The sequence below is a fragment of the Phyllobates terribilis genome, unplaced genomic scaffold (genome assembly GCF_046119375.1).
Source record: "Phyllobates terribilis strain yellow unplaced genomic scaffold, ASM4611937v1 Scaffold_9__5_contigs__length_417890890, whole genome shotgun sequence".
Taxonomy (NCBI): Eukaryota; Metazoa; Chordata; class Amphibia; order Anura; family Dendrobatidae; genus Phyllobates; species Phyllobates terribilis.
Genome location: NW_027362769.1, coordinates 409,592,149 through 409,653,096, shown reverse-complemented (window position 1 = coordinate 409,653,096; position 60,948 = coordinate 409,592,149). Strand labels below are relative to the sequence as shown.

The 60,948-nt window shown below is 45.0% G+C and overlaps 1 protein-coding gene across 3 annotated transcripts; it reads right to left on the bottom strand.

Annotated features, from left to right (window-relative positions):
* Nucleotides 1–690: 690 nt before the first annotated feature.
* On the bottom strand, nt 691–19,714 carry LOC141162658 (uncharacterized). 3 transcript variants are annotated; one of them, XM_073648991.1, is made up of 16 exons: nt 19,534–19,714; nt 18,006–18,064; nt 17,865–17,893; nt 13,937–14,005; nt 13,625–13,690; nt 13,346–13,441; nt 13,171–13,254; nt 8,478–8,751; nt 6,439–6,630; nt 3,722–3,750; nt 3,576–3,632; nt 3,314–3,385; nt 2,221–2,295; nt 1,908–1,997; nt 1,155–1,241; nt 691–927 (listed from the first exon to the last, which is right to left on the bottom strand). In XM_073648991.1, the coding sequence occupies exons 2-15, from the start codon at nt 18,034–18,036 to the stop codon at nt 1,188–1,190; spliced, it is 1,218 nt and encodes a 405-aa protein (XP_073505092.1). In that variant the 5' UTR covers nt 18,037–18,064; nt 19,534–19,714; the 3' UTR covers nt 691–927; nt 1,155–1,187. The 3 variants fall into 3 exon arrangements, with proteins under 3 accessions (XP_073505092.1, XP_073505091.1, XP_073505093.1); XM_073648990.1 differs by having other exon boundaries at nt 13,144–13,254; nt 19,534–19,713; XM_073648992.1 differs by lacking the exon at nt 2,221–2,295 and having other exon boundaries at nt 13,144–13,254; nt 19,534–19,713.
* Between the last annotated feature and the right edge of the window lie 41,234 nt (nt 19,715–60,948).

Here is a 60,948-nt window from a genome sequence, read left to right as displayed (position 1 = left end):
CTGTATTCTGCAGTGCCAACAAGCAAATGGCGCAGAAAAACGGTGTTCTCTGGATTAAGCAAATAATGAGGATTAAGATCCAAAGAAAAGTATTCCTAGCCCCTGAGATCTGGGCCTTTGTCTAGAAATATCTAACAGCAGCAGAAGGCAGAACTGGAATGGAGCCTCTTGCTCTATGTCATGCAATCTGCTATATACCCTGCCTGCCTGCCTATATACACTGCCAACCTATACACCCTGCCTGCCTGATATCTCTGCAGATGGATTAGTCCTCAGAAGGACTGTTTGTTGAGATGGATATGTGTAATGTACGGTTTTTCTCCCTACACTACCTAATACACAAGCAAATCTCTCCCTGACACAGCCGCAGCAGCTCTCCCTACACTGCCTGATTCCGGAGTGACTGTGACGAGCATGGCGGTGCCAGGTCTGATATAGACCTGATGACGCTGTGCGGCCAGCCAATCACTGTAATGCCACAACCAACATGGCTACGGCATTACAGTGCATGGCAGGCAATCCCTGCATGTTCATTGGCTCTGTAAAGAGCGCCAAACATGCAGGGAGGAGACCCGAGCTCCCGCCGAGCAACCAGGAAATGCTCAGTAAGCGCCGAGCATCTCGAGCAGTGAGATGGGCGAGCGCCGAGCAGTAGCGAACATGCTCGCTCATCACTAATGACAATATGACTGATACCACTGTATAATATACATTTTAATCTCACAGTGAGTGTTGTACATTATATACAGTATATATATATATATATACTGAGGACATGTAAACATGATATTGATGATAATATTTTCCGGAATGATGGTTTTGTTGTGTGAATTCCGCACATCTTTATATCAGATTATCGCTTTGTCCCTTTTTGCGCCTTTTGTCCCTTCAGACATTTCTTGTGTTTCTGGATGATTCTTTTTGAAGCTGCAGGAAGAGAAGAAGAAGAATTTTCCAGTTGGATCAATTCCCACCGCAGCCAATGAGAGCGCAGCGTTTACTTTCCAATGTGAAGATTCCAGAACTGGAAGCTGATTGGTCACTTTGCCCCCTCTCAGTCATTTCTTTAACCCAACGCCATCTATAGTTTTAGAATTTTTTTATTATCTCTTTTCTTAGATATCCCCAGATTCAGACAAGACGAGACCCCGCACCTTTATATCTGCGAGTCTGGGGGGTCCTTGGTGTTAGCGTGTCAGGATGAAGACTCCTGAGCCAAGTGACTGAACGATGAGCAAGACCTGTAGAGCAGGATAACCGCGTCAGTATGGAGCAGACGGGCACAGCATGGCCGGCACAGTATAGCGGGCACAGCATAGTGGGCTCAGCATGGCCGGCACAGCATGATCAACACAGCATGGCCGGCACAGCATAGCGGGCACAGCATAGCGGGCTCAGCATAGTGGGCTCAGCATGGCCGGCACAGCATAGCGGGCACAGAATAGCAGGCGCAGCATGGTCAACACAGCATAGCGAGCACAGCATGGCCGGCACAGCATGGCTGGCACAGCATGGCCGGCACAGTATAGCGGGCACAGCATAGTGGGCTCAGCATGGCCGGCACAGCATGGCCGGCACAGTATAGCAGGCACAGTATAGCGAGCACAGCATGGTCAACACAGCATAGCCGGCACAGCATGGCGAGCACAGCATGGCCGGCACAGCATGGCGAGCACAGCATGGGCGGCACAGCATGGCGAGCACAGCTTGGCCGAAACAGCATGGCGAGCACAGCATGGTGAGCACAGCATGGTGAGCACAGCTTGGCCGAAACAGCATGGCCGGCACAGCATGGTCAACACAGCATAGCCGGCACAGCATAGCCGGCACAGCATAGCGGGTACAGCATGGCTGGCACAGCATGGCGCAGATGCACGGCCGGCACAGCATGGCGCAGACGCACTCACCGGGTTTATACTTGACTCTACCCAGTACAAGGAAAACAGTTCCACCATCATTAGTACCAGAACCACAGCGAGTCCCACCGTGCGGTCACCCTGCAAAAGAAGAGACCCTCATCCAGGATAGACCTGATCCATAGTGGTGTCACCCATGGAAAAACATCTCAGCAGATGACATGAATACTGAGAAATTCTTTATTCTGCAAATTGGTAATACCTCAATTTTTCCTACATGACGTGCGCGTTTCAGGTCGGAGGAATTATTACCAAACATTATTTATCAGCCGCCATTTCCATCCTCACGTGGCTTTCAACCTACCTTCTTTTTGCCCCATGAATGGGGCGAGTTTCTCTGCCGCTTGATGGGATACGTAGATGGAAGCACAGAGTCACGCTGGGGGCAAAATTACCAAGTGTAACCAAAAGAAAATGTCTTCCCCAGTATAGACCCCGATATGTAGAGCTAGCCATGAACAGCCCACAACACCCACTTATACCTGGACTTGTACTCAGTGGTGTCATGTGGGGGTGACCCATGTGCCAAAGTCTAAGGGGCACAATATTTCCCCCTGATCTGTCTCTTATGCCTCCCCCAATGCCAAATGATTGGCGCCTACAAACATGGCTCATTGGAGTTGAGCAGTGAGTGCCCGTCCAGCGGGGCTCATGAAGATCGCTGTAGGCGAGATTAGATCGTCATCGGCTGCTGCACTCTGCATAAGTAGAAACTAGAGATGAGCGACCCCGAAATTTAAAGTTCGGCATTCGTATTGGACAGTCAGTGTCCGGTGCAAAACACCAAACACAGATTTCAACCGGAAGTCCGTTGCAATATTCGAAAAGTCCAACCGGAAGTCCGTTGCAATATTCGAAGTTCCAAGGAAAGTCCATTGTAGAGAGAGAGAGAGAGAATTTTCCATCTCAAAAGTTCAGGGTTCTGGTTAAAGTTCGGGTAAAGTTCTGGTACCCGAACCCAACTTTGAAATAAAGTTCAGGTCGGGTACCAGAACCCGAACTTCAATGTATCCGCTCATCCCTAGTAGCAAACAAAAGAACAAAGTTCAGTATAATGAAGGAGGTTTGGTTTCTGCTTATGCAGAGCGCAGCAGCCGATAAACCCATCTTCACTGCTGCGTTCTGCAAAAGAAGCAGCCGAGAAGACAGAAGATGAGCAGCTAATGATGACCGCAGTGTGAATACTTTTAATTCCTTTATGGATTTACACTTTTTCTAATCCTATTTTAGGGTTAGGTTTAGGACTATGAATTGATTTGGTGTTAGGCTTATGATTAGGATTCGGGATAGGGCCAGGTTAATTAAATGATTACATTATGTATTTACAGTATATCTGTACGTATTATATACATTGAAGCCTGGACCCATCATTCCTTTTAATTATTTTCCTTACTCACATGATTGGAAGCATGAGTGGCGTAAAACACGAGCAATGATCCGCTCAGGTTTGTTGTTATTAGGAAAAACACCTGAAGACAAAAGAAGAGAAGATCAGTGACCCCAGTGATCGCGACAGGTTCCTCGTGAATTTTTGGGACCATGATGGTCACAATGAATGATTAATGATTGATACATCTGTGCATATACAAGTCCACCAGATTATAACGACCCTCAACACGACAAACACCTCCAGTCATCCACTCAGTTCCCCCGACTCACATTATAGATGGAATAGATGAAGTACAACCAAGGATCAACGACCAAGAAGATCAAGACCTGAGCACAAGAAACAAGCCGTGAGATAATACAGAGGCCGTCACGAGAGGTCACCATCAACTGTGCACCTCATATGAATATGTACTTACTAGATCAGCTACAATATCACTGGCCGACCCTGAGGGAAAAAAGAAAACAGTTTATTTCATCAAAAGATCTTCCAAGAAATTACGATACTCCACCAAGTAATCCATCCTCACCACCTCGAAGAAGGAGAAGGAAAAAAACTGTACCAAAAATCCAGCTTTACCTCCTTGAGGAAGTACCATATTCTGCCAAGCATCCATCTTTACCACTTCAAAGAAAGAAGAAACTCCACCAAGAATACAGCATTACCTCCTCGAGGAAGTATCATTCTCTGCCAAGCATCCATACTTACCACCTTTAAGAAGTAAGAAACTCCACCAAGAATCCAGCTTTACCACCTCAAAGAAGTACCATAACCATACTCCACCAAGTTTTCCATCCTTACCTTCTCGAGGAAGTGCCATACACTACCCAGAATCCAACCTTACCTCAAGGAAAACACACTCCACCAAAGATGCAGTCTTACCTCCTCTGAGAAGTACCATACCCCTTTAAGCTATCCAGTCTTACCTCCTCAAGGAAAACACACTCCACCAAGAAACAAACCTTACCTCCTCAAAGATAACACACTCCACCTAGAGTCCAGCCTTACATCTTCGAAGAAGTACCATAATCCATCAATTATTGAATCTTACCTCCTCCAGGAAGTACAATATTCCACCAAGCATCCAATCTTACCTCCTCCAGGAAGTGCCATACTCCACCAAGAATCCAGCCTTTGCTCCTCAATGATAACACACTCCATCATGAGGTCAGTCTTAGACCTGTGACTGGCCTCCTTCATTCATGTTTCGGCCCTACATGACTGTGTGAGTCCAATCAAGGGTCTAAGAATGGAGCAATAAAAGAAAAGATCGAAGAGCTGGGGCAGAGATATTAGAGGAAGCAAGTCAGGAAAGAGGAATATTATGTTGTTTTTTAATTGTCAACCAATTCCCTCTTCTCATGTTAATTGGGTCAGTTTCAGCTTTAACCTAATTTATTCTGACTAAACAATATCTGCTGTCTGTATTTGAGTGAATCTGCCCAAAACTATTTTCAGATGTGCTGATCTGTAATCCTAGTCCACCAAGCAATCAAGCCTTCTCAGTTGAGGGTATACGGTTATCAACCAAGGAATCCAACCTTATCTTCTCAAAGTGTCATACAGTACTCACAAAGCATCCAGCCTTACCTCCTCATTGAAGATCCATGAAATACTCCAAGGATTGAGTCTAACCTCCTCTATGAAACATCCAGCCTTACCTCCTCATTGACGTTCCATGAAATACTCCACCCAGCATGGAGTCTAACCTCCTCTATGAACATCCAGCCTTACCTCCTCATTGACGTTCCATGAAATACTCCAAGCATGGAGTCTAACCTCCTCTATGAAACATCCAGCCTTACCTCCTCATTGAAGATCCATGACATACTCCAAGCATGGAGTCTAACCTCCTCTATGAAACATCCAGCCTTACCTCCTCATTGACGTTCCATGAAATACTCCACCAAGCATTGAGTCTAACCTCCTCTATGAAACATCCAGCCTTACCTCCTCATTGAAGATCCATGAAATACTCCAAGCATTGAGTCTAACCTCCTCTATGAACAACCAGCCTTACCTCCTCATTGAAGATCCATGAAATACTCCAAGCATGGAGTCTAACCTCCTCTATGAAACATCCAGCCTTACCTCCTCATTGAAGATCCATGAAATACTCCAAGCATGGAGTCTAACCTCCTCTATGAAACATCCAGCCTTACCTCCTCATTGAAGATCCATGAAATACTCCACCAAGCATTAAGTCTAACCTCCTATTTGAAACATCCAGCCTTACCTCCTTGTTGAATTTCCGCACTTGACCACAGAGAAAATAGTCCATTCATTGTAGCTCATGCCACCAATATCCCAATAATTACACATTAGGGGTCAATGACCCAAGAAGACATAAAGAAACATCCAATTGAAGGGATCATATCATACGGATACCACAAACGATATCAATATAATTATAGATAGTCGTCAATGGCTGTGTTTTGTAGAGTAGAAGATGGTGGAGATATCACCAGTCTACATTTATCATCCAACCTCATCAAGACCATCCCAACCAACACCTGATACCTTCCAGTTTGTTAAGGACATGGGCATTCATGGAGACAAGACATTCGCGAGTCGTTGAGTTTGGCCATCACCTGAAAATTCCAAACCATGAGCTCAGACCAAAAGCAGCTTTAATGTATGTTTAATAAAGAGCGGACAGGTTCACATGAGATGGATCATTCTCTGATCATCGTCAGTACAAAAATACAATGGAGAATCATGGGTGACTCAACAAGGACTCTGGGAAGAAGATGATTGAAGAAGTTATTGCCCCATTCTGATACTTCTATCGATACTAATCTTAGTGATTCTTATTGATACCCTGTAGGGTGGAGATTTTTGTACAATCACTGGGGAATTATCCACCTACATTGTGGCATCTCATGTCCATGGTTGGATACAGCTATGAACCTTTGGCTATAGGGAAGCAAATAAAGAAGAGACATTTTGTAAAGAATTGTAGTTAACCCCAAAGGTTTTCATGTTGGAGGTCATGGTTGGATGATCATGACCACGATGACGGTCTACTTCTCCGCGCCACGGTCTGTTTCACAATATGAATTCAGTTCGGTGGCGGCCCCATCCCCCCACCACCAGCACCACCGTGTACTCTCTGGACCTACTCCGCACTTATACCTTTGGAGAATAGATTAATTATTGGCTGCACTTTGTCTTTTATCAGCTGATTGTCCTTTTTCTCCTTTGTGGTAAACAGATAGACGCCGCTGGTCATCTGAGCAATGGACGGCTGTTTAGTCAAGATGTTCTGCGCTGCACCGGAGCTGCTGTCATCCATGTCGTCAGCCACAACAATCACATTACTCCTACCTGTAAGGGCGATAGAGATGAATGAGATAAACTAAAAATGGAGAAGAGGGGGGGATATGAGAAGCAGAGGAGACCCCACATTCCTTCTGGCTCACAGCTCCCAAAGACATTGACCCAAGGAGCAAATCTCCTGTCTCCAGGTGTTTTCCGGCCCGGTGTGGCTACATCTTGGATAAAAGGGACCTACTATGTCAGATTTAAAGAAGCCATCAATGGGAAGAAAAAGTTGTCAGACGTCTTCCAAAAACAGTTCCGTACCAGACAAAACCCATGGAGTGGTAGGAAGCTGTTTTTTGGCAAAAAAGTGGATATGTTTTGTCTAATCAAAGATACCCGTTCTATTAAAATGGTCATTGGCTGAGATGACTTTATCACAGATCTACTTTGTCCAACGTAATTGGTCTTTGGCACCATAAATATCTTTCAGACAGGCCGTTGGCTCTGCAACTCTTCAGCTTTGACCGGTAAGATGAAGCAATCATTCACTACCAAAGAGAATGTATGTAATAATGGAGAATCAGAAGAAGAGTCCACCGTTCTCTACTACAAGAGATGAGAAGAGTGGAATCAACTGAGCAGAATCCTGTGAAAGTGGAATATACTAGTAGAAAAAGGTATGTGGGGAAGTTTTTCCAGTGGTGAAGCCTAATGGAAACACCAAGTGAAGTCTAATGGTGATGCTCAGTGCTGAAAACCAAATGTAGATGCCCATTGGTGATGTCTGAAGGACATGCGCAGTGGAGATACCCAGTCAAAATGCCCAGAGACGATGCCCAAGCGACATGCTCAGTGAAGATGTCCAGAGAAGATGCTCAGTGGAGATACTCAGTCAAAATGCCTAAAGGAGATGCTCAGAGAAGATGACCAAGGGACATGCCTAGTGAAGATGCCCAGAGAAGATGACCAAGGGACATGCCCAGTGAAGATGCCCAGAGAAGATGACCAAGGGACATGTCCAGTGAAGATGCCCAGAGAAGATGACCAAGGGACATGCTCAGTGAAGATGTCCAGAGAAGATGCTCAGTGGAGAAACTCAGTCAAAATGCCTAAAGGAGATGCCCAGAGAAGATGACCAAGGGACATGCCCAGTGAAGATGCCCAGAGAAGATGACTAAGGGACATGCCCAGTGAAGATGACCAAGGGACATGTCCAGTGAAGATGCCCAGAGAAGATGACCAAGGGACATGCCCAGAGATAGATGACCAAGGGACGTGACCAGTGAAGATGCCCAGAGAAGATGACTAAGGGACATGTCCAGTGAAGATGACCAAGGGACAGAGAAGATTTCCAGTGGAAATGCCCAGTGAAGATGCCCAGGGAAGTTTCCTAGTGGAGATGCCCAGAGAAGATTCCCAGAGAAGATTCCCAGTGGAGATGCCCAGAGAAGATTCCTAGTGTAGATGCCCAGAGAAGATTCCCAGTGGAGATGCCCAGAGAAGATTCCCAGTGGAGATGCCCAGAGAAGATTCCCAGTGGAGATGCCCAGAGAAGATTCCCAGTGGAGATGCCCAGAGAAGATTCCCAGTGGAGATGCCCAGAGAAGATTCCCAGTGGAGATGCCCAGAGAAGATTCCTAGTGGAGATGCCCAGAGAAGATTCCCAGTGGAGATGCCCAGAGAAGATTCCCAGTGGAGATGCCCAGAGAAGATTCCTAGTGGAGAAGCCCAGAGAAGATTCCCAGAGAAGATTCCCAGTGGAGATGCCCAGAGAAGATTCCCAGTGGCGATGCCCAGTGGAGATGTCCATGCCACCTTAACAAACCCCAGCACTGTATTTGTGAATGAAGAAACCAGAAGCGTGGGCCTGATTGCCTCTGTGATTGGCATCGCGCTTGTATTCCTCTTACCGAGCACCTTTGACATGAAGCTCAGCTCTTCATCGTACAGAGAGTCCGTCACGTTGGTGATGTTGACCCGTCCTCGTGTCTTTGAGTGATACAATATGGCGAACGTGCACTGAGGAACCTGCTGGTTGAACTGATGAGCATTGGAGTTTGTGATACAGAAAGGTACTACTCTCCCCACTCTGCTCAGCATGGAGGTCAGCCAGGAGTACTCTTCCGGTGAATTCCGGGAGAATATCCCGATCACCGCTCTGCTCTGGGGGCCGGGAACAGGATCCTGGAATAAAACGGGAAAACTCAAGATGAACCAATGTGCTCTGGAGAAATAGTGAAAAGGAATCAGATATTCCATAGTTGGGGGCTGGGAGTAGAGCGAACACCCAGGGAGATGGCTGATCAGTAACAAAGAGTAAAGTCCATGTGGTGACCACAAAGTCAGTACCATCTGAGTTGAGGTTTGTTACTAGCCATGATCTCAATATGTTCACTTTGGTTCTGGGTCCCTCCAATTCCACTTCAGTCATGTCCTTCTTCTGAGCTGTTCGTGAAGGGACTGGCTTATTACTCATTTCAGTATCTAAGCCAGCCCCCTTCCGTCTGTGTATTGGTTGTGGTGCTTTTGAAGGTAATCTGGTGTTCCTGGTGAAAGAGTGGTGGACTGTACTGTCGCGTTCCTACCCCTGAAATCACCAATCACATTAGAAGATAGTGTGAATAAGGGTATGCGATATATTATATATATATATATATATACACAGTACAGACCAAAAGTTTGGACACACCTTCTCATTTAAAGATTTTTCTGTATTTTCTTGACTATGAAAATTGTACATTCACACTGAAGGCATCAAAACTATGAATTACCACATGTGGAATTATATACTTAACAAAAAAGTGTGAAACAACTGAAAATATGTCTTATATTCTAGGGTCTTCACAGTAGCCCCCTTTTGCTTTGATGACTGCTTTGCACACTCTTGGCATTCTCTTGATGAGCTTCAAGAGGTAGTCACCGGAAATGGTCTTCCAACAATCTTGAAGGAGTTCCCAGAGATGATTAGCACTTGTTGGCCCTTTTGCCTTCACTCTGCGGTCCAGCTCACCCCAAACCATCTCCATTGGGTTCAGGTCTGGTGACTGTGGAGACCAGGTCATCTGGTGTAGCCCCCCATCACTCTCCTTCTTGGTCAAATAGCCCTTACACAGCCTGGAGGTGTGTTTGGGGTCATTGTCCTGTTGAAAATAAATGATGGTCCAACTAAACGCAAACCGGATGGAATAGCATGCCGCTGCAAGATGCTGTGGTAGCCATGCTGGTTCAGTATGCCTTCAATTTTGAATAAATCCCCAACAGTGTCACCAGCAAAGCCCCCCCACACCATCACACCTCCTCCTCCATGCTTCACGGGGGGAACCAGGCATGTAGAGTCCATCCGTTCACCTTTTCTGCGTCGCACAAAGACACGGTGGTTGGAACCAAAGATCTCAAATTTGGACTCATCAGACCAAAGCACAGATTTCCACTGGTCTAATGTCCATTCCTTGTGTTCTTTAGCCCAAACAAGTCTCTTCTGCTTGTTGCCAGTCCTTAGCAGTGGTTTCCTAGCAGCTATTTTACCATGAAGGCCTGCTGCACAAAGTCTCCTCTCAACAGTTGTTGTAGAGATGTGTCTGCTGCTAGAACTCTGTGTGGCATTGACCTGGTCTCTAATCTGAGCTGCTGTTAACCTGCGATTTCTGAGGTTGGTGACTCGGATAAACTTATCCTCAGAAGCAGAGGTGACTCTTGGTCTTCCTTTCCTGGGGCGGTCCTCATGTGAGCCAGTTTCTTTGTAGCGCTTGATGGTTTTTGCAACTGCACTTGGGGACACTTTCAAAGTTTGCCCAATTTTTCAGACTGACTGACCTTCATTTCTTAAAGTAATGATGGCCACTCGTTTTATTTTACTTAGCTGTTTTTTCTTGCCATAATACAAATTCTAACAGTCTATTCAGTAGGACTATCAGCTGTGTATCCACCAGACTTCTGCACAACACAACTGATGGTCCCAACCTCATTTATAAGGCAAGAAATCCCACTTATTAAACCTGACAGGGCACACCTGTGAAGTGAAGACCATTTCCGGTGACTACCTCTTGAAGCTCATCAAGAGAATGCCAAGAGTGAGCAAAGCAGTCATCAAAGCAAAAGGTGGCTACTTTGAAGAACCTAGAATATAAGACATATTTTCAGTGGTTTCACACTTTTTTGTTAAGTATATAATTCCACATGTGTTAATTCATAGTTTTGATGCCTTCAGTGTGAATGGACAATTTTCATAGTCATGAAAATACAGGAAAATCTTTAAATGAGAAGGTGTGTCCAAACTTTTGGTCTGTACTGATATATATATATATATATATATATATATATATATATATATATATATATATATATATATATATATATATATATATATATATATATATATATTGATATGCTAATGTGTAATGCATAAGTAATGTGCAGTAAGGTTTAGTATACAGTGCAGGATGAACATAGGATAGATAGTGACTATAGAGTAAGCATTGTATGTGTAATATGTTTAATGCTTAGAGTGTGATAAGTATCATTTGTACAATATTCATAGTAGGCAACAGGAACTCTCTATATACACAGTTAAAGTTTGGGACTAGCCCATAGTGGGAAGGACAAGCCCCAGTAAAAAGAGAACTGTTTCTTGGTAGGGTTTAGATGTGAAGTACAGTAACCAAGGTCAAGTTCATGTGCAGGGGGCTGCTGGCATCAGCAAGGACCTATTGTTCGGGGCAGTGGGAGGCCTTACTGGAATCCCTTACAGATACTCCTGCAACGTCCGGAGCTCAAGGCTTTGTACAGGTGCTATGAAGAGTGTCTTATCCTCTGGCGTACAGGGGACGATGGAGGTGCAACTGTGTGAAGGTAAGGTAACGGATCCCAGGTGCACTGCGGGACTGGACAGGAGATCCCAAGGGCTGACAGAAATGGCAAATGTGGGGATAGTCCAGGAGGAACGGAGAGTCCAGGAGGAAGGGAGAGTCCAGGAGGAACAGAGAGTCCAGGAGGAACAGAGAGTCCAGGAGGAACGGAGAGTCCAGGAGGAACAGATAGCCAAGGAGGAACAGAGAGTCCAGGAGGAACAGAGAGTCCAGGAGGAACAGAGAGTCCAGGAGGAACAGAGAGTCCAGGAGGAACAGAGAGTCCAGGAGGAACGGAGAGTCCAGGAGGAACGGAGAGTCCAGGAGGAACAGATAGCCAAGGAGGAAGAGAGAGTCCAGGAGGAAGAGAGAGTCCAGGAGGAAGAGAGAGTCCAGGAGGAAGAGAGAGTCCAGGAGGAAGAGAGAGTCCAGGAGGAACAGAGAGTCCAGGAGGAACAGAGAGTCCAGGAGGAACAGAGAGTCCAGGAGGAACAGAGAGTCCAGGAGGAACAGAGAGTCCAGGAGGAACAGAGAGTCCAGGAGGAACAGAGAGTCCAGGAGGAACAGAGAGTCCAGGAGGAACAGAGAGTCCAGGAGGAACAGAGAGTCCAGGAGGAACAGAGAGTCCAGGAGGAACGGAGAGTCCAGGAGGAACGGAGAGTCCAGGAGGAACAGAGAGTCCAGGAGGAACGGAGAGTCCAGGAGGAACGGAGAGTCCAGGAGGAACGGAGAGTCCAGGAGGAACAGATAGCCAAGGAGGAAGAGAGAGTCCAGGAGGAAGAGAGAGTCCAGGAGGAACGGAGAGTCCAGGAGGAACGGAGAGTCCAGGAGGAACGGAGAGTCCAGGAGGAACGGAGAGTCCAGGAGGAGCGGATATTCGGGGGGGGGTCAGCAATGCTGCTGCATGATGTGAGGTTGAGGGGGCCGCACTCAATTGATCGCAGTCAGCTATCCCTACCATCCCCCGCATAGTAACATACTCGGCACTGCCGCTCTTACATGTGATCTCATTGAGGAGAGGGGGGTACAAGTATCTGTGCAAATTGGACGAATGATTTTGTCACGGCGGCCAACAATCTGAGGTGTATGGGGGGGGGGGGGTGTCCTAATTTTACCTGGATGGCGAATATCAGGGGAAAGAAGTGTTGTGTATGGGGGTCAGTAGAAAGTGATGGATTGTCTCCAAATATCTGCTCGATCCCTTTCTGTCCATCAAAATCTCATGTAGGAAGACAGTTAGGGAACCCCAAAAATGGACGGGCGGTGTAGGGTATGGCTGTCTATATCATGAGTATGGCCACAAGTGTTCACCATGTGTCTCCCACACTCGTCAACCTCCTCACTGTCACCGTCGTCAGTCCACCCTCACTGTCAGATGCCCAACCTTTTCACAGTCAGACTATTCAACCCCCTCACCTCCACATTCGTCGGTCTCCTCGCCGTCACAATCCTTGGTCCTCCTAACTGTTGAACTTGTCGGTCCCCCTAACCGCCACAGTTATGGACCTCCCTCATCGTCAGTTGTCGGTCCACTCACCGTCACAGTCGTTGGCCTCCTTATTGTCACACTCATCTGTCCCCTCACTGTCAGTCAATAGCCCCCGTTATCACCACAGTCATCAGTCATCCTCACCGCCACAGTTGTTGACCCCCTCAATATCTCACTTCTCCATCCTCCCCAACGTTATACTCGTCCACGCTTCTCACCATCAAACTCATCCAACTTTCTCACCGTCACATTCGTCAGCTCATTGCTCACTTCGCGCTTGTCATCTCCGCGGCCCCATAGATATGATTTACAGACACAGATCCCGGTGAAGGTGGATGGAGGAACGAGGACGACCTTCAAGAGGAAACATGAGCGAGTAGACCGTTATTACAGAGCCGGAGATTATATGTAACACGGCTTGGTCAGATCTGTGTCTCATACTCACCACGGAAAACAGAGAAGCGTGAAGACTGAACTGAAGGAGAAACATCTGAGTGACCATCACACCCAACACCGAGGCCACCTGCAGGATCCACGAGGTCTGCAACCGAGAAAGGAGAAAGTTATCAGCCTTGGAGTAACGCAGCGTCACCTGGCCGCACATGGTGGGAATGGGGTGGTTAAGAGTCACATCATCCTCCTGTGTTATGCAGCAGGAGACTCAGGATGAGCAGAGCTCCAGATGCCGGAGGCCCCGATGTGTCAGCTGTGACCGGCCACTCACCATCCTGATCAGGATCCAGCACGAGAGAAGAGAACCTTTCACGATGACTGTGATGATGACCAACATCTAGAAGGAAACAATCAGCAATCAACATCCGCAGGAAGAGATGAGAAATCCGACCTGACCTCAGTGCGGGGGGACACTGAGAAGACCCAGAGATTAGACCAGGTCCCCCTAAATTATCAGTCACCCTGTAGTGTGCTCATTGGTGTCAGACATGGGGCCGGAAGCATCCTCTGCTCCTCTGGGGCGGGTCTGACCCCGAGCGCACCATGATGTCATCATTACCCAAAACACCAAAGTAATATTTACCGAAAACAGCAAGGAGGTGTCATAGCTGGAGAAGGAGGTCCACAGGGGAACGAGCACAACACCGAAGATCTGAGAGGTCAACATAAGAAGGTAAAAATACTAAGAATTATAGAAATACTACTACTGCCATTACTAATAATACAGATACTACTATCACTAATACCACTATTACTAAGAAAATAAATACTACAACTATCACTAATATCAAAAATAATAATACTAAGTATAGAAATGTTACCACTATCACTATTACCACCTATAATATAAATTCTACTATTAATACTACCACTAATACCAATAACAGAAATACGATCACTAATAATACAATTCTATCACTATCATTATCTATACTATCATCAATAATACTAATAATATAACTACTACTACTACCAATAATACTAATAATATAAATACTACTACCACCAATAATACTAATAATATAAATACTACTACCACCAATAATACTAATAATATAAATACTACTACCACCAATAATACTAATAATATAAATACTACTACTATCACCAATAATACTAATAATATAAATACTACTACCACAAATAATACTAATAATATAAATACTACTACCACCAATAATACTAATAATATAACTACTACTACCACCAATAATACTAATAATATAAATACTACTACCACCAATAATACTAATAATATAACTACTACTACCACCAATAATACTAATAATATAAATACTACTACCACCAATAATACTAATAATATAACTACTACTACCACCAATAATACTAATAATATTACTACTACCACCAATAATACTAATAATATAAATACTACTACAACCAATAATACTAATATAAATACTACTACTACCACCAATAATACTAATAATATAAATACTACTACAACCAATAATACTAATATAAATACTACTACTACCACCAATAATACTAATAATATAACTACTACTACCACCAATAATACTAATAATATAACTACTACTACCACCAATAATACTAATAATATAACTACTACTACCACCAATAATACTAATAATATAAATACTACTACAACCAATAATACTAATATAAATACTACTACTACCACCAATAATACTAATAATATACATACTACTACTACCACCAATAATACTAATAATATAAATACTACTACTACCACCAATAATACTAATAATAGAACTACTACTACCACCAATAATACTAATAATAGAAATACTACTACTACCACCAATAATACTAATAATATACATACTACTACTACCACCAATAATACTAATAATATAAATACTACTACTACCACCAATAATACTAATAATAGAACTACTACTACCACCAATAATACTAATAATATAAATACTACTACCACCAATAATACTAATAATATAAATACTACTACTACCACCAATAATACTACTAATATAAATACTACTACTACCACCAATAATACTAATAATATAAATACTACTACTACCACCAATAATACTAATAATATAAATACTACTACTACCACCAATAATACTAATAATATAAATACTACTACTACCACCAATAATACTAATAATATAAATACTACTACTACCACCAATAATACTAATAATATAAATACTACTACTACCACCAATAATACTAATAATATAAATACTACTACTACCACCAATAATACTAATAATATAAATACTACTACTACCACCAATAATACTAATAATATAAATACTACTACCACCAATAATACTACTAATATAAATACTACTACTACCACCAATAATACTAATAATATAAATACTACTACTACCACCAATAATACTAATAATATAAATACTACTACTACCACCAATAATACTAATAATATAAATACTACTACTACCACCAATAATACTAATAATATAAATACTACTACTACCACCAATAATACTAATAATATAAATACTACTACCACCAATAATACTAATAATATAAATACTACTACTACCACCAATAATACTAATAATAGAAATACTACTACTACCACCAATAATACTAATAATATAAATACTACTACCACCAATAATACTAATAATATAAATACTACTACTACCACCAATAATACTAATAATATAAATACTACTACTACCACCAATAATACTAATAATATAAATACTACTACTACCACCAATAATACTAATAATATAAATACTACTACCACCAATAATACTAATAATATAAATACTACTACTACCACCAATAATACTAATAATATAAATACTACTACTACCACCAATAATACTAATAATATAAATACTACTACCACCAATAATACTAATAATATAAATACTACTACTACCACCAATAATACTAATAATATAAATACTACTACTACCACCAATAATACTAATAATATAAATACTACTACTACCACCAATAATACTAATAATATAAATACTACTACTACCACCAATAATACTAATAATATAAATACTACGATCACTACTACCACCACTCATAATAGAAATACCACTAGTATTATCACTATTGCTGACACTAATGCGGACAATAGAAATACTCCTAGTACTGATTACTTCTATTGTTCGCATTAGTGTTAGCAATAGTAATGATAAGTGTCATAGAAAATATTAAGAGTCTCTCTCTCCCTCTCAAATCCCTCTCACTCTTCCCCCCTCCTCTATACCATTTGTCAAAGGAGCAAGAGCTTGCAATCTAGACCGCTGGCTCTATGCAAAAAGAAGTACACAAAAGAGGTGGCAAACTCAATTATCCAGTCTAATTACCATACAAATGTAGCCCCTAGTAGAAGAGACCTGTGATGATTAGACACTTGGCTAAATAGGAAACCGCTCATTAAGCCTGAAAGGAAAACTACATCACCCCACACAATAACCAGTACATCCCCATTTGCATATGTGTTCAATCTGCAGGCACCGACACAAAATATGGAATATCGAAAGTTCTATAATTCCAATCAGGATGGGACACATTTTTAGTGGCGGGGTCAGCTAAGGAACAATACGCATATTTTCCGTATCTGTACGCCCCGCCGGGGAGCTATAATGCAAAAGTTCCAAAATGGAGAGCAGCCATGTCATATCTGGTCTCTACAGAAAGGTAAATTCACAATAAAAAATTTGGTATCACTTGCGAACTTCTGTGATCAACCAGCGAGACGTTATCGCAGAAATTAGAGATTTTAATAAAACCATGAAGTGCGGAGACCAGCCCAAGTGAGGTCATCACAGGGGAGTGTGTGGGCATGGCCCCTCTTCGACATAAAAGATACAGCTGAAGATGGGCCCACACTCATTCCGGGAGATATATATCTTGTAAGCATGGGTCCCGTTTGATAACGGTCCATTGGAGCGCCTCCCCTCCAGCTAAATTGAATCATCTCTGCGATCTGTCTAGTAAGTTCTTCTATTCATCCCTTTTATTTTGGTGTAACTGTATATTCTGTACTGTATTGCACCCCTTTGTAAAACCTTTTGTATATTTTTCATAAACACTGCCTCCCTTTGGATTAAATATAAAATGTAATAGCTCTGTTTCTTCTGTCCTCTAATCGTTCCTCCCCCGAAGCCATATATGCTACCCATAAGGCGTTCAATCGGCCAGAACTGATTGATGGTGGCAGCGAATAATCTTAATTGGGTTATAATGAAGCTGGCAGTGATCGTACGGGGCGTATACACATATTCCATGAGTTGGAATTCGGAGGTGTGTACGCCATACGCTCACTGCTCGCTTGCCGATAACTACGTAGTGAGTAATCAGGATCGTGCGTGTGATGAATCCCTGACAAATTGGTGGCAGCGGTGAGATATTGTATGATCTCGCCAGTGTTGTTCCTGACAATAAGTAATAAGTAACTAACACTCATATTAATGATAGAAATATAACAAATGCTGTTATCACGGACACCAATAATGAGAACAGACACTTACAAACGTCAGGGGGACGGGGCCGAACTTTACTGCAAAAAAAGATAAATAAAATCACTGATTATTATCATAATTATCTACTGACCCCATTACCCATCATCCTCGCCTCATCAGGAGGTCGGCTGCTCGGATCTCCATTCTTACCTCTCCCAATCTGATCTGCAAGAGCGTCCATGCTGCTGTGCGGATCTACTGCAACCAATCTGTAAGACAAGCAAACAACCGGACGGCATTATAAGACACAATGTAACCTCAAAATAGTGACTGCAGCTCTGGTGGTGACTGGAGGATAAGACACTATGTAACAGCAAAATAGTGACTGCAGCTCTGGTGGTGACTGGAGGATAAGACACGATGTAACAGCAGAATAGTGACTGTAGGTCTGGAGGATAAGACACGATGTAACAGCAGAATAGTGACTGCAGCTCTGGAGGTGACTGGAGGATAAGACACGATGTAACAGCAGAATAGTGACTGCAGCTCTGGAGGTGACTGGAGGATAAGACACAATGTAACAGCAAAATAGTGACTGCAGCTCTGGAGGTGACAGGAGGATAAGACATGATGTAACATGAAAATAGTGATTGCAGCTCTGGAGGTGACTGGAGGATAAGATACGATGTAACAGCAGAATAGTGAGTGCAGCTCTGGAGGTGACTGGAGAATAAGACACAATGTAACAGCAGAATAGTGACTGCAGGTCTGGAGGTGACTGGAGGATAAGACACGATGTAACAGCAGAATAGTGACTGCAGGTCTGGAGGTGACTGGAGGATAAGACATGATGTAACAGCAGAATAGTGACTGCAGCTCTGGAGGTGACTGGAGGATAAGACACGATGTAACAGTAGAATAGTGACTGTAGCTCTGGAGGTGACTGGAGGATAAGACATGATGTAACAGCAGAATAGTGACTGCAGCTCTGGAGGTGAGTGGAGGATAAGACACGATTTAACAGCAGAATAGTGACTGCAGCTCTGGAGGTGACTGGAGGATAAGACACGATTTAACAGCAGACTAGTGAGTGCAGCTCTGGAGGTGAGTCGAGGATAAGACATGATGTAACAGCAGAATAGTGAGTGCAGCTCTGGAGGTGAGTGAAGGATAAGACACGATGTAACATCAGAATAGTGACCGCAGCTCTGGAGGTGACTGGAGAATAAGACACGATGTAACAGCAGAATAGTGAGTGCAGCTCTGGAGTATAAGAAATGTTATAATGCTTGCACATGGCTGTCCCTGCGGTCTCTTCCTGTAGCAGGAAATAGCGGAGAGTAAAGCGGAGACAGAAAATCCGAACTGTTACATTTATACAACGTTTACTAATATTGGTAACTATTGTATCATCCACATTCTGAGGGGGCGGAGCTCGGGCTGCAGGACCCCCGTGCCAGGGCTGAGGGGCATCTGAGGGGGGGAACAATCATAATAATACATATCATATAGAGAAGAGAGGGGACGTCCGGGAGTCTCTGTCTCTCCTCTAGTTCTTCTCTCTCCCCCTTTTTCTGTTCCTCTGTCTCTTCCCTCTTCTCTCTGTTCTCTTGCTATTATTTTCTCCCTTCCTTTCAGTCCTCCGCCTCTTCTCTCTTTCTTTCTCTGTCTCTCTCCTTCCTTTTCTTTCTCTTGTAAGGTCTCTGTCTCCTCTACTTCGGGGTCCATACCTCCTTACCTTGTTTTCTCTCCTGCAGTCTCTGATGACTCTTGTACATTAACCCCTTTTACTCTGCAGACTTGATATAAGAGTCATAGTGAAAGTGAAAGGAGAGGAAAGGCTGGGGGAGGGGAGGATCACACCCATCCTCTCCCCCGCCTGCAACCTGCTGGACTACTCTCCAGCCGACAACCCAACCCATCCAATATCACACATCACTGGACAGTAACTCCCATCATCCAGAGGAGGAGCAGCCGATTAGTGATATAATCTACAATCTATTACTCCCTGTTATCAGCCATTACTGGGGGAGGTGACTGTAGGACAGGAGACTACAATCTATTACTCCCTGTTATCAGCCATTACTGGGGGGACGGGGGACTGTAGGACAGGAGACTACAATCTATTACTCCCTGTTATCAGCCATCAGTTTCTCCCTGCTGAAAGTAGCACCTGCCTCCTGAGCTCCAGCACTTCCAGGAGGAGGGTCGTCGTCTGCGTCTCTTCTCCCCAGGGAGAGGCAGGCTTACTGGGAGGCCGGCATGGCTTCCCAGCCTCCTATCCCCCGGTCTATGCCGGCGGGGGACAAGGAGCCACAACAACCGGCCCAGGAGGGAGTGAGGAGATCAGGAAGGGTGAAGAAGAACATACCCACCTACTCCAACCCCGAGACTGTTCACCGCCCGCCCAGAGAGGGAGACCGGGGCACCCCAGGCCCCAGGAACAAGAGCCCAGCAAGATCCTGGGGGGAGATGAGCTTCCGCGAGTCCACAAGTTCCTTCTCCTCCCGAGTGGTCGCCATGCTGCGAGAATACAAGGACGCCGGTGACTCGCCCCCAGGGCCGTGGGGTACTCAGCAGCCGGGCCTTATGGCTGCTTGCAGGGGGGAATATCATGGTGGCTGGCCCGGTCAGTGACCCAGGGCGGTCAGTATAAAAAGGGGATATAATAGGGGATTTTTCGTGACGCCACCTGTGGTGCCTGGTGAGGATCACCAGCGCTGCTGCAGTCCTCTGAGGCAGATGTTAGGGCAGCTTGAGATGGTACGGCTCCCCACAGGTGGAGCAGGCCTCAGGGCAGTGTAAAACGATGCAGGTTGTGCTGGGCGTTGTGGTGCAGGGAGAGAACGATGGTGCAGCAGGAGTAACAGACAGGGGATTTGCTTCATTACCTTTACTGGTACAGCTGGTGGTACGGTCCAGGGTACTCCAGGTGAAGGGCGCACTTTTGGACTTCTCCCCAGGGAGCGGGTATAAGGCCTCCTGATCCGTGTCTGTCTCTGCGTATGCTCCTGGCCAGCCTGCAACTGGGCCTAACTTATGTGTCCTGCTTTTACTTCACCTGTTGCTCTGAAGTAGGACCTCCGGTTGGTAACCACTTTCCCTGGACGTCGGGGCCTTTGTGGTTCCTGGTCCTGTGTGTGTCTAGCTTCAGGTTTGCCAGGGACTTGTAGTCCTCCTGGGATTCCGGTTATCCCTACTGGGTATGAGTCCCTGTAGGCGCGGACCCGGTGTCCGGTAAATATAACGGGGTGAGCTTACTGTGCTCCTCTGCCCCCTTGCTTTCACTCTCCTTTTGTCCTCGCTGTCAGCCACACTCGGGGCCCTCACTACTCGGCAGCTGTCGTGCTGCATCTTCACTACTCTCTGAGCGTCGGCACGCTCTCAGACATCCTCTGTCTGACTACAGGCTAAACTGAACTGCAGACTAAAGGTTACTGATCTCAGCTGCAGCCTGGCTCCACCTTCCCTTTATATATCCCTATCAGGGCTCCCTCTGCTGGTATGAGGTGGAAGTTGGAGGTGTGTGAATGTAGTGAGGGCCTCTTGTGGAGAAATCCATCCATGCACCCTTCTGGGTTCTGTGGCACCAATGCGCAGCAGGGTGCCACACCGGCAAAGCACTAACCCAGCTGAAAGAGGAGCTGCGGGAGGCCCGGGTCCTGAACACCCGGGCGTCAAACAAGGAGAGACCCGTGACCTCCCAGATGTTTCAAGACCTCAGAGACGAGGTGGTCAGGTTAGTGCTCCTCCGGGAGGGGATTAAGAAAAGCGAAGGTCCCTTCCTGGAGAGGTTTAAGAACCAGCGGCGGTTCTCAGAAATGAAGGGATTAAACACCTCAGGAGAACCGCCAGCTGGCGTCCTTAGTGAAGAGGAGGAGGAGGATGAAGAGGTGACTGGAGTCCCAGGTGCTGGAGCCAGTGAGGGGCAGAGCCGGAGTTCCAGTGGTCTCCCTGCAAGGCAGAGGACTCCCACAGCAGAGGCTGGAGTGTCGGGTGAGGAAGAGGAGTAGGAAGGTGGATTGCTGAGGGAGATCTGACTGCTGGAGTCTCCTGTGGACCTGACTAAATTTTCTTTTGGTGAGGACGAACCAGTGGAGGAGACCAAGAAGAGGAAAAAGAAGACCGGAGGAGCCGCACAGGAGGTGGTGAGTTACAAGTATGTACCAATGTCTGATGTTGGGCCTGCCACCTCCTGTGTAAACCCCACCAAACCTAAAGGCACGGGCTCTGCAGTGGGCTCGAGGCAGAGGCAAGGTGGGGAGAGGAGAAGGACGTCCGGCGATGCTGCCATCTGTGCGGGGAAAAGTGCAGGGGGCGAGGCTGTGGAGGTACTCACAGCGCCGGACATAGGAAGTTCTGTGGAGTTTCCCTCCCTGCCCTCTGCGGCTAAGCCGGTTATCACCGGGGCCGGAGAGGCCGGGAGGGATGTGAAAAAAACACCTGTGAGGAACACTGGGCGCACTGCTGCGACAGGGGGGCAGTGTGCCCCAGCGCCCAAAAAGGACACCAAGGCCCCAAAATCTGTGGGTGCAGGGCGGGCAGCGGTGCCCAGGAAACAGTCTGCACAGAACAAGGACCAAAATGCTGCAGTAGGGGGGCGGGGAGCTCCAGGAGAGGACCAGCAGAAAGCCAGCACCAACCAAAAGAAAACGGGTGTGGTGGTGCAGGGAAAGGAGTCTCTGGAAGTGCTCCCCTCCCCCAGCCCAGCAGGTGTGAGTGCAGAGACACCAGACACAAGGGAAGAAGGAATGGAGGTGACTGTGGAAGGTGCAGAGAACAGAGGAGAAAATGGTGGTAATGGGGTGACAAGTAAAGGGAATGGAAGTAGTGGTGCAGTGAATGGTGGGAGTAGTGGTGAGAGTAGTAGTGGAGTGAATGATGGGGGTAGTGGTGGAGTGAATGATGGGAGTAGTGGTGCTGCAAATGGTGGGAGCAATGATGCAGCAAATGGTGGGAGCAGTGATGCAGCAAATGGTGGGAGTAGTAGTGGAGTGAATGATGGGAATAGTGGTGCAGCAAATGGTGGGAGTAGTAGTGGTGTGAATGATGGGAGTAGTGGTGCAGCAAATGGTGGGAGTAGTAGTGGAGTGAATGATGGGAGCAGTACTGGTGTTGGTGGGGGGGGAGTAGGCGCTGGCCCCGCTGCCCCCCCAGCATTGGCGAGGGCTTCAGCCCAAAGCTATTCAGGAGCTGTCAGTGCTGGGGGTAGTATTGCGCCCTCGTCTGGGGGCCCTGGGGATGGTGACTTGCAGCAGCAGCTCCTGGACACCCTGCGGAGAGGTGAGAGCTCCATCACTGTAGAGGGGAGGGAGGTTGATCTGTCTTTCTGGATAGAGAGACATGGTCTTTCAGCCTTCCGAGATAGAGGGGCAGAGACTGTCTGGTCTCTGCCGACAACGGGGCAGAGGAGTAACCGTAGGAACGTGACCCGTCTCCAGTGGGTGAGCAAGGATGCCTGTCCTGATAAGGCGAAGGTGGTTGAGCTCCTGTTGGGGATGGGCTTTGTGGCATATGACATCTTTGCCTTGATCCATCCCTACGGGACCTCCTACTTCGATGTCAGCTTCGTGAGACCGGAGGGCCTTGAGCTTTTCTGGTCTCGCCATGAGCTGGCTCGGAGTCACCCCGAATGGCATGGTCTCTTTCCCCTGGCAATAACCCGCCAAAATTCAGTCAGGAAGGTGACCGTTTTGACTAGTAACGAGTCGCTTTCCTGTATGGACATTACCACCTGGGTGAGTCGATACGGAAAAGTCACCAATATTCCCGAAAAGAATCTGGATGACCATGGTATCTGGTCAGGGGCCTGGACCTTCATGGTGAAATTGAAGGTTTCGGGAAACACTGTTACCCATATCCCCTCCTCAACCTTTTTGGGGAGGGATAGGATCTTGATTTTCTACCGGGGGCAGCCTAAGGTCTGTCACAGGTGCGGTAGCCCCACACACTTCAGTGCGCAGTGTACCACCCAGAAATGCGCACTGTGTGGGGACCTTGGTCATCTCGCTGCTGCCTGTCGCAGGATTAGGTGTAACTTGTGTGGTGACCTCGGTCACCCGTTCAGTCGCTGTCCGCGTTCCTTCGCCAATGCGGTCCTGAAAGCGGCGAGTGCGGGATAGGCGAAAGCCGGGACTAATCTTGCTGGTGAAGGGACCAGTAGGGACGGGGGAGGCAAGGATCCGGTGAGGAGCAAGCTGCCGCCATCCACCATCAGGCAGCAGGAGCAGCACCGTGGGGACAGGGGGCAGGGAGTAATGTCCCTAAACTCTGACCCAGGTACTTCACTTGCAGCTGAGGATCCTAAAGACAGCGAATTGAGCGAGGAAGTCAAGAGACTTGAAAGGGAAGAGCAAGAGGACGCCACGTCTTCCCAGGAACCCTCTTCTGGTGACAGTCTAGATGAGGGAGAGGGGGAGTGGTCACAGAAAAAGAAAAAGGGTAACAGGAAAACGGCCAGAGGTAGGAGGGGGACAAGGTCTCGAGCTGCCTCTTTGGAGTGCGACCCCTCTGACTCTCTGGCCGTGATCCAGGCGCCATTGGAGGGTTCAGCCACCCCCCCACTGGTGGATCTCTCCAACCGGTTCGGAGCTCTCCAGGACCTCCCTCTGGAGGGGGGAAGTGGGGACCCAGGGCCGGAGGTTGCGGACAAGGTGGTTGGCAAAAAATGAGCCCGGCTGGCGAGACTTTGCCGTTCAAGCAGTGTCTCGCCAAAACCAAATCAAGAAAGTGACCGTGATGACTCGTAACGAGTCGCTTTCTTGCTATGACATCATGACGTGGCTTGGTCAGTATGGAGAGGTGGTGGAGATGCCAAAGAAAAACCGCAACGAGTTTGGTATCTGGTCAGGGGCCTGGACGTTTATGGTAAAACTTAGGCGTTCAGGTGGTACGGTTGCCCACATTCCATCGTCTGCCTTCCTGGGTAGGGATCGTATCCTGGTCTTCTACCAGGGGCAACCAAAGCTCTGTCACAGGTGCAGCGACCCCACACACTTCAGTGCAAACTGCACCGTGCAGACATGCGCGTTCTGTGGGGGTGTTGGCCATCTTGCCGCCTCTTGTGTGGAGATTAGGTGCCACCTGGGTGGTGAGTTAGGTCACCCATTCAGCCGTTGTCCTCGCTCCTTCGCTAATGCAGTCGAGACCCCGGTGAGAGAAAGCCGTGAGGCCGATTCTGCTGGGGAGGGGACTAGCAGGGGTGGGGGAGCTGAGGGGCCAGGGAAGAAAAGCAATAAAAAGACGCCTGCCCAGCTGAGGCGTCTAGACAAGCGCAGACAGGAGAGGGAGCGGGGCGAGCCCCAGACTACCGGGGCAGCCCCTGTCCTGGATGCCAGTCTTGCTGCTGAGGCCCCGAGGGATGATGAGTTGGATGAGGAGGTCAGGAGGATCCACAGGGAGGAAACTGCCTCTGCTTCAGAATTCTCCCATTATGAAAGTATGGATGAGGATAATAAGCGGTGGCTAGAGAACAAGCGTAAGCTCGGCACCAAAAAGAAGAAAAAGAAGGGAGATAAAACATCTTCTCCCGCTCTGACCAAGGTACCTAAGGAAGGTAAAACCGACTCCCCTCTAGTTGGTCTTTCTAACCGGTTCCAAGCCCTTGATAACATCTCTTCCTCTGAGGAGGAGGCAGAGGGTGAGGTTCCGGCTTCGGCGGAGCTTACAGGGGGCGCCGAGTCTCCTTCTCCTGGGGATGCAAGGTCCTTGGGGAGAGGGACTGGCCCAGAGTCCGGAGACGAGGACGAGAAAAGAAGGAAAAATGTGGGAATGGACACCTCTGTGTCATTAAAGAGGGGGAAGGATTCCTCGTCTGAGGCAGAGGATAAGGGGAGTGGGAAGAAGAAAGCCATCTAACTCAATCACCAATGATGGCGGTACCCACTCCGTTGACGCTGGCGTCCATTAATGTTGCCAGCATTAAGTCAAACATGGCTAGATTTGCGGCCTTTGATTTTCTCAGCCGGGTTGAAGCTGACATTTTCTTTTTGCAAGAGACCAGGCTGCCAAATATGGCAGAGGTGTTTATAGCTAAGAGGGAGTGGAGACTCGGGCCCTCCTATTGGTCTCTTGAAGCCGAGCCTTATAGCGGAGTGGCGGTCCTTTTTACCGCAGCGGTAGAATGCCGACGGATTATTGAGTTAGAAATGGGGAGGTGCCTGATATTAGATGTCCTCATGAAGGGACAGGAGCTCCGGCTTATTAACATCTATGGTCCCCAATCTAAGTGGGACCGGAAGTGTCTCTTTACGAGGATCAAGCCCTACCTTTTTACGAGTTGGCAGGTCGTCTTTGGAGGGGACTTCAACACTGTCACGAGGCCCCGGGATAGAGGAGGTTCCAGAGATAAGCTGACTTATGATAGCGTCGCCCTTAATAGTATAGCTAGTGAGGCTCGCCTGGTGGATGTCCACATCCGGCACACCCCAGGCCACGAGGGGTTCACCTATCATAGAGGTAACTGTAGGTCCAGGATAGACAGGTTTTATTTAAAGGAGGAAGCTGTCTCTTCAGCAGTATCTGTTGTTGAGGTGGAGTTCTCCGATCACTGTATGATTTTGTTTTCCCTGAATGTTACAGAGACCCCCCGGATGGGAAGAGGCTTTTGGAGGCTCAATTCGTCTCTCTTGGAAGAAGCGGAGATAAGACAGTCCTTTGAGGATTTTCTTCAAAGTCAGGTACCCTTACTGTATCTTTGTAGTAGTAAGTCAGAGTGGTGGGAGATGTTCAAGAAAAGTGTGGCGAGATTCTTCCGCCAGCTCTCGAGCCTCAGGAGCCTGGACAGGTACCGCCTGTATCAGGGCCTGAGGAGGAAACTCGAGCATCTGGTCTCAACTGGAGGTAGCCGCGAGGAGATCTCCAGAGTGAAATCTTTGCTAATGAGGTGTCAGTATGATAGACACGCATCTTTGGTTTTTGAGAGGGATTACGGGAAGTACCGCTCGCCCGACCCTTACAGAAACTGCAAGATGTCAGTGAAGAGTAAAGTTGTTACAGGACTGGTTGACACTGCGGGGTCCCTGAAAAGATCCAGATCAGGGATCCTGGAGGTCGTCAGATCCTTCTACTCGCACCTCTTGGGGAAGAGTGATCTGGATTGGGATGAGATGTCGGCTTTTCTGGCTGAAGCCGTCCCCGAACCAGGGGTAGACCCCTCTCTTGGCATTTTGACAGATGATCAGGGAAGAGGAAGTTAAGTTGGCGATTGAAGGGCTTGCCCTAAAGAAATCTCCCGGTCCAGATGGCTTAACATCTGAATTCTATAAGACCTTTAAGGACGCCTTGGTTCCCCTCTTGACTGAGGTATTCAATGAGTGTCTTTCCTCGGGCACTCTGCCAAAGTCAATGAGGAGGTCTGCCCTGATCATCTTGTCAAAGGGTAAGGACCCATCTTGCATTGAGAATTGGCATCCCATAGCGCTTCTCAATGCAGACAGGAAGGTTTTGGCAAAGGTGCTGATTAATCGGCTGGTGAAATTTGCACCCCAGCTCTTTTCGGGGGCCCAGCATTGCTCTGTTCCGGGCCGCAGTACAATTAGTGCTGTACTCTGTGTCCGAGAGGCGGTGGAGCAGGGTAGGGCTGGCCACTGGAAGGGGTACATGCTGTCATTGGACCAGGCAAAAGCGTTTGATCGGGTTAATCATGAGTACCTCTGGTCTGTTCTTCTGAGGTATGGCCTGCCGGGGGGGTTCGTTGATTGGCTTAAGACCTTGTACGCTGGGGCAGAGAGTTTCCCGCTTGTGAACGGTTGGATTGGCAGCTCTTTTGAGGTTGGGTGTGGTGTTCGCCAGGGTTGTCCCTTGAGCCCGCTACTGTACGTGTTTGCGATTGACCCGCTTCTTAGGAGGGTGGAGCGTGGACCGTTGGCTGGGATTGGGATGGACCGGGCAGCACCGGAAGCCACTCTGAGAGTGGTGGCGTATGCCGATGACGTCACCGTTTTTGTTTCCTCTGATGGGGAGGCAGAATGGCTGATGTCAGAGGTAAATCGCTACTCGGAGGCATCCGGGTCTAAGATCAACCGGGATAAGTGTGAGAGTCTCTGGCTGGGAGCAGGAGATCCTGGTTTTGATCTCCCGGACACCCTTCCAGAACCCAAAGTCTCTGCAAAAGTTCTTGGCATCGAATTTGGCCAGGGGGATTACCCCAAACAAAATTGGGACAGCAGGCTAGAGATCGCCACTCAGAAGGTGAACCAATGGAAGGGTTGGTCTTTGACCCTAAGGGAAAGGGTAAACCTGATCAAAACTTACCTGCTCCCTTTGCTGATCTATCTGGGCAGTGTGTGCATCTTGCCGGAGCCTCTCTGGACTCGGGTCTACAGTTTGTTCTTTCAACTGTTATGGGGGAATAGACTGAACCTGGTCAAGAGGGAGGTTACTTACCGTACGAGGAGCCTAGGAGGGTTGGGTATGGTCAACCCTGTGGTATTCCTTGTGAATACCTTCATTAAGATCAATATTGCCAACCTCTGGAAAGAGAGGGCTCCTCCGTGGGTATTCTCCTGTAAGGGATGGTTTCAGCCTTTCTTCCAGGAATGGGAGACAGGAGGGCAAGTGAAGGATCTCCGCACACCGCATGGACATCCCTTGGCTTACGCTACCGTGGTCTGAAGGTAATTCGCGGGTGGGGTCTGGGAATGTGGGAGGTCAGGACTCTGCCAAGGAAGCTCCTTGACAAAGGGGTTCTGTTGACCCATTTTCAGAGGCCTCTGGCGCTCATGGATTGCCCAAGTCAGGATCTTGGGGTGCGTCTGCATCTTTTGAATTCTATCAGGATCCCCTCGAAGGTTTGGGACTTGGCTTGGCGCTGCTTCCATGGGAAACTGTGTGTGAGGGACAATCTGAAGTGTAGGAGCTCTGAGGACAGGAACTGTCCTCGGGAGCATTGTGGTACCATGCTTGAAAGCATGGACCACTTCCTGCTTCGTTGTCCCTTTAACACAGAGGTGTACAACAGGGTGGGCACCTCCATTGGCTGGCCCCGGCTGGCCGGTCTCTCTTATGCGGAATGGGCCTATGGAGCATTCGGGGACCTGGGTGGTCGGGACCGCTGCACCTTATTTCTAGTTAGCGCAGTGGTTAGGTATCACACGTGGAACGCACGGTGCTTAGTATCGACGCAGCGGAAAATCCTCCCGGTGGACGATGTGTTTAGGACCATACTCGGTGACCTGGTGAAGGTGCGTTCTCTGGAGTATGAGAGACTGGGTACACGGAGGGCCGCTCTCCTCTGGGGGGGCTTTTCTTTTAGTGTGCCCTAGTCTGGTCATCTCCTCTCCTGGTGGGGGGCTGCTGCTGACACCATAGATTTTTGTTTTTGATCAGTAGACAGTGATGTAGGGCTGCAGGCGCCGAACTTGGGCTTTGTCAGTTGTGGTTATTGTATTGTGTGTTTCTGTATATATTGTATATATGGGTTTGGGTGAAGGTGTTAGGTTGGGTGGAGGGAAAAGGGGGGAGGTGGGTTCATCTTGTGGGACACTGGTTATTTGGGTGAAAAACTGGCACTGACTGATCTGTCCTATGGACGTTGGACATGGACTGAGGCGCAGGACCAGCTCTCAGGTCAGTGCCGGGGAGGGACTGGTGGGCTCGAGTGTGGGGGGTTTTGTTTATGTTTATTTATTGTTTGTGGTTATTATTTGTTTGGTAACCGGACCAGATGTCACAGTGTAGGTAGTTATTATTGTGTATATATGTATAATATGTTTGTGAGGAGAGAGGGAGCAGCTGCACCAGCAGAATAGTGAGTGCAGCTCTGGAGTATAATACTGGAGGTAACTCAGGATCAGTAATGTAATGTATGTACACAGTGACTGCACCAGCAGAATAGTGAGTGCAGCTCTGGAGTATAATACAGGATGTAACTCAGGATCAGTAATGTAATGTATGTACACAGTGACTGCACCAGCAGAATAGTGAGCGCAGCTCTGGAGTATAATACAGGATGTAACTCAGGATCAGTAATGTAATGTACGTACACAGTGACTGCACCAGCAGAATAGTGAGTGCAGCTCTGGAGTATAATACAGGATGTAACTCAGGATCAGTAATGTAATGTATGTACACAGTGACTCCACCAGCAGAATAGTGAGTGCAGCTCTGGAGTATAATACAGGATGTAACTCAGGATTAGTAATGTAATGTATGTACACAGTGATTGCACCAGCAGAATAGTGAGTGCAGCTCTGGGGTATAATACAGGATGTAACTCAGGATCAGTAATGTAATGTATGTACACAGTGACTGCACCAGCAGAATAGTGAGTGCAGCTCTGGAGTATAACACAGGAGGTAACTCAGGATCAGTAATGTAATGTATGTACACAGTGACTGCACCTGCAGAATAGTGAGTGCAGCTCTGGAGTATAATACAGGAGGTAACTCAGGATCAGTAATGTAATGTATGTACACAGTGACTGCACCAGCAGAATAGTGAGTGCAGCTCTGGAGTATAATACAGGATGTAACTCAGGATCAGTAATGTAATGTATATACACAGTGACTGCACCAGCAGAATAGTGAGTGCAGCTCTGGAGTATAATACAGGAGGTAACTCAGGATCAGTAATGTAATGTATGTACACAGTGACTGCACCAGCAGAATAGTGAGTGCAGCTCTGGAGTATAATACAGGAGGTAACTCAGGATCAGTAATGTAATGTATATACACAGTGACTGCACCAGCAGAATAGTGAGTGCAGCTCTGGAGTATAATACAGGATGTAACTCAGGATCAGTAATGTAATGTATGTACACAGTGACTGCACCAGCAGAATAGTGAGTGCAGCTCTGGAGTATAATGCAGGAGGTAACTCAGGATCAGTAATGTAATGTATGTACAAAGTGACTGCACCAGCAGAATAGCGAGTGCAGCTCTGGAGTATAATATAGGATGTAACTCAGGATCAGTAATGTAATGTAAGTACACAGAGACTGCACCAGCAGAATAGTGAGTGCAGCTCTGGAGTATAATACAGGATGTAACTCAGGATCAGTAATGTAATGTATGTACACAGTGACTGCACCAGCAGAATAGTGAGCGCAGCTCTGGAGTATAATACAGGATCTAACTCAGGATCAGTAATGTAATGTATGTACACAGTGACTGCACCAGCAGAATAGTGAGTGCAGCTCTGGAGTATAATGCAGGAGGTAACTCAGGATCAGTAATGTAATGTATGTACAAAGTGACTGCACCAGCAGAATAGCGAGTGCAGCTCTGGAGTATAATATAGGATGTAACTCAGGATCAGTAATGTAATGTAAGTACACAGAGACTGCACCAGCAGAATAGTGAGTGCAGCTCTGGAGTATAATGCAGGATGTAACTCAGGATCAGTAATGTAATGTACGTACACAGTGACTGCACCAGCAGAATAGTGAGTGCAGCTCTGGGGTATAATACAGGGTGTAACTCAGGATCAGTAATGTAATGTAAGTACACAGAGACTGCACCAGCAGAATAGCGAGTGCAGCTCTGGGGTATAATACAGAGTGTAACTCAGGATCAGTAATGTAATGTATGTACACAGTGACTCCACCAGCAGAATAGTGAGTGCAGCTCTGGAGTATAATAAAGGATGTAACTCAGGATCAGTAATGTAATGTATGTACACAGTGACTGCACCAGCAGAATAGTGAGTGCAGCTCTGGAGTATAATACAGGATGTAACTCAGGATCAGTAATGTAATGTATGTACACAGTGACTGCACCAGCAGAATAGTGAGTGCAGCTCTGGAGTATAATAAAGGATGTAACTCAGGATCAGTAATGTAATGTATGTACACAGTGACTGCACCAGCAGAATAGTGAGTGCAGCTCTGGAGTATAATACAGGATGTAACTCAGGATCAGTAAAGTAATGTATGTACACAGAGACTGCACCAGCAGAATAGTGAGTGCAGCTCTGGGGTATAATACAGAGTGTAACTCAGGATCAGTAATATAATGTATGTACACAGTGACTGCACCAGCAGAATAGTGAGTGCAGCTCTGGAGTATAATACAGGATGTAACTCAGGATCAGTAATGTAATGTATGTACACAGAGACTGCACCAGCAGAATAGTGAGTGCAGCTCTGGAGTATAATACAGGAGGTAACTCAGGATCAGTAATGTAATGTATGTACACAGTGACTGCACCAGGAGAATAGTGAGCGCAGCTCTGGAGTATAATACAGGATGTAACTCAGGATCAGTAATGTAATGTATGTACACAGAGACTGCACCAGCAGAATAGTGAGTGCAGCTCTGGGGTATAATACAGAGTGTAACTCAGGATCAATAATATAATGTATGTACACAGTGACTGCACCAGCAGAATAGTGAGTGCAGCTCTGGAGTATAATACAGGATGTAACTCAGGATCAGTAATGTAATGTATATACACAGTGACTGCACCAGCAGAATAGCGAGTGCAGCTCTGGAGTATAATATAGGATGTAACTCAGGATCAGTAATGTAATGTAAGTACACAGAGACTGCACCAGCAGAATAGTGAGTGCAGCTCTGGAGTATAATACAGGATGTAACTCAGGATCAGTAATGTAATGTACGTACACAGTGACTGCACCAGCAGAATAGTGAGTGCAGCTCTGGAGTATAATACAGGATGTAACTCAGGATCAGTAATGTAATGTATGTACACAGTGACTCCACCAGCAGAATAGTGAGTGCAGCTCTGGAGTATAATACAGGATGTAACTCAGGATTAGTAATGTAATGTATGTACACAGTGATTGCACCAGCAGAATAGTGAGTGCAGCTCTGGGGTATAATACAGGATGTAACTCAGGATCAGTAATGTAATGTATGTACACAGTGACTGCACCAGCAGAATAGTGAGTGCAGCTCTGGAGTATAACACAGGAGGTAACTCAGGATCAGTAATGTAATGTATGTACACAGTGACTGCACCTGCAGAATAGTGAGTGCAGCTCTGGAGTATAATACAGGAGGTAACTCAGGATCAGTAATGTAATGTATGTACACAGTGACTGCACCAGCAGAATAGTGAGTGCAGCTCTGGAGTATAATACAGGATGTAACTCAGGATCAGTAATGTAATGTATATACACAGTGACTGCACCAGCAGAATAGTGAGTGCAGCTCTGGAGTATAATACAGGAGGTAACTCAGGATCAGTAATGTAATGTATGTACACAGTGACTGCACCAGCAGAATAGTGAGTGCAGCTCTGGAGTATAATACAGGAGGTAACTCAGGATCAGTAATGTAATGTATATACACAGTGACTGCACCAGCAGAATAGTGAGTGCAGCTCTGGAGTATAATACAGGATGTAACTCAGGATCAGTAATGTAATGTATGTACACAGTGACTGCACCAGCAGAATAGTGAGTGCAGCTCTGGAGTATAATGCAGGAGGTAACTCAGGATCAGTAATGTAATGTATGTACAAAGTGACTGCACCAGCAGAATAGCGAGTGCAGCTCTGGAGTATAATATAGGATGTAACTCAGGATCAGTAATGTAATGTAAGTACACAGAGACTGCACCAGCAGAATAGTGAGTGCAGCTCTGGAGTATAATACAGGATGTAACTCAGGATCAGTAATGTAATGTATGTACACAGTGACTGCACCAGCAGAATAGTGAGCGCAGCTCTGGAGTATAATACAGGATCTAACTCAGGATCAGTAATGTAATGTATGTACACAGTGACTGCACCAGCAGAATAGTGAGTGCAGCTCTGGAGTATAATGCAGGAGGTAACTCAGGATCAGTAATGTAATGTATGTACAAAGTGACTGCACCAGCAGAATAGCGAGTGCAGCTCTGGAGTATAATATAGGATGTAACTCAGGATCAGTAATGTAATGTAAGTACACAGAGACTGCACCAGCAGAATAGTGAGTGCAGCTCTGGAGTATAATGCAGGATGTAACTCAGGATCAGTAATGTAATGTACGTACACAGTGACTGCACCAGCAGAATAGTGAGTGCAGCTCTGGGGTATAATACAGGGTGTAACTCAGGATCAGTAATGTAATGTAAGTACACAGAGACTGCACCAGCAGAATAGCGAGTGCAGCTCTGGGGTATAATACAGAGTGTAACTCAGGATCAGTAATGTAATGTATGTACACAGTGACTCCACCAGCAGAATAGTGAGTGCAGCTCTGGAGTATAATAAAGGATGTAACTCAGGATCAGTAATGTAATGTATGTACACAGTGACTGCACCAGCAGAATAGTGAGTGCAGCTCTGGAGTATAATACAGGATGTAACTCAGGATCAGTAATGTAATGTATGTACACAGTGACTGCACCAGCAGAATAGTGAGTGCAGCTCTGGAGTATAATAAAGGATGTAACTCAGGATCAGTAATGTAATGTATGTACACAGTGACTGCACCAGCAGAATAGTGAGTGCAGCTCTGGAGTATAATACAGGATGTAACTCAGGATCAGTAAAGTAATGTATGTACACAGAGACTGCACCAGCAGAATAGTGAGTGCAGCTCTGGGGTATAATACAGAGTGTAACTCAGGATCAGTAATATAATGTATGTACACAGTGACTGCACCAGCAGAATAGTGAGTGCAGCTCTGGAGTATAATACAGGATGTAACTCAGGATCAGTAATGTAATGTATGTACACAGAGACTGCACCAGCAGAATAGTGAGTGCAGCTCTGGAGTATAATACAGGAGGTAACTCAGGATCAGTAATGTAATGTATGTACACAGTGACTGCACCAGGAGAATAGTGAGCGCAGCTCTGGAGTATAATACAGGATGTAACTCAGGATCAGTAATGTAATGTATGTACACAGTGACTGCACCAGCAGAATAGTGAGTGCAGCTCTGGGGTATAATACAGAGTGTAACTCAGGATCAATAATATAATGTATGTACACAGTGACTGCACCAGCAGAATAGTGAGTGCAGCTCTGGAGTATAATACAGGATGTAACTCAGGATCAGTAATGTAATGTATGTACACAGTGACTGCACCAGCAGAATAGTGAGTGCAGCTCTGGAGTATAATGCAGGATGTAACTCAGGATCAGTAATGCAATGTATGTACACAGTGACTGCACCAGCAGAATAGTGAGTGCAGCTCTGGAGTATAATACAGGAGGAAACTCAGGATCAGTAATGTAATGTATGTACACAGTGATTTCACCAGCAGAATAGTGAGCGCAGCTCTGGAGTATAATACAGGATGTAACTCAGGATCAGTAATGTAATGTATGTACACAGTGACTGCACCAGCAGAATAGTGAGTGCAGCTCTGGAGTATAATACAGGATGTAACTCAGGATCAGTAATGTAATGTATGTACACAGTGACTGCACCAGCAGAATAGTGAGTGCAGCTCTAGGGTATAATACAGGAGGTAACTCAGGATCAGTAATGTAATGTATGTACACAGTGACTGCACCAGCAGAATAGTGAGTGCAGCTCTGGAGTATAATACAGGATGTAACTCAGGATCAGTAATGTAATGTATGTACACAGTGACTGCACCAGCAGAATAGTGAGTGCAGCTCTGGAGTATAATACAGGATGTAACTCAGGATCAGTAATGTAATGTATGTACACAGAGACTGCACCAGCAGAATAGTGAGTGCAGCTCTGGGGTATAATACAGAGTGTAACTCAGGATCAGTAATATAATGTATGTACACAGTGACTGCACCAGCAGAATAGTGAGTGCAGCTCTGGAGTATAATACAGGATGTAACTCAGGATCAGTAATGTAATGTATGTACACAGTGACTGCACCAGCAGAATAGTGAGTGCAGCTCTGGAGTATAATATAGGATGTAACTCAGGATCAGTAATGTAATGTAAGTACACAGAGACTGCACCAGCAGAATAGTGAGTGCAGCTCTGGAGTATAATACAGGATGTAACTCAGGATCAGTAATGTAATGTATATACACAGTGACTGCACCAGCAGAATAGCGAGTGCAGCTCTGGAGTATAATATAGGATGTAACTCAGGATCAGTAATGTAATGTAAGTACACAGAGACTGCACCAGCAGAATAGTGAGTGCAGCTCTGGAGTATAATACAGGATGTAACTCAGGATCAGTAATGTAATGTAAGTACACAGAGACTGCACCAGCAGAATAGTGAGTGCAGCTCTGGGGTATAATACAGAGTGTAACTCAGGATCAGTAATATAATGTATGTACACAGTGACTGCACCAGCAGAATAGTGAGTGCAGCTCTGGAGTATAATACAGGATGTAACTCAGGATCAGTAATGTAATGTATGTACACAGTGACTGCACCAGCAGAATAGTGAGTGCAGCTCTGGAGTATAATAAAGGATGTAACTCAGGATCAGTAATGTAATGTATGTACACAGTGACTGCACCAGCAGAATAGTGAGTGCAGCTCTGGAGTATAATACAGGATGTAACTCAGGATCAGTAATGTAATGTATGTACACAGTGACTGCACCAGCAGAATAGTGAGTGCAGCTCTGGAGTATAATACAGGATGTAACTCAGGATCAGTAATGTAATGTATGTACACAGAGACTGCACCAGCAGAATAGTGAGTGCAGCTCTGGGGTATAATACAGAGTGTAACTCAGGATCAGTAATATAATGTATGTACACAGTGACTGCACCAGCAGAATAGTGAGTGCAGCTCTGGAGTATAATAAAGGATGTAACTCAGGATCAGTAATGTAATGTATGTACACAGTGACTGCACCAGCAGAATAGTGAGTGCAGCTCTGGGGTATAATACAGAGTGTAACTCAGGATCAGTAATGTAATGTATGTACACAGTGACTGCACCAGCAGAATAGTGAGTGCAGCTCTGGAGTATAGTACAGGATGTAACTCAGGATCAGTAATGTAATGCATGTACACAGTGACTGCACCAGCAGAATAGTGAGTGCAGCTCTGGAGTATAATACAGGATGTAACTCAAGATCAGTAATGTAATGTATGTACACAGCGCCTGCACCAGCAGAATAGTGAGTGCAGCTCTGGAGTATAATACAGGATGTAACTCAGGATCAGTAATGTAATGTATGTACACAGTGAGTGCACCAGCAGAATAGTGAGTGCAGCTCTGGAGTATAATACAGGATGTAACTCAAGATCAGTAATGTAATGTATGTACACAGTGACTGCACCAGCAGAATAGTGAGTGCAGCTCTGGAGTATAATACAGGAGGTAACTCAGGATCAGTAATGTAATGTATGTACACAGTGACTGCACCAGCAGAACAGTGAGTGCAGCTCTGGAGTATAATACAGGAGGTAACTCAGGATCAGTAATGTAATGTATGTACACAGTGACTGCACCAGCAGAATAGTGAGTGCAGCTCTGGAGTATAATACAGGATGTAACTCAGGATCAGTAATGTAATGTATGTACACAGTGACTGCACCAGCAGAATAGTGAGTGCAGCTCTGGAGTATAATGCAGGATGTAACTCAGGATCAGTAATGCAATGTATGTACACAGTGACTGCACCAGCAGAATAGTGAGTGCAGCTCTGGAGTATAATACAGGAGGTAACTCAGGATCAGTAATGTAATGTATGTACACAGTGACTGCACCAGCAGAATAGTGAGTGCAGCTCTGGAGTATAATACAGGATGTAACTCAGGATCAGTAATGTAATGTGTGTACACAGTGACTGCACCAGCAGAATAGTGAGTGCAGCTCTGGAGTATAATACAGGATGTAACTCAGGATCAGTAATGTAATGTATGTACACAGTGACTGCACCAGCAGAATAGTGAGTGCAGCTCTGGAGTATAATGCAGGATGTAACTCAGGATCAGTAATGCAATGTATGTACACAGTGACTGCACCAGCAGAATAGTGAGTGCAGCTCTGGAGTATAATACAGGAGGTAACTCAGGATCAGTAATGTAATGTATGTACACAGTGACTGCACCAGCAGAATAGTGAGCGCAGCTCTGGAGTATAATACAGGACGTAACTCAGGATCAGTAATGTAATGTATGTACACAGTGACTGCACCAGCAGAATAGTGAGTGCAGCTCTGGAGTATAATACAGGATGTAACTCAGGATCAGTAATGTAATGTATGTACACAGTGACTGCACCAGCAGAATAGTGAGTGCAGCTCTGGAGTATAATACAGGAGGTAACTCAGGATCAGTAATGTAATGTATGTACACAGTGACTGCACCAGCAGAATAGTGAGTGCAGCTCTGGAGTATAATACAGGAGGTAACTCAGGATCAGTAATGTAATGTATGTACACAGTGACTGCACCAGCAGAATAGTGAGTGCAGCTCTGGGGTATAATACAGGATGTAACTCAGGATCAGTAATGTAATGTATGTACACAGTGACTGCACCAGCAGAATAGTGAGTGCAGCTCTGGAGTATAATACAGGATGTAACTCAGGATCAGTAATGTAATGTATGTACACAGTGACTGCACCAGCAGAATAGTGAGTGCAGCTCTGGAGTATAATGCAGGATGTAACTCAGGATCAGTAATGCAATGTATGTACACAGTGACTGCACCAGCAGAATAGTGAGTGCAGCTCTGGAGTATAATACAGGAGGTAACTCCGGATCAGTAATGTAATGTATGTACACAGTGACTGCACCAGCAGAATAGTGAGCGCAGCTCTGGAGTATAATACAGGACGTAACTCAGGATCAGTAATGTAATGTATGTACACAGTGACTGCACCAGCAGAATAGTGAGTGCAGCTCTGGAGTATAATACAGGATGTAACTCAGGATCAGTAATGTAATGTATGTACACAGTGACTGCACCAGCAGAATAGTGAGTGCAGCTCTGGGGTATAATACAGGAGGTAACTCAGGATCAGTAATGTAATGTATGTACACAGTGACTGCACCAGCAGAATAGTGAGTGCAGCTCTGGGGTATAATACAGGATGTAACTCAGGATCAGTAATGTAATGTATGTACACAGTGACTGCACCAGCAGAATAGTGAGTGCAGCTCTGGGGTATAATACAGGAGGTAACTCAGGATCAGTAATGTAATGTATGTACACAGTGACTGCACCAGCAGAATAGTGAGTGCAGCTCTGGAGTATAATACAGGATGTAACTCAGGATCAGTAATGTAATGTATGTACACAGTGACTGCACCAGCAGAATAGTGAGTGCAGCTCTGGAGTATAATGCAGGATGTAACTCAGGATCAGTAATGCAATGTATGTACACAGTGACTGCACCAGCAGAATAGTGAGTGCAGCTCTGGAGTATAATACAGGAGGTAACTCAGGATCAGTAATGTAATGTATGTACACAGTGACTGCACCAGCAGAATAGTGAGTGCAGCTCTGGAGTATAATACAGGATGTAACTCAGGATCAGTAATGTAATGTATGTACACAGTGACTGCACCAGCAGAATAGTGAGTGCAGCTCTGGAGTATAATACAGGATGCAACTCAGGATCAGTAATGTAATGTATGTACACAGTGACTGCACCAGCAGAATAGTGAGTGCAGCTCTGGGGTATAATACAGGAGGTAACTCAGGATCAGTAATGTAATGTATGTACACAGTGACTGCACCAGCAGAATAGTGAGTACAGCTCTGGAGTATAATACAGGATGTAACTCAGGATCAGTAATGTAATGTATGTACACAGTGACTGCACCAGCAGAATAGTGAGTGCAGCTCTGGAGTATAATACAGGATGTAACTCAGGATCAGTAATGTAATGTATGTACACAGTGACTGCACCAGCAGAATAGTGAGTGCAGCTCTGGGGTATAATACAGAGTGTAACTCAGGATCAGTAATGTAATGTATGTACACAGTGACTGCACCAGCAGAATAGTGAGTGCAGCTCTGGAGTATAATACAGGATGTAACTCAGGATCAGTAATGTAATGTATGTACACAGTGACTGCACCAGCAGAATAGTGAGTGCAGCTCTGGAGTATAATACAGGATGTTACTCAGGATCAGTAATGTAATGTATGTACACAGTGACTGCACCAGCAGAATAGTGAGTGCAGCTCTGGAGTATAATACAGGATGTAACTCAGGATCAGTAATGTAATGTATGTACACAGTGACTGCACCAGCAGAATAGTGAGTGCAGCTCTGGAGTATAATACAGGATGTAACTCAGGATCAGTAATGTAATGTATGTACACAGTGAGTGCACCAGCAGAATAGTGAGTGCAGCTCTGGAGTATAATACAGGATGTAACTCAGGATCAGTAATGTAATGTATGTACACAGTGACTGCACCAGCAGAATAGTGAGTGCAGCTCTGGAGAATAATACAGGATGTAACTCAGGATCAGCAATGTAATATATGTACACAGTGACTGCACCAGCAGAATAGTGAGTGCAGCTCTGGAGTATAATACAGGATGTTACTCAGGATCAGTAATGTAATGTATGTACACAGTGACTGCACCAGCAGAATAGTGAGTGCAGCTCTGGAGTATAATACAGGATGTAACTCAGGATCAGTAATGTAATGTATGTACACAGTGACTCCACCAGCAGAATAGTGAGTGCAGCTCTGGAGTATAATACAGGAGGTAACTCAGGATCAGTAATGTAATGTATGTACACAGTGACTGCACCAGCAGAATAGTGAGTGCAGCTCTGGAGTATAATACAGGATGTAACTCAGGATCAGTAATGTAATGTATGTACACAGTGACTGCACCAGCAGAATAGTGAGTGCAGCTCTGGAGTATAATACAGGATGTAACTCAGGATCAGTAATGTAATGTATGAACACAGTGACTGCACCAGCAGAATAGTGAGTGCAGCTCTGGAGTATAATACAGGATGTAACTCAGGGTCAGTAATGTAATGTATGTACACAATGACTGCACCAGCAGAATAGTGAGTGCAGCTCTGGAGTATAATACAGGATGTAACTCAGGATCAGTAATGTAATGAATGTACACAGTGACAGCACCAGCAGAATAGTGAGTGCAGCTCTGGGGTATAATACAGGAGGTAACTCAGGATCAGTAATGTAATGTATGTACACAGTGACTGCACCAGCAGAATAGTGAGTGCAGCTCTGGAGTATAATACAGGAGGTAACTCAGGATCAGTAATGTAATGTATGTACACAGTGACTGCACCAGCAGAATAGTGAGTGCAGCTCTGGAGGATAATACAGGATGTAACTCAGGATCAGTAATGTAATGTATGTACACAGTGAGTGCACCAGCAGAATAGTGAGTGCAGCTCTGGAGTATAATACAGGATGTAACTCAGGATCAGTAATGTAATGTATGTACACAGTGACTGCACCAGCAGAATAGTGAGTGCAGCTCTGGGGTATAATACAGGATGTAACTCAGGATCAGTAATGTAATGTATGTACACAGTGACTGCACCAGCAGAATAGTGAGTGCAGCTCTGGAGTATAATACAGGATGTAACTCAGGATCAGTAATGTAATGTATGTACACAGTGACTGCACCAGCAGAATAGTGAGTGCAGCTCTGGAGTATAATGCAGGATGTAACTCAGGAGCAGTAATGCAATGTATGTACACAGTGACTGCACCAGCAGAATAGTGAGTGCAGCTCTGGAGTATAATACAGGAGGTAACTCAGGATCAGTAATGTAATGTATGTACACAGTGACTGCACCAGCAGAATAGTGAGTGCAGCTCTGGGGTATAATACAGGATGTAACTCAGGATCAGTAATGTAATGTATGTACACAGTGACTGCACCAGCAGAATAGTGAGTGCAGCTCTGGGGTATAATACAGGATGTAACTCAGGATCAGTAATGTAATGTATGTACACAGTGACTGCACCAGCAGAATAGTGAGTGCAGCTCTGGGGTATAATACAGGAGGTAACTCAGGATCAGTAATGTAATGTATGTACACAGTGACTGCACCAGCAGAATAGTGAGTGCAGCTCTGGGGTATAATACAGAGTGTAACTCAGGATCAGTAATGTAATGTATGTACACAGTGACTGCACCAGCAGAATAGTGAGTGCAGCTCTGGAGTGTAATACAGGATGTAACTCAGGATCAGTAATGTAATGTATGTACACAGTGACTGCACCAGCAGAATAGTGAGTGCAGCTCTGGAGTATAATACAGGATGTAACTCAGGATCAGTAATGTAATGTATGTACACAGTGACTGCACCAGCAGAATAGTGAGTGCAGCTCTGGAGTATAATACAGGATGTAACTCAGGATCAGTAATGTAATGTATGTACACAGTGACTGCACCAGCAGAATAGTGAGTGCAGCTCTGGAGTATAATACAGGAGGTAACTCAGGATCAGTAATGTAATGTATGTACACAGTGACTGCACCAGCAGAATAGTGAGTGCAGCTCTGGGGTATAATACAGAGTGTAACTCAGGATCAGTAATGTAATGTATGTACACAGTGACTGCACCAGCAGAATAGTGAGTGCAGCTCTGGAGTATAATACAGGATGTAACTCAGGATCAGTAATGTAATGTATGTACACAGTGACTGCACCAGCAGAATAGTGAGTGCAGCTCTGGAGTATAATACAGGATGTTACTCAGGATCAGTAATGTAATGTATGTACACAGTGACTGCACCAGCAGAATAGTGAGTGCAGCTCTGGAGTATAATACAGGATGTAACTCAGGATCAGTAATGTAATGTATGTACACAGTGACTGCACCAGCAGAATAGTGAGTGCAGCTCTGGAGTATAATACAGGATGTAACTCAGGATCAGTAATGTAATGTATGTACACAGTGAGTGCACCAGCAGAATAGTGAGTGCAGCTCTGGAGTATAATACAGGATGTAACTCAGGATCAGTAATGTAATGTATGTACACAGTGACTACACCAGCAGAATAGTGAGTGCAGCTCTGGAGTATAATACAGGATGTAACTCAAGATCAGTAATGTAATGTATGTACACAGTGACTGCACCAGCAGAATAGTGAGTGCAGCTCTGGAGTATAATACAGGAGGTAACTCAGGATCAGTAATGTAATGTATGTACACAGTGACTCCACCAGCAGAATAGTGAGTGCAGCTCTGGAGTATAATACAGGATGTAACTCGGGATCAGTAATGTAATGTATGTACACAGTGACTCCACCAGCAGAATAGTGAGTGCAGCTCTGGAGTATAATACAGGATGTAACTCAGGATCAGTAATGTAATGTATGTACACAGTGACTCCACCAGCAGAATAGTGAGTGCAGCTCTGGAGTATAATACAGGAGGTAACTCAGGATCAGTAATGTAATGTATGTACACAGTGACTGCACCAGCAGAATAGTGAGTGCAGCTCTGGGGTATAATACAGGATGTAACTCAGGATCAGTAATGTAATGTATGTACACAGTGACTGCACCAGCAGAATAGTGAGTGCAGCTCTGGAGTATAATACAGGATGTAACTCAGGATCAGTAATGTAATGTATGTACACAGTGACTGCACCAGCAGAATAGTGAGCGCAGCTCTGGAGTATAATATAGGATGTAACTCAGGATCAGTAATGTAATGTATGTACACAGTGACTGCACCAGCAGAATAGTGAGTGCAGCTCTGGAGTATAATACAGGATGTAACTCAGGATCAGTAATGTAATGTATGTACACAGTGACTGCACCAGCAGAATAGTGAGTGCAGCTCTGGAGTATAATACAGGATGTAACTCAAGATCAGTAATGTAATGTATGTACACAGTGACTGCACCAGCAGAATAGTGAGTGCAGCTGTGGAGTATAATACAGGAGGTAACTCAGGATCAGTAATGTAATGTATGTACACAGTGACTGCACCAGCAGAATAGTGAGTGCAGCTCTGGAGTATAATACAGGATGTAACTCAGGATCAGTAATGTAATGTATGTACACAGTGACTGCACCAGCAGAATAGTGAGTGCAGCTCTGGAGTATAATACAGGATGTAACTCGGGATCAGTAATGTAATGTATGTACACAGTGACTGCTCCAGCAGAATAGTGAGTGCAGCTCTGGAGTATAATACAGGATGTAACTCAGGATCAGTAATGTAATGTATGTACACAGTGACTGCACCAGCAGAATAGTGAGTGCAGCTCTGGAGTATAATACAGGATGTAACTCAGGATCAGTAATGTATGTACACAGTGACTGCACCAGCAGAATAGTGAGTGCAGCTCTGGGGTATAATACAGGATGTAACTCAGGATCAGTAATGTAATGTATGTACACAGTGACTGCACCAGCAGAATAGTGATTGCAGCTCTGGGGTATAATACAGGATGTAACTCAGGATCAGTAATGTAATGTATGTACACAGTGACTGCACCAGCAGAATAGTGAGTGCAGCTCTGGGGTATAATACAGGATGTAACTCAGGATCAGTAATGTAATGTATGTACACAGTGACTGCACCAGCAGAATAGTGAGTGCAGCTCTGGAGTATAATACAGGATGTAACTCAGGATCAGTAATGTAATGTATGTACACAGTGACTGCACCAGCAGAATAGTGAGTGCAGCTCTGGAGTATAATACAGGAGGTAACTCAGGATCAGTAATGTAATGTATGTACACAGTGACTGCACCAGCAGAATAGTGAGTGCAGCTCTGGAGTATAATACAGGATGTAACTCAGGATCAGTAATGTAATGTATGTACACAGTGACTGCACCAGCAGAATAGTGAGTGCAGCTCTGGAGTATAATACAGGAGGTAGCTCAGGATCAGTAATGTAATGTATGTACACAGTGACTGCACCAGCAGAATAGTGAGTGCAGCTCTGGAGGATAATACAGGATGTAACTCAGGATCAGTAATGTAATGTATGTACACAGTGACTGCACCAGCAGAATAGTGAGTGCAGCTCTGGGGTATAATACAGGAGGTAACTCAATGTGCTTGTTCTTTTCAGTGCCTAATAAATTCTTTAAATGCAATGTAACCAATGTCCGCACATGTTGAACCCTAAATGGTAAAAGGTATTTTGTCTCTTTGGATTCAGAATAATCAAATTAACTAAATAGTTTCTTTAGTTCTGTGTATCTGGATTCGATCCCAGAGCTCCTGATAGATCAGGGAATGTGCACATGAACACATGTAGATAAGGTGCAAGGAGTTACAGGTGATCTGCTGCAGAGAGTCCGAGGAGCTCGGTTACTGCTGCGCCCGGTGAGGAGGTGCTCTGCTGACTTATAGTCGGGTACCGCAGCTCGTGATGATCGGCCTCCGGGTATGTAACGTGGCGCGGAGTGGGGGCCGCGGGCGAGGTGAAGGTCCGGGCTGGGTGTGAGGGTGCTAGGCCCTGCTGGTGGCATGTAACCGGTGTTTCTGGTTTGCCAGGATCAGATGTTTCACAGTTCAATCAGAGAATCCACCAGTCAGTAATAAACTCTCCACTGAATGGTAACTTCCTGGGGAACACGTACAAGAGATGGCGGCAACAGTCTTATGGACGTTTCCTCCACAATACAGAGCATTTTCCACTGTCGCCTTCCTCTCTAGGTTACTCCGGGGCTTTCTATATCTGCTATTTCTTCCTGGCTCTAACGCCACAGTCATGATTCACAAGTCTCCCTCAAGTCCTATTTCTTCCACTACTGCCGCCCTGGATCTCCCTCTCTGGACCCAGACTAGCCCCTGTCTCTGTCCTGTTTAGGCTCGTTACCTTCTGAGTTGCAAGCCTGGGGTCTTGTGGCTTGGCGTCCTCTCCTAGGACCCGTCTCCACAAAGCCACTCTGTCTCTGTCACTTTTCCTCAGGATCTCACTATCCCTTCTCTTTGGTCTCCTCCTCTCTTTTTAGGGTCACTCCTAACTGTGGCAATGTACACTTTGTACTTTCTTAGTCCTTTCTTAGTTCTCCAACCCGATCTGACTACCTGGCAAGAATCAGTCACTTTCCCTTACACTAGCCCCTCCCACTGTGGGCTAGTCCCAACTATTAACTTTTACCCTATCGTCAACTATACCACATTACCAACATCATAAACATATTTACCGCATTACGCTATTCATATTACAGCACAACACTAATAACGCTCATCACATTACACATTATTTGCAAAAGACGCACAACACAGTTAACATTACAATGCAACATTAAAACTTGATGTCCATACCCTTACAGGGGTAACCTGCTGCAGTCATCCTGAGGGGGTATCTAGGAGAGTCATTAATAAAGAAGGATCTGGGGTGTAATTGTAAAACTCACTCTAAAGCCAAGAGCCCCTATATCTGGTTAAAAAAGGATCAATCGCCAGAGTAGGCTAGCCTCCTGTACCATGCAAAAGCTGGTTCTCTACTGTAAGAGCAGTGACTATACAAACAGTCAGGAGCTGATTCTCTGCTGTAAGAGCAGTGAGTATATAAACAGCCAGGAACTGGTTCTCTACTGTAAGAGCAGTGAGTATATAAACAGTCAGGAGCTGGTTCTCTACTGTAAGAGCAGTGACTATACAAACAATCAGGAGCTAGTTCTCTACTGTAAGGGCAGTGAGTATATAAACAGCCAGGAACTGGTTCTCTACTGTAAGAGCAGTGAGTATATAAAAAATCAGGAGCTGGTTCTCTACTGTAAGAGCAGTGACTATACAAACAATCAGGAGCTAGTTCTCTACTGTAAGGGCAGTGAGTATATAAACAGCCAGGAACTGGTTCTCTACTGTAAGAGCAGTGAGTATATAAACAGCCAGGAACTGGTTCTCTACTGTAAGAGCAGTGAGTATATAAACAGTCAGGAGCTAGTTCTCTACTGTAAGAGCAGTGAGTATATAAACAGTCAGGAGCTGGTTCTCTGCTGTAAGAGCAGTGAGTATATAAACAGTCAGGAGCTGGTTTTCTGCTGTAAGAGCAGTGAGTATTTAAACAGTCAGGCGCTGGTTCTCTGCTGTAAGAGCAGTGAGTATATAAACAGTCAGGCGCTGGTTCTCTACTGTAAGAACAGTGAGTATATAAACAGTTAGGCGCTGGTTCTCTGCTGTAAGAGCAGTGAGTATATAAACAGTCAGGCGCTGGTTCTCTGCTGTAAGATCAGTGAGTATATATACAGTCAGGAGCTGGTTCTCTGCTGTAAGAGCAGTGAGTATATAAACAGTCAGGAGCTGGTTCTCTGCTGTAAGAGCAGTGAGTATATAAACAGTCAGGAACTGGTTCTCTGCTGTAAGAGCAGTGAGTATATAAACAGTCAGGCGCTGGTTCTCTGCTGTAAGATCAGTGAGTATATATACAGTCAGGAGCTGGTTCTCTGCTGTAAGAGCAGTGAGTATATAAACAGTCAGGAGCTGGTTCTCTGCTGTAAGAGCAGTGAGTATATAAACAGTCAGGAGCTGGTTCTCTGCTGTAAGAGCAGTGAGTATATAAACAGTCAGGCGCTGGTTCTCTGCTGTAAGAACAGTGAGTATATAAACAGTCAGGAGTTGGTTCTCTACTGTAAGAGCAGTGAGTATATTTAACAGTCAGCAGCTGGGTCTCTACTGTAAGAGCAGTGAGTATATAAACAGTCAGGAGCTGGTTCTATACTGTAAGAGCTGTGAGTATATAAACAGTCAGGACCTGGGTCTCTACTGTAAGAGCAGTTAGTATATAAACAGTCAGGAGCTGGTTCTCTGCTGTAAGAGCAGTGAGTATATAAACAGTCAGGCGCTGGTTCTCTGCTGTAAGAGCAGTGAGTATATAAACAGTCAGGAGCTGGTTCTCTGCTGTAAGAGCAGTGAGTATATAAACAGTCAGGATCTGGGTCTCTACTGTAAGAGCAGTAAGTATATAAACAGTCAGGATCTGGTTCTCTGCTGTAAGAGCAGTGAGTATATAGATAGTCAGGAGCTGGTTCTCTGCTGTAAGAGCAGTGAGTATATAGATAGTCAGGAGCTGATTCTCTGCTGTAAGAGCAGTGAGTATATAAACAGTCAGGAGCTGGTTCTCTGCTGTAAGAGCAGTGAGTATATAAACAGTCAGGATCTGGGTCTCTACTGTAAGAGCAGTAAGTATATAAACTGTCAGGATGTGATTCTCTGCTGTAAGAGCAGTGAGTATATAGATAGTCAGGAGCTGGTTCTCTACTGTAAGAGCAGTGAGTATATAAACAGTCAGGAGCTGGTTCTCTACTGTAAGAACAGTGAGTACATAAACAGTCAGGAGCTGATTCTCTGCTGTAAGAGCAGTGAGTATATAAACAGTCAGGAGCTTGTTCTCTGCTGTAAGAGCAGTGAGTATATAGATAGTGAGGAGCTGGTTCTCTGCTGTAAGAGCAGTGAGTATATAAACAGTCAGGAGCTGGTTCTCTGCTGTAAGAGCAGTGAGTATATAAACAGTCAGGAGCTGGTTCTCTACTGTAAGAGCAGTGAGTATATAAACAGTCAGGAGCTGATTCTCTGCTGTAAGAGCAGTGAGTATATAAACTGTCAGGATGTGGTTCTCTGCTGTAAGAGAAGTGAGTATATAAACAGTCAGGAGCTGGTTCTCTGCTGTAAGAGCAGTGAGTATACAAACAGTCAGGAGCCGGTTCTCTGCTGTAAGAGCAGTAAGAATATAAACAGTCAGGAGCTGGTTCTCTGCAGTAAGAGCAGTGAGTATATAAAAAGTCAGGAGCTGGTTCTCTGCAGTAAGAGCAGTGAGTATATAAACAGTCAGGAGGCAGTTCTCTGCTGTAAGAGCAGTAAGTATATAAACAATCAGGAGCCGGTTCTCTGCTGTAAGAGCAGTGAGTATATAAACAGTCAGGAGCTGGGTCTCTACTGTAAGAACAGTGAGTATATAAACAGTCAGGAGCTAGTTCTCTGCTTTAAGAGCAGCGAGTATATAAACAGTCAGGAGCTGGTTCTCTACTGTAAGAGCAGTCAGTTATAAACAGTCAGGAGCTGGTTCTCTACTATAAGAGCAGTGAGTATATAAACAGTCAGGAGCCAGTTCTCTGCTGTAAGAGCAGTAAGTATATAAACAGTCAGGAGCCGGTTCTATGCTGTAAGAGCAGTGAGTATATAAACAGACAGGAGCTGGTTCTCTGCTGAAAGAGCAGTGAGTATATAAACAGTCAGGAGCTGGTTCTCTGCTACAAGAGCAGTGAGTATATAAACAGTCAGGAGCTTGTTCTCGGCTGTAAGAGCAGTGAGTATATAAACAAACAGTCAGGAGCTGGTTCTCTGCTGTAAGAGCAGTGAGTATATAAACAGTCAGGAGCTGGTTCTCTCCTGTAAGAGCAGTGAGTTATAAACAGTCAGGAGCTGGTTCTCTGCTGTAAGAGCAGTTAGTATATAAACAGTCAGGAGCTGGTTCTCTGCTGTAAGAGCAGTGAGTATATGAACAGTCAGGAGCTTGTTCTCGGCTGTAAGAGCAGTGAGTATATAAACAAACAGTCAGGAGCTGGTTCTCTGCTGTAAGAGCAGTGAGTATATAAACAGTCAGGAGCTGGTTCTCTGCTGTAAGAGCAGTGAGTTATAAACAGTCAGGAGCTGGTTCTCTGCTGTAAGAGCAGTGAGTTATAAACAGTCAGGAGCTGGTTCTCTACTGTATGAGAAGTGAGTATATAAACAGTCAGGAACTGGTTCTCTACTGTAAGAGAAGTGAGTATATCAACAGTCAGAAGCTGGGTCTCTACTGTAAGAGCAGTGAGTATATAAACAGTCAGGAGCTGATTCTCTGCTGTAAGAGCAGTGAGTATATAAACAGTCAGGAGCTGGTTCTCTACTGTAAGAGAAGTGAGTACATCAACAGTCAGGAGCTGGTTCTCTACTGTAAGAGAAGTGAGTATATTAACAGTCAGGAGCTGGTTCTCTACTGTGAGAGCAGTGAGTATATAAACAGTTAGGAGCCGGTTCTCTGCTGTAAGAGCAGTGAGTATATAAACAGTCAGAAGCTGGTTCTCTGCTGTAAGAGCAGTGAGTATATAAACAGTCAGTAGCTGGTTCTCTACTGTAAGAGAAGTGAGTACATCAACAGTCAGGAGCTGGTTCTCTGCTGTAAGAGCAGTGAGTATACAAACAGTCAGGAGCTGATTCTCTGCTGTAAGAGCAGTGAGTTTATAATCAGCTCCTGACTGTTTATATACTCACTGCTCTTACAGTAGAGACCCAGCTGCTGACTGTTTATATACTCACTGCTCTTACAGCAGAGAAACAGTCAGGAGCTGGTTCTCTGCTGTAAGAGCAGTGAGTCTACAAACAGTCAGGAGCTGGTTCTCTGCTGTAAGAGCAGTAAGAATATTAACAGTCAGGAGCTGGTTCTCTACTGTAAGAGAAGTGAGTATATAAACAGTCAGGAGGCAGTTCTCTGCTGTAAGAGCAGTAAGTATATAAACAGTCAGGAGCTGGTTCTCTACTGTAAGAGCAGTGAGTATATAAACATTCAGGAGCTGATTCTCTGCTGTAAGAGCAGTGAGTATATAAACTGTCAGGATGTGGTTCTCTTCTGTAAGAGAAGTGAGTATATAAACAGTCAGGAGCTGGTTCTCTGCTGTAAGAGCAGTGAGTATATAGATAGTCAGGAGCTGGTTCTCTACTGTAAGAGCAGTGAGTATATAAACAGTCAGGAGCTGGTTCTCTGCTGCAAGAGCAGTGAGTTATAAACAGTCAGGAGCTGGTTCTCTACTGTAAGAGCAGTGAGTATATAAACAGTCAGGAGCTGGTTCTCTACTGTAAGAGCAGTGAGTATATAAACAGTCAGGAGCTGGTTATTGTAAAAGCAGTGAGTATATAAACAGTCGGGAGCTGGTTCTCTGCTGTAAGAGCAGTGAGTATATAAACAGTCAGGAGCTGGTTATTGTAAGAGCAGTGAGTATATAAACAGTCAGGAGCTGGTTCTCTGCTGTAAGAGCAGTGAGTTATAAACAGTCAGGAGCTGGTTCTCTGCTGTAAGAGCAGTGAGTATATAAACAGTCAGGAGCTGGTTCTCTGCTGTAAGAGCAGTGAGTATATAAACAGTCAGGAGCTGGTTCTCTACTGTAAGAGCAGTGAGTATATAAATAGTCAGGAGCTGGTTCTCTTCTGTAAGAGCAGTGAGTATATAAACAGTCAGGCGCTGGTTCACTGCTGTAAGAGCAGTGAGTATATAAACAGTCAGGAGCTGGTTCTCTGCAGTAAGAGCAGTGAGTATATAAACAGTCAGGAGCTGGTTCTCTACTGTAAGAGCAGTGAGTATACAAACAGTCAGGAGCTGGTTCTCTGCTGTAAGAGCAGTGAGTATATAAACAGTCAGGAACTGGTTCTCTGCTGTAAGAGCAGTGAGTATATAAACAGTCAGGAACTGGTTCTCTATTGTAAGAGCAGTGAGTTATAAACAGTCAGGAGCTGGTTCTCTACTGTAAGAGCAGTGAGTACATAAACAGTCAGGAGCTGATTCTCTGCTGTAAGAGCAGTGAGTATATAAACAGTCAGGAGCTTGTTCTCTGCTGTAAGAGCAGTGAGTATATAGATAGTCAGGAGCTGGTTCTCTGCTGTAAGAGCAGTGAGTATATAAACAGTCAGGAGCTGGTTCTCTGCTGTAAGAGCACTGAGTATATAAACAGTCAGGAGCTGGTTCTCTACTGTAAGAGCAGTGAGTATATAAACAGTCAGGAGCTGGTTCTCTACTGTAAGAGCAGTGAGTATATAAACTGTCAGGATGTGGTTCTCTGCTGTAAGAGAAGTGAGTATATAAACAGTCAGGAGCTGGTTCTCTGCTGTAAGAGCAGTGAGTATACAAACAGTCAGGAGCTGGTTCTCTGCTGTAAGAGCAGTAAGAATATAAACAGTCAGGAGCTGGTTCTCTGCAGTAAGAGCAGTGAGTATATAAACAGTCAGGAGCTGGTTCTCTGCAGTAAGAGCAGTGAGTATATAAACAGTCAGGAGGCAGTTCTCTGCTGTAAGAGCAGTAAGTATATAAACAATCAGGAGCCGGTTCTCTGCTGTAAGAGCAGTGAGTATATAAACAGTCAGGAGCTGGGTCTCTACTGTAAGAACAGTGAGTATATAAACAGTCAGGAGCTGGTTCTCTACTGTAAGAGCAGTCAGTTATAAACAGTCAGGAGCTGGTTCTCTACTATAAGAGCAGTGAGTATATAAACAGTCAGGAGCCAGTTCTCTGCTGTAAGAGCAGTAAGTATATAAACAGTCAGGAGCCGGTTCTATGCTGTAAGAGCAGTGAGTATATAAACAGACAGGAGCTGGTTCTCTGCTGAAAGAGCAGTGAGTATATAAACAGACAGGAGCTGGTTCTCTGCTGAAAGAGCAGTGAGTATATAAACAGTCAGGAGCTGGTTCTCTGCTGCAAGAGCAGTGAGTTATAAACAGTCAGGAGCTGGTTCTCTGCTGTAAGAGCAGTGAGTATATGAACAGTCAGGAGCTTGTTCTCGGCTGTAAGAGCAGTGAGTATATAAACAAACAGTCAGGAGCTGGTTCTCTGCTGTAAGAGCAGTGAGTATATAAACAGTCAGGAGCTGGTTCTCTGCTGTAAGAGCAGTGAGTTATAAACAGTCAGGAGCTGGTTCTCTGCTGTAAGAGCAGTGAGTTATAAACAGTCAGGAGCTGGTTCTCTACTGTAAGAGAAGTGAGTATATAAACAGTCAGGAACTGGTTCTCTACTGTAAGAGAAGTGAGTATATCAACAGTCAGAAGCTGGGTCTCTACTGTAAGAGCAGTGAGTATATAAACAGTCAGGAGCTGATTCTCTGCTGTAAGAGCAGTGAGTATATAAACAGTCAGGAGCTGGTTCTCTACTGTAAGAGAGAGTATATAAACAGTCAGGAGCTGGTTTTCTGCTGTAAGAGCAGTGAGTATATAAACAGTCATGAGCTGGTTCTCTGCTGTAAGAGCAGTGAGTATATAAACAGTCAGGAGCTGGTTCTCTGCTGTAAGAGCAGTGAGTATATAAACAGTCAGGAGCTGGTTCTCTGCTGTAAGAGCAGTGAGTTATAAACAGTCAGGAGCTGGTTCTCTACTGTAAGAGAAGTGAGTATATAAACAGTCAGGAACTGGTTCTCTACTGTAAGAGAAGTGAGTATATCAACAGTCAGAAGCTGGGTCTCTACTGCAAGAGCAGTGAGTATATAAACAGTCAGGAGCTGATTCTCTGCTGTAAGAGCAGTGAGTATATAAACAGTCAGGAGCTGGTTCTCTACTGTAAGAGAAGTGAGTACATCAACAGTCAGGAGCTGGTTCTCTACTGTAAGAGAAGTGAGTATATCAACAGTCAGGAGCTGGTTCTCTACTGTGAGAGCAGTGAGTATATAAACAGTTAGGAGCCGGTTCTCTGCTGTAAGAGCAGTGAGTATATAAACAGTCAGAAGCTGGTTCTCTGCTGTAAGAGCAGTGAGTATATAAACAGTCAGGAGCTGGTTCTCTACTGTAAGAGAAGTGAGTACATCAACAGTCAGGAGCTGGTTCTCTACTGTAAGAGAAGTGAGTATATCAACAGTCAGAAGCTGGGTCTCTACTGTAAGAGCAGTGAGTATATAAACAGTCAGGAGCTGGTTCTCTACTGTAAGAGCAGTGAGTATATAAGCAGTCAGGAGCTGGATCTCTGCTGTAAGAGCAGTGAGTATATAAACAGTCAGGCGCAGGTTCTCTGCTGTAAGAGAAGTGAGTATACAAACAGTCAGGAGCTGGTTCTCTGCTGTAAGAGCAGTGAGTATATAAACAGTCAGGCGCTGGTTCTCTGCTGTAAGAGAAGTGAGTATATAAACAGTCAAGAGCTGGTTCTCTGCTGTAAGAGAAGTGAGTATATAAACAGTCAGGAGCTGGTTCTCTGCTGTAAGAGCAGTGTGTATATAAACAGTCAGGAGCTGGTTCTCTACTGTAAGAGCAGTGAGTATATAAACAGGCAGGAGCTGATTATATACTCACTGCTCTTACAGCAGAGAATCAGCTCCAGACTGTTTGTATACTCACTGCTCTTACAGCAGAGAAACAGTCAGGAGCTGGTTCTCTGCTGTAAGAGCAGTGAGTATACAAACAGTCAGGAGCTGGTTCTCTGCTGTAAGAGCAGTAAGAATATAAACAGTCAGGAGCTGGTTCTCTGCAGTAAGAGCAGTGAGTATATAAACAGTCAGGAGGCAGTTCTCTGCTGTAAGAGCAGTGAGTATACAAACAGTCAGGAGCTGGTTCTCTGCTGTAAGAGCAGTAAGAATATAAACAGTCGGGAGCTGGTTCTCTGCTGTAAGAGCAGTGAGTATATAAACAGTCAGGAGCTGGTTCTCTGCTGTAAGAGCAGTGAGTATACAGTCATATGAAAAAGTTTGGGCACCCCTATTAATCTTAAGCTTAATGTTTTATAAAAATTGGTGTTTTTGCAACAGCTATTTCAGTTTGATATATGTAATAACTGTTGGACACGGTAATGTTTATGCCTTGAAATGAGGTTTATTGTACTAACAGAAAATGTGCAATCTGCATTTAAACAAAATTTGACAGGTGCATAAGTATGGGCACCCTTATCATTTTCTTGTTTTAAATACTCCTACCTACTTTTTACTGACTTACTAAAGCACTTTTTTTGGTTTTGTAACCTCATTGAGCTTTGAACTTCATAGCCAGGTGTATGCAATCATGAGAAAAGCTACTTAAAGTGGCCACTTGCAAGTTGTTCTCCTGTTTGAATCTCCTCTGAAGAGTGGCATCATGGGCTCCTCAAAACAACTGTCAAATGAGCTGAAAACAAAGATTATTCAACATAGTTGTTCAGGGGAAGGATACAAAAAGCTGTCTCAGCGATTTAACCTGTCAGTTTCCACTGTGAGGAACATAGTAAGGAAATGGAAGAACACAGGGACAGTTCTTGTTAAGGCCAGAAGTGGCAGGCCAAGAAAAACATCAGAAAGGCAGAGAAGAAGAATGGTGAGATCAGTCAAGGACAATCCTCAGACCACCTCCAGAGAGCTGCAGCATCAACTTGCTGCAGATGGTGTCACTGTGCATCGGTCAACTATACAACGCACTTTGCACAAGGAGAAGCTGTATGGGAGAGTGATGCGAAAGAAGCCGTTTCTGCAAGCACGCCACAAACAGAGTCGGCTGAGGTATGCAAAAGCACATTTGGAGAAGCCAATTTCTTTTTGGAAGAAGGTCCTGTGGACTGATGAAACCAAGATTGAGTTGTTTGGTCATACAAAAAGGCGTTATGCATGGCGGCAAAAGAACACAGCATTCCAAGAAAAACACTTGCTACCCACAGTAAAATTTGGTGGAGGTTCCATCATGCTTTGGGGCTGTGTGGCCAATGCCGGCATCGGGAATCTTGTTAAAGTTGATGGACGCATGGATTCCACTCAGTATCAGCAGATTCTTGACAATAATGTTCAAGAATCAGTGATAAAGTTGAAGTTACGCAGGGGATGGATCTTTCAGCAAGACAATGATCCAAAACACCGCTCCAAATCTACTCAGGCATTCATGCAGAGGAACAATTACAATGTTCTGGAATGGCCATCCCAGTCCCCAGACCTGAATATCATTGAACATCTGTGGGATCATTTGAAGAGGGCTGTCCATGCTCGGGGGCGACCATCAAACTTAACTGAACTGGAATTGTTTTGTAAAGAGGAATGGTCAAAAATACCTTCATCCAGGATCCAGGAACTCATTAAAAGCTACAGGAAGCGACTAGAGGCTGTTATTTTTGCAAAAGGAGGATCTACTAAATATTAATGTCACTTTTCTGGTGAGGTGCCCATACTTATGCACCTGTCAAATTTTGTTTGAATGCAGATTGCACATTTTCTGTTAGTACAATAAACCTCATTTCAAGGCAGAAACATTACTGTGTCCAACAGTTATTACATATATCAAACTGAAAGAGCTGCTGCAAAAACACCAATTTTTATAAAACATTAAGCTTAAGATTAATAGGGGTGCCCAAACTTTTTCATATGACTGTATAAACAGTCAGGAGCTGGTTCTCTGCTGTAAGAGCAGTGAGTTATAAACAGTCAGGAGCTAGTTCTCTACTGTAAGAGAAGTGAGTATATCAACAGTCAGGAGCTGGTTCTCTACTGTGAGAGCAGCGAGTATATAAACAGTTAGGAGCCGGTTCTCTGCTGTAAGAGCAGTGAGTATATAAACAGTCAGCAGCTGGTTCTCTACTGTAAGAGCAGTGAGTATACAAACAGTCAGGCGCTGGTTCTCTGCTGTAAGAGCAGTGAGTTATAAACAGTCAGGAGCTGGTTCTCTGCTGTAAGAGAAGTGAGTATATAAACAGTCAGGAGGCAGTTCTCTGCTGTAAGAGCAGTAAGTATATAAACAGTCAGGAGCTGGTTCTCTACTGTAAGAGCAGTGAGTATATAAACAGTCAGGAGCTGATTCTCTGCTGTAAGAGCAGTGAGTATATAAACTGTCAGGATGTGGTTCTCTTCTGTAACAGAAGTGAGTATATAAACAGTCAGGAGCTGGTTCTCTGCTGTAAGAGCAGTGAGTATATAGATAGTCAGGAGCTGGGTCTATACTGTAAGAGCAGTGAGTATATAAACAGTCAGGAGCTGGTTCTCTGCTGCAAGAGCAGTGAGTTATAAACAGTCAGGAGCTGGTTCTCTACTGTAAGAGCAGTGAGTATATAAACAGTCAGGAGCTGGTTCTCTACTGTAAGAGCAGTGAGTATATAAACAGTCAGGAGCTGGTTCTCTATTGTAAGAGCAGTGAGTATATAAACAGTCAGGAGCTGGTTATTGTAAAAGCAGTGAGTATATAAACAGTCGGGAGCTGGTTCTCTGCTGTAAGAGCAGTGAGTATATAAACAGTCAGGAGCTGGTTATTGTAAGAGCAGTGAGTATATAAACAGTCAGGAGCTGGTTCTCTGCTGTAAGAGCAGTGAGTTATAAACAGTCAGCAGCTGGTTCTCTGCTGTAAGAGCAGTGAGTATATAAACAGTCAGGAGCTGGTTCTCTGCTGTAAGAGCAGTGAGTATATAAACAGTCAGGAGCTGGTTCTCTACTGTAAGAGCAGTGAGTATATAAATAGTCAGGAGCTGGTTCTCTTCTGTAAGAGCAGTGAGTATATAAACAGTCAGGCGCTGGTTCTCTGCTGTAAGAGCAGTGAGTATATAAACAGTCAGGAGCTGGTTCTCTGCAGTAAGAGCAGTGAGTATACAAACAGTCAGGAGCTGGTTCTCTGCTGTAAGAGCAGTGAGTATATAAACAGTCAGGAGCTGGTTCTCTGCTGTAAGAGCAGTGAGTATATAAACAGTCAGGAGCTGGTTCTCTACTGTAAGAGCAGTGAGTATATAAATAGTCAGGAGCTGGTTCTCTTCTGTAAGAGCAGTGAGTATATAAACAGTCAGGCGCTGGTTCTCTGCTGTAAGAGCAGTGAGTATATAAACAGTCAGGAGCTGGTTCTCTGCTGTAAGAGCAGTGAGTATATAAACAGTCAGGAGCTGGTTCTCTACTGTAAGAGCAGTGAGTATACAAACAGTCAGGAGCTGGTTCTCTGCTGTAAGAGCAGTGAGTATATAAACAATCAGGAACTGGTTCTCTGCTGTAAGAGCAGTGAGTATATAAACAGTCAGGAACTGGTTCTCTGCTGTAAGAGCAGTGAGTATATAAACAGTCAGGAACTGGTTCTCTGCTGTAAGAGCAGTGAGTATATAAACAGTCAGGAGCTGGTTCTCTGCTGTAAGAGCAGTGAGTATATAAACAGTCAGGAGCTGGTTCTCTGCTGTAAGAGCAGTGAGTATATAAACAGTCAGGAGCTGGTTCTCTGCTGAAAGAGCAGTGAGTATATAAACAGTCAGGCGCTGGTTCTCTGCTGTAAGAGCAGTGAGTATATAAACAGTCAGGCGCTGGTTCTCTGCTGTAAGAGCAGTGAGTATATAAACAGTCAGGAGATGGGTCTCTACTGTAAGAGAAGTGAGTATATAAACAGTCAGGAGCTGGTTCTCTGCTGTAAGAGCAGTGAGTATATAAACAGTCAGGCGCTGGTTCTCTGCTGTATGAGCAGAGAGTATATAAACAGTCAGGAGCTGGTTCTCTACTGTCAGAGCAGTAAGTATATAAACAGTCAGGATCTGGTTCTCTGCTGTAAGAGCACTGAGTATATAAATACTCAGGAGCTGGTTCTCTGCTGTAAGAGCAGTGAGTATATAAACAGTCAGGAGCTGGTTCTCTGCTGTAAGAGCAGTGAGTATATAAACAGTCAGGAGCTGGTTCTCTGCTGTAAGAGCAGTGAGTATATAAACAGTCAGGCGCTGGTTCTCTGCTGTAAGAGCAGTGAGTATATAAACAGTCAGGAGCTGGTTCTCTGCTGTAAGAGCAGTGAGTATATAAACAGTCAGGAGCTGGTTTTCTGCTGTAAGAGCAGTGAGTATATAAACAGTCATGAGCTGGTTCTCTGCTGTAAGAGCAGTGAGTATATAAACAGTCAGGAGCTGGTTCTCTACTGTAAGAGCAGTGAGTATATAAACAGTCAGGAGCTGGTTCTCTACTGTAAGAGCAGTGAGTATATAAACAGTCAGGAGCTGGTTCTCTACTGTAAGAGCAGTGAGTATATAAACAGTCAGGAGCTGGTTCTCTACTGTAAGAGCAGTGAGTATATAAACAGTCAGGCGCTGGTTCTCTGCTGTAAGAGCAGTGAGTATATAAACAGTCAGGAGCTGGTTTTCTGCTGTAAGAGCAGTGAGTATATAAACAGTCAGGAGCTGGTTCTCTGCTGTAAGAGCAGTGAGTATATAAACAGTCAGGAGCTGGTTCTCTACTGTAAGAGCAGTGAGTATATAAATAGTCAGGAGCTGGTTCTCTTCTGTAAGAGCAGTGAGTATATAAACAGTCAGGCGCTGGTTCTCTGCTGTAAGAGCAGTGAGTATATAAACAGTCAGGAGCTGGTTCTCTGCAGTAAGAGCAGTGAGTATATAAACAGTCAGGAGCTGGTTCTCTACTGTAAGAGCAGTGAGTATACAAACAGTCAGGAGCTGGTTGTCTGCTGTAAGAGCAGTGAGTATATAAACAGTGAGGAACTGATTCTCTGCTGTAAGAGCAGTGAGTATATAAACAGTCAGGAACTGGTTCTCTATTGTAAGAGCAGTGAGTTATAAACAGTGAGGAGCTGGTTCTCTGCTGTAAGAGCAGTGAGTATATAAACAGTCAGGAGCTGGTTCTCTGCTGTAAGAGCAGTGAGTATATAAACAGTCCGGAGCTGGTTCTCTACTGTAAGAGCAGTGAGTATATAAATAGTCAGGAGCTGGTTCTCTTCTGTAAGAGCAGTGAGTATATAAACAGTCAGGCGCTGGTTCTCTGCTGTAAGAGCAGTGAGTATAAAAACAGTCAGGAGCTGGTTCTCTGCTGTAAGAGCAGTGAGTATATAAACAGTCAGGAGCTGGTTCTCTACTGTAAGAGCAGTGAGTATACAAACAGTCAGGAGCTGGTTCTCTGCTGTAAGAGCAGTGAGTATATAAACAATCAGGAACTGGTTCTCTGCTGTAAGAGCAGTGAGTATATAAACAGTCAGGAACTGGTTCTCTGCTGTAAGAGCAGTGAGTATATAAACAGTCAGGAACTGGTTCTCTGCTGTAAGAGCAGTGAGTATATAAACAGTCAGGAACTGGTTCTCTGCTGTAAGAGCAGTGAGTATATAAACAGTCAGGAACTGGTTCTCTGCTGTAAGAGCAGTGAGTATATAAACAGTCAGGAACTGGTTCTCTGCTGTAAGAGCAGTGAGTATTTAAACAGTCAGGCGCTGGTTCTCTGCTGTAAGAGCAATGAGTATATAAACAGTCAGGCGCTGGTTCTCTGCTGCAAGAGCAGTGAGTATATAAACAGTTAGGAGCTGGTTCTCTACTGTAAGAGAAGTGAGTATATAAACAGTCAGGAGCTGGTTCTCTGCTGTATGAGCAGTGAGTATATAAACAGTCAGGAGCTGGTTCTCTGCTGTAAGAGCAGTGAGTATATAAACAGTCAGGAGCTGGTTCTCTGCTGTAAGAGCAGTGAGTATATAAACAGTCAGGAGCTGGTTCTCTGCTGTAAGAGCAGTGAGTATATAAACAGTCAGGAGCTGGTTCTCTGCTGTAAGAGCAGTGAGTATATAAACAGTCAGGCGCTGGTTCTCTGCTGTAAGAGCAGTGAGTATATAAACAGTCAGGAGCTGGGTCTCTGCTGTAAGAGCAGTGAGTATATAAACAGTCAGGCGCTGGTTCTCTGCTGTAAGAGCAGTGAGTATATAAACAGTCAGGAGCTGGGTCTCTACTGTAAGAGAAGTGAGTATATAAACAGTCAGGAGCTGGTTCTCTGCTGTAAGAGCAGTGAGCATATAAACAGTCAGGCGCTGGTTCTCTGCTGTATGAGCAGTGAGTATATAAACAGTCAGGATCTGGGTTTCTACTGTAAGAGCAGTAAGTATATAAACAGTCAGGATCTGGTTCTCTGCTGTAAGAGCACTGAGTATATAAATAGTCAGGAGCTGGTTCTCTGCTGTAAGAGCAGTGAGTATATAAACAGTCAGGAGCTGGTTCTCTGCTGTAAGAGCAGTGAGTATATAAACAGTCAGGAGCTGGTTCTCTGCTGTAAGAGCAGTGAGTATATAAACAGTCAGGAGCTGGTTCTCTATTGTAAGAGCAGTGAGTATATAAACAGTCAGGAGCTGGTTATTGTGAGAGCAGTGAGTATATAAACAGTCGGGAGCTGGTTCTCTGCTGTAAGAGCAGTGAGTATATAAACAGTCAGGAGCTGGTTATTGTAAGAGCAGTGAGTATATAAACAGTCAGGAGCTGGTTCTCTATTGTAAGAGCAGTGAGTATATAAACAGTCAGGAGCTGGTTCTCTATTGTAAGAGCAGTGAGTATATAAACAGTCAGGAGCTGGTTCTCTGCTGTAAGAGCAGTGAGTTATAAACAATCAGGAGCTGGTTCTCTGCTGTAAGAGCAGTGAGTTATAAACAGTCAGGAGCTGGTTCTCTGCTGTAAGAGCAGTGAGTATATAAACAGTCAGGAGCTGGTTCTCTGCTGTAAGAGCAGTGAGTATATAAACAGTCAGGAGCTGGTTCCCTACTGTAAGAGCAGTGAGTATACAAACATTCAGGAGCTGGTTCTCTGCTGTAAGAGCAGTGAGTATATAAACAGTGAGGAGCTGGTTCTCTGCTGTAAGAGCAGTGAGTATATAAACAGTCAGGAGCTGGTTCTCTGCTGTAAGAGCAGTGAGTATATAAACAGTCAGGAGCTGGTTCTCTGCTGTAAGAGCAGTGAGTATATAAACAGTCAGGCGCTGGTTCTCTGTTGTAAGAGCAGTGAGTATATAAACAGTCAGGAGCTGGTTCTCTGCTGTAAGAGCAGTGAGT

What these genes read in the sequence shown, in the direction of transcription:
- LOC141162658 (XM_073648990.1), bottom strand. Translation starts at nt 18,036, where the DNA reads ATGGACGCTCTTGCAGATCAGATTGGGAGAG. An exon ending in GCTGGATCCTGATCAGGATG is followed by an intron (nt 13,442 to 13,624) that starts GTGAGTGGCCGG and finishes TCTCGGTTGCAG; the next exon opens with ACCTCGTGGATCCTGCAGGT. An exon ending in TCATCTATTCCATCTATAAT is followed by an intron (nt 3,386 to 3,575) that starts GTGAGTCGGGGG and finishes TTTTGTCTTCAG; the next exon opens with GTGTTTTTCCTAATAACAAC.